General features: G+C 39.1%; 1 protein-coding gene, 2 long non-coding RNA genes and 1 pseudogene across 8 annotated transcripts; 2 read left to right on the top strand and 2 right to left on the bottom strand.

Annotated features, from left to right (window-relative positions):
* The window catches only part of LOC130562235 (E3 ubiquitin-protein ligase TRIM39-like), a 5,504-nt pseudogene extending 3,218 nt beyond the window's left edge, over nt 1–2,286 (top strand).
* A 14,583-nt stretch (nt 2,287–16,869) lies between these two features.
* On the bottom strand, nt 16,870–63,458 carry LOC130558326 (NACHT, LRR and PYD domains-containing protein 3-like). Of its 5 annotated transcripts, none has more exons than XM_057340682.1 (11): nt 63,403–63,428; nt 61,922–62,009; nt 54,886–54,994; nt 41,434–41,550; nt 39,406–41,310; nt 33,747–33,917; nt 20,273–20,443; nt 19,904–20,074; nt 19,626–19,799; nt 19,307–19,353; nt 16,870–19,225 (listed from the first exon to the last, which is right to left on the bottom strand). In XM_057340682.1, exons 3-11 carry the CDS (start codon nt 54,933–54,935, stop codon nt 18,705–18,707), a joined length of 3,327 nt encoding a protein of 1,108 aa, XP_057196665.1. In that variant the 5' UTR covers nt 54,936–54,994; nt 61,922–62,009; nt 63,403–63,428; the 3' UTR covers nt 16,870–18,704. The 5 variants fall into 5 exon arrangements, with proteins under 5 accessions (XP_057196665.1, XP_057196691.1, XP_057196681.1 ...); XM_057340708.1 differs by having other exon boundaries at nt 39,406–41,269; XM_057340698.1 differs by lacking the exon at nt 61,922–62,009 and having other exon boundaries at nt 63,403–63,458.
* On the top strand, nt 48,056–48,941 carry LOC130558359 (uncharacterized). Its single transcript, XR_008963422.1, has 3 exons — nt 48,056–48,161; nt 48,554–48,590; nt 48,884–48,941. It is a non-coding gene; the product is annotated as an uncharacterized LOC130558359 (long non-coding RNA).
* Nucleotides 63,459–66,955: 3,497 nt separating the features above from the next.
* On the bottom strand, nt 66,956–70,034 carry LOC130558206 (uncharacterized). Of its 2 annotated transcripts, none has more exons than XR_008963405.1 (3): nt 69,859–70,034; nt 68,447–69,166; nt 66,956–68,088 (listed from the first exon to the last, which is right to left on the bottom strand). It is a non-coding gene; the product is annotated as an uncharacterized LOC130558206 (long non-coding RNA). The 2 variants fall into 2 exon arrangements; XR_008963404.1 differs by having other exon boundaries at nt 69,054–69,166.
* Nucleotides 70,035–72,089: the final 2,055 nt, after the last annotated feature.

Here is a 72,089-nt window from a genome sequence, read left to right as displayed (position 1 = left end):
TAGTTGGGCTCTTTACTCTTGAAATTAATGTTAAGTTTTCTTTAGCTGTCCATGTGTGTTAAAACGCATGTTGTGGCGAATAGAACTAACATCGAGTGGGATCAGAAAACGGTAGTTATTTCATCATAATGATGCTCTTTAAAACACTGTAGCGAAACTATGATACAGTTAAAACTGATTAAAGCAGTGTTATGGTCGACTAACAGAATAAATGATTTTCACAGAATTGTTATATTTCTGAATCAGTTAGATATGAAGAATCGGTATATGAATCTCAACAATGGTGTCAATCAACAAAAGAAAGCTTCATGCTGCAATGCATGCTGGGTAACATCATGGTACAAAACTCATCCCAGCATGCATTGCAGTTGATCTGTTTATCTGAATGGTTTGATGATTGTCACCATTGTTGCGGTTTGTATGATGAGTGTTGATGTCTAAGTGTGTCAGTGATTTTCCATCTCCCCTTTGACGCAGATTGTTTATTTGTTCACAGCTAATATTATAAAAGCAAACAACTACAAATTTACATGTGTATAAATTCTCTTTCATTAGATTTCCTCGATGCATAAGTGTTTTTATTAAATTCCGTCTCAAGCACTGAAAGAAAATTAGCTTAATGAATGTCCAGAGTCAAGAGCCCAACTAAAGCAAACACTGATCACAATAATGGTTGTTTGATAAAATTTCAACATTTTTTCAACATTAATATCAAGTGCAATAATTAATTAATTAATATCAAGAGCCCTTTTCTATAACACATATGTTATATTTATAGACGATGCATTCTCAAGTCCACATTGAATTTTGCAACACTCGGCGCGCTGTGTAATGACAATGCAATCCAAAATGTTCAACCCGTGAATGTTAATGCATTTAGGGAAAATAACATTTGAATGATCATTTTGCAACAGTTTTGCTTGGCTTTCTTAAACACATATACTCAATCCGGGGAATGCATTTTAATTTTGCAACTTAAAGAGCGTTAAAATATGCATTTCAAAATACATATTAAAAGTAGTGTAGGAACGGACAAATGTCAATTGTGTTATTGAATTTTCACTTTGCACCTAATGTTGCACATATGTTATATTTAAAGACATAAATGCATTGTCATTTTACATACTGCATTGCCATTTTGCAAATTGCATTTCAATTTGATAATTGCTACCAATATGCTTCCATACACTGAGAGTAGTCTAAACACTTGCAATAATACTGCTATAGTTAGAAATCCTTGTTGTCTGTCAATAGTTTTAAGTTTCTTTGATGAACTTGTTTTTTTAATTTTGTGTTGACAGTGTTGAGGAAGATGCAGCAGTATGCAGGTACAATGTGTGATCTTCACTGTTCTCTCACATTCACTAACAATAATACTTGACATACACATACTCACCTCTACAGTTATAAACACATCAACATCTTCATATTGATTCATATTCTCTGATCTCTCTCTCAGTGGATGTGACTCTGGATCCTGATACAGCTCATCCAAATCTCATCCTGTCTGAAGATGGAAAACAAGTGAGACATGGAGACATTAGACATGAACTCCCAGATAATCCAGAGAGATTTGATAAATGTGTCTGTGTTCTGGGAAAAGAGGGATTCTCCTCCGGGAGATTTTATTTTGAGGTTCAGGTGAAGGAGAAAACTGACTGGACTTTAGGAGTGGTCAGAGAATCTATTAACAGGAAGAAAATGATTCGACAGACTCCTCAGAATGGATACTGGGCTGTGATTCTGAGGGATGAATATAATTATTGGGCTTGCGCTGGTCCGTTTGTCTCTCTGTGTCTGAGAGTGAGTCCACAGAAGGTGGGGGTGTTTGTGGATTACGAGGAGGGTCTGGTCTGTTTTTATGATGTGGACAACAGATCTCATATCTACTCTTTCACTGGTCAAACTTTCACTGAGAAACTCTTTCCATACTTCAGCCCATGTGCTAATGGTGAAGGTAAAAATTCAGTCCCTCTTATCATCACACCTGTTAATGGTGGAAATGATTAATTTTTTAATTGTTTTTAACAGAGATGCAGAAAACTGTAATATATTTATGTATGAAATTAGCATATTGTTTGGAGGCTTCTGTGTTGATATAAAAAGATCACGGTCGTGACAGAAATGACACCCTGGTGGTGTCAGAACCTCTGAGAAAACGCCACTGAGCATGTGTTCCAGCCTGGACCAATGAAGCACATGGCAACACACTGAATGAAAAATGATCAATGACTTTCACCTCATAAAAACGTATCCCTTTAAAACCTTATTTTATCTGTATGTGTGGTTTATTGAAGACATAAAACATTTACATGTGACAGTGACACACCGTCACCCTGAGCAGTTTTCATTTGCTCTCCCTGTTGGCAAGAGAGCCGGTCAAAACCATTGAATAGGCCCTGGGTGTGTTTGGCCTTTCAGCCTGCGACATACCCACACATTGATTACGGGACTTGATTTTGCCAAGTGGTTGATGTCCTCTCAGGGCAACACTTTTTTTTGACCTAAGGACAATATTTTTATAAATAAAACCTAAATCCACACCAAACCCTAACCATAACTTACCCCTAAAATCAGAGGGAAATGATAAATGAAAAACAATGGTCTAGAAGCACCTAATCCTGGTTGCAAGATGAAACTTAAAATAAACTGTACACTTATTTCTGAAATCTGTCCCAGGGTCAACATGACGTTATCCCAAGGATAACAACCACTTGGCAAAAACAGGAGAGCCGTGCAATGGCGAGGAAAACATGAACACACTTGAGAAAAGCAAGGACTCATCTCACAGCTGTTATGTGCACATGCACGTTTCTTAGGTGGCATGTTTATGGATTTCACACTCGGCTTGTGCAAATTCTCCACAAACTGTAACAAACACAATTCGAGGATCTGCCTTCTGCGCCAGGGCTTTGGCGGCAATAAGTGCCAATTACACCTCCTGCGATATAATTTGTGTCACGTTAGGAAAATGACACGGCCAAGCGATTTGATAATAATTTAACATCAACGAATGAGTCGGGGTTAAAATGGTGACCAGAGATGCATGAACTGAAGTCAAGTGTGAACATACCCATGCTTTCCATACGGCGGAGTTCTAGCCGAACAAGGCTGCCTTCTTCCAGCCTACAGTGTTATGGGCAGTAATGAGGATACAGTTGTTATGCGCAAATGATGATTGCACCGCTGAAATAACCTCCCATGTGAGATCTGAAGGTTCAACCATTTTACATCCAAATTGCTGCGAGAATCGAATGAGAATTTGTTTGGGATATATATAATATAAAAGTGCATGGCTCTGTAAAATCTGTAATGCAAACCCTGTGGTGTGTGTAGTTTATTATCTCATAAATGTGATCGAATGAGTCCAACTGTACCAAACACCATTGTGCAGAGATGACATTAATAGACGGTTCATTGAGTAAGTTGCAGTTTGGAAAAAAGGAATAAAAGTCCAGGGGTTTAATTTTCTTTTAAAGGTGTTAAAGAAATCTTAGGAATTATTAATAGACAAGCTTTTAGTTTTCAGATTGATTTAAGATAAATGTTTTGACAGTGCTATATGAGTGCATTGATGTGTACCGATAACTACTGTACATATTATTCCCAAAATCCCACCCCTGTATCAAAGACCCAAAACCTGTCACTGTTTAGACTTAAGAACATGAGCATACTTCTGTAAATATGCAGTTTGTTAGCCACTTCACACACGCTGCACGAGACAAATACAGTAATATTGCCAAAATCACCTCTCTTATGTGTACGATGATTTTGTCAGAGGGTGTGTCAATTCGTGAAAGTGACTGCCGTGTAACATGTGGCAATGAATCGCGTTTATTTACTATTATACACTTGCTTTAATGTCTGACAATGGCTTTATTGGGCACTCAGTTGTATTAAAATACAATATGTGACAGTTCAAAGACTAGAAGCGAAAGTGCCAACTGAGCGCAAATGCGACGTAATGACGTTTTCTGTATGCTAATCAGTACGTCAAGAATCGATTCTGAATCGAATTGTGACCCTAAGAATCGATTCTGAATCGATCGTGAGGGACCAATCGATTCCCACCCCAAATGGAAACCCGCTTAAAGATCGCGTAGCACAGGCAATTTCTGCCAATCTCATATTAATCTTGAGTGCCTTTACAGTAGTATTGCATATGTCGTATCTTCGAAGAGTATTTAGTTTGATCAAATTTATAAAAGAGAGATACAGCTCTACGATTATTTCCGGAAAAACACGAGCTGCTAGAGGTGGGACTAGTGGGGAGAGTGGGATTGAACTACAGCAAGAGCACACAACACATCATCACATTAATCCCTTTCGTACATTATGCACGTTGACGCCGATTGCCAACAAAACACAAACGTGTGACTTAGTTTGACTTACCGCGTGCAGTTCATGTCCGGCATCAGTTTCAAACGATCTCCAAATCCAGCGTTATATCCACCGTCTATAAAACATCTATCACAGAAATGCCGTGAACAAACAGACACACCTAAACTTCACTACCGCAAGAGTAACGAGCTGCAGCGCAGCCCAGCCCATCTTGACGCAGCACAGAGAATCTTGATGGTAAGCGGGTCTCGCTCGTCGCTTGGCTCGTGGTCGGGCTCTTTCTTTTGCCTTGCCATGCTTTTCTGGGAGAGTGACCAATAAAAGGAATAGGATCCCCACAGGGATCCAGAATTATAAAAAACTTTCCAAAACAAGTTGGAGTGCTGGGGGAGTGTATCAAGCACAGAAATACTGCGTCATACGTCCAACTCGGTTTTTAACAAGTTGACCATGTTAAGCATGAGAAGCCAGCATGTTTAACAATGTAAAGAAGTCAGAATGCATGACGTAGCATGTTACCCCATCTTTAACAACTACTCAGTTCAGGTTAAGAATATGATGTTTACGATGTAAAATATTGTTGTTGTAAAACAATAAATTTAACTTGCATTTTGTTGCTGAACATATTATATATTTATATTACAGAAACAGAATGTTTACATTGCTAAAGGTGTGCAGTGATGCACAGAATCGTTGTGTGAATAAAACACAGCTATTGACCAATCAGAATTAAGGAGTGAAACTATATGCGTTTTATAAATTGTGTTTTGTTGGAATTATGGAAGTAAACTGACCCTGAATGAACACGCTGGGCTTCTCATAATCCTCCATCATGCTCCTCTATAGACTGACTGCCTACTAAAAGTTGGCAAAGTTTTAACCTCCCAGTCTGACGCACTATTACATGAATTCTGCTGTATTTTAACCATCCTGTACGATGCAATATAAAACGATTTCTGCTGTATTTTAACTAGGCATGGGATTTGAGCTCATAAAAAACGAATATTTGAATGTTTGTTTATTTAAATTAGGTAAATAAAGACATAATTTGTTACGTTTTTATTTAGTCACAATTTCACATCAAGCTTATAATTGTCATTAACTATTCATAACGCAATAATATTATATCCTGTATATAGGATTTTAATGTTGAAAGATTAGCAACGTAGGAAAAATAGCCTACATAAAAACTGCGTTTAAACCTGCGCAAGCGAAAGCACAAAAACAGAACATACAAAACAAAAGGAACAAAAATGTGGTATATGGTTATGTAGTTTATTTTGTTTTATATGTTCTTGTCGATCAGAAAAACAAGCACATACAGTAGGCCTATTTTACTCTGGTGAAAGTTCCTCAGCCGGTTATCAAGCCGATTGCGAAGAAAACGCACTGAATGCTCTTCTAAGTCACGGTAACAAAACCCAAATCTGACAAGAATATCTGGCTTGATAATAAATAAAGTAAACAGGCTTGATACCTCCATGCCCACTGTTAAGGTCCTAAAATCAAAGACGGAGTCATTGTAGTGCTTGTTGTCATGTTTATTACGTGACCGTAATCTGAGGAAGATATTTACTGATCCTGCTGATCACCACAGATATAAATATAGTTTTCGTTGTCGTTTCATGGTCAGTGTCTGTCTTGTTTCATTTGCATCAATAAATAACACGGTAACTAAGGAATTACTGACAGTTTAAAAAAAAATCTGTGCTAATTTATTTACAGGCTATAACTTGAAGGCGACGACCCTATTTGAACTTCTTAGGAGGAAAATACAGGCTTTTAGGTATGGAAAAGGCACTCTTATGCTAAAGCCAAATTCATTACAGGGATAGTTCACCCAAAAACTCAAATTTGCTGTTTATTTACTCACCACCAGGCCATTCGAGACGTAGGTAACATTTTCTCTTGAGTAGAACCATAAAGAAGATTGTTTGGTAAATCCGCAGCCCTCTGTGCTTCATATAATGGGAGTCTATGGGGTCCACCTGTCTAAGAGTTCCTGAAAGACAAAATTCTAACAAAAGCGGCTCCTGGTGACATTGACGTCTAGTGAAGCGAATCGATCGATATTTGCAATAAACTGAATGTCATTTTTAATAATACGAGTGGTACTGTACACCCTCCGCCACACCTCTTTTTCTTGTAGTATTTGGTGGCGGATGGCATACCTTTCCCTTTCTGCAGGTGGCGCTAAACGCATCAGAAGCTGGTATGCCATCCACCACCAAATACTACAAGAAGATCGCTATCAGGACGTGTGGCAGAGGCTGTACAGTACCGCTCATTTTATTCAAAATGACGTTCAGTTTATTGCAAATATCGATCGATTCGCTTCACTAGACGTCAATATGTCACCAGGAGCCGCTTTTGTTAGAATTTTGTCTTTCAGGAACTCTTAGACAGGTGGACCCCATAGACTCCCATTATATGAAGCACAGAGGGCTTTTACCAAACAATCTTCTTTATGGTTCTACTCAAGAAAAAATGTCACCTACGTCTCAAATGGCCTGGGGGTGAGTACATAAAGAGTAAATTTGAGTTTTTGGGTGAACTATCCCTTTAACATTGGTTGCAGTGAAATGTACACTTTCATGTTTCAAGTTGTTGAAATTAGCATTAGTTTATATATTTTTATCCAACGAATATGAATTTACAAAGATCAACCGCTCCGAACAAGCTATGGTAATAAATAAATTAATGTTAATCATTTAATATTACGTTTGTATTTTGATACCTAATGTTTTTAACCAGTTTTTAAAACATTTTAATATGGTGATGTGAGCCGAGCATAACACGCATCCAGACCGGCCGCCGTGTGTAAGCGATCTGAGTGAACAAAGATTTAGGAATGCATACAAATTATTTTTTATATTTTCTGTATGTTATAAAGTCATGACAGATTAAGTGAAGAAGCGTTAAATAAGACGAGACTATTCTAATAAGGTCTTCTGTAGCGTAACGTAACCCTGTGGTGACGCAGTTTTTTATTCTTATGACAAATACGAATATTCAAATAGCATTTTTGATTTTTGAATAATTGTTCACATCCCTAATTTTAACTATCCTGATGCAATATCAAATTAATGCTGCTGTATATCACCCTCCCAGTCCGACTCACTATCAAACGAATTCTGCTGAATTTGAACCATCCTGAATGATGCAATATCGAGCGAATTCTGCCGTATGTCACCCTCCCAGTCCGACGCACTATCAAACGAATGCTGCTGTATATCACCCTCCCAGTCCGACTCACTATCAAACGAATTCTGCTGAATTTGAACCATCCTGAATGATGCAATATCGAGCGAATTCTGCCGTATGTCACCCTCCCAGTCCGACGCACTATCAAACGAATGCTGCTGTATATCACCCTCCCAGTCCGACTCACTATCAAACGAATTCTGCTGAATTTGAACCATCCTGAATGATGCAATATCGAGCGAATTCTGCCGTATGTCACCCTCCCAGTCCGACGCACTATCAAACGAATTCTGCTGTATATCACCCTCCCAGTCCGACTCACTATCAAACGAATTCTGCTGAATTTGAACCATCCTGAATGATGCAATATCGAGCGAATTCTGCCGTATGTCACCCTCCCAGTCCGACGCACTATCAAACGAATTCTGCTGTATATCACCCTCCCAGTCCGACTCACTATCAAACGAATTCTGCTGAATTTTAACCATCCTGAATGATGCAATATCGAGCGAATTCTGCCGTATGTCACCCTCCCAGTCCGACGCACTATCAAACGAATTGTGCTGAATTTTAACCATCCTGAATGATGCAATATCGAGCGAATTCTGCCGTATGTCACCCTCCCAGTCCGACGCACTATCAAACGAATTCTGCTGTATATCACCCTCCCAGTCCAACGCACTATCAAACGAATTGTGCTGAATTTTAACCATCCTGAATGATGCAATATCGAGCGAATTCTGCCGTATATCACCCTCCCAGTCCGACGCACTATCAAACGAATTGTGCTGAATTTTAACCATCCTGTATGATGCAATATCGAGCGAATTCTGCCGTATATCACCCTCCCAGTCCGACGCACCACTAACTGAAGTGTGCAGGTTTACCACACCTGACACACTACCAATTGAGGTCTGCTGTATTATAACCTCCCCATCATCATTACAGTCAGACCCAGCATCATCTGGATCCTCAATGACGATATCACTCCCAGTGTGGACGGGAGTCTGGAGGCCGTCTGCGGGATCTTCCTGCTGAAATAAACAGTAATATAAGTGCTGTATTGTCTAAATACATGATATTGACACATATTGACTTTCCATCTTCCAGATTTCAGAATAAACCAACAACAAAAAACAAATGCATAAAATGCAGCAATATGAATATTGCAATATTGTCTTGATTTTTTAATAACTGTGCCCTTTGCAGAGAAAATGCATTTTACTTCAGTTTTCTGCTGTATGTGACTCACGCTCTAAAAACTAAATGGTGACTAATACTAAAACCCTTTTTTTGCTGAGTGTCAGGTGTATAAACATGTCAGTACCTGAAACCATGTGTGGTTAAAGATCTCATCCAGATCAATACGATCCTCTGGATCCTCTTGCAGACAGGCTTCAATCAAATGGCAGCATTCTGTTCAGAAAGACAGAAGAGACAATTATTACCTTAAACTGTGAGTTTATCTGAATGTCACTTTAAACTCTCATTCATCATCTTATTCAATTCTTTTATCAAAGCACTTGTTCTGTTTTCTATCATTCAGAACTTCAGTTGGTCTGATGAAGATCTCACCTTCAGTCAAGCCGTCTTTACTCCACGACTTCTCGTTGATCTGGTCCAGGTCTGAATAGGTGGGAAATCTCCCGCACACCATGGCGAATAGCAGCACGCCCAGCGAGTACACCGTCGCCGGCTTTCCATAGTACTCGCCACATTCAAAGTATTCGGGGCAGGTGTAGGTCCTTGTGCCTAAAGAAAACAAATTAGCATGCAAAAAATGTGATGTCTCAAAAGTGAGCAGAAGAACTATCAGAAAATATCTGAAAATCATTAGGAAAGTGATAAAACATACCCATATACTCCTTGTAAGCTGATCTTTTAAGCAGATCGCCGCACCCGAAGTCAATCATTTTGACCTTCAGCGTGTCCGGGTTAATCAGGAGGTTTTCCAGCTTTATGTCTCTATGGAAAACCCCCCGTAGGCAGCAGACTACAGCCGCATAAGTTGCTTGCAACATGATAGCCTGCGCAATGTGCTCTGTCACTCTGCCTCCATTGTTTTTCATGAAACCGTCCAGGTCCATGCAGGGAGAGGGGCGCTCCAGGACCATGAAGTATTGGTCTGGATTGTCCTGCCAGTCCAGAAACTGGACGATTACAGGAACATGTTCTCCCTCACAGGCAAGCATCTGAAGACCGACCTCTCGTGGAAGAGGCTCAGGATGACCCGGCTAGAAGAAAAACAATAGGTTTGTAATGAATAGATGAAGGTGGTTTAGCAAACAAGGATTTAGCTCAGTCTCAAACAAACTGTGAAGATGTTTTCAACTGAATAATAACACAAGCTACTTACAAAGTTGATATAATCCTCCCTCACATCATCGGTCTTCTTGACAATTTTCACTGCCACCTGATCAACAAAACAAAAATTGGACTTGTGTAAGCATTCATCCGGAACAGAACTGTGCTATAATAGATTTACAACAGTAAAGAGCAAGTTTGGTCAGGTTTCAATAGATCAAGCACTGAACTCCTGGACACTGGATACATTAAGGATTGAAAAGAAGATGAGCACAAGACAGAAAAAAAGAGAAAAAAATCAAACCTTTAAGCCGTCCTGCAGACACGTTCCTTTATAGACGCATCCAAAACCGCCTTGACCCAACTTGCTGCCGATGTAATACTGCCGGCCATTGATTTCTATTAAAAGAGAAACGCAGCAGACATGAATCACCAAACATTAGCAATACTTCACCTAAAACTATTTAGCAATATCTGTTTAACATGTAAAATACTGTGAAGTGTTGTTACACAGAATCGTTGTGTGAATAAAACACAACTATTGACCAATCAGAATCAAGGAGTGAAACTATATCCTTTTTTACGTTGTGTTATGTTGGAATTATGAAAGTAAGCTCACCTTCAATTCTCACTCTGGGCTTCTGATCATCCTCTTTATTCTCATTAAAGTGGATGGGAGTCTGGAGACCGTCGGCAGGATATTTGTCCTGAAATAAACAGTAATATAAGTGGTGTATTGTCTAAATACATTATATTGACACATATTGACGTTTCATCTTCCAGATTTCAGAATAAACCAACAGCAAAAAAACAAATGCAGAAAATGTGTCGGTGTATAAACATGTCAGTACCTGAAACCATGTGTGGCGAAGGATCTCATCCAGATCAAGACGTTCCTCTGGATCCTCTTGCAGACAGGCTTGAATCAAATGGCAGCATTCTGTTCAGAAAGACAGAAGAGACGATTATCACCTTAAACTGTGAGTTTATCTGAATGTCACTTTAAACTCAAAGCGCTTGTTCTGTTTTCTATCATTCAGAACTTCAGTTGGTCTGATGAAGATCTCACCTTCAGTCAAGCCGTCTTTGTACAAGATCCTTTTGTTGATCGAGTACTGGTCATTACAGTTGGGAAATGACCCACACACCATGGCGAACAGCAGCACACCCAGCGAGTACACCGTCGCCGGCTGTCCGTAATATTCGCCCGTTTTGAAAAACTCTGGGCAGGCATAGTCTCTTGTGCCTGAAGAAAACAGATTTTATATCATTTAATCTTTTACATTAACACAATATTTTGTAGCCTAAGTGAGCCTAGCACTGAATCTGAATGCTGTCATCTTATTTATACAAATGTAAATGATGTGTCTGAAATGATAACACATACCCATAAACGTCTTGTAAGACGACCCTGTAAGCAGATCGCCGCACCCAAAGTCAATGAGTTTGACGTATAGGGTGTCTGTTCTTATGAGGAGGTTCTCCATTTTGATATCACGGTGGAAAACCCCCCGCCGGCAGCACTTGTAGGCAGCTGTGGTCGCCTGCCACATGATGTCTTTGGCTACCTCCTCGTTGAGTTTTCCCCCGTTGCTCGTGACAAATTCACGTACATCCACGCAGAGAGAGGGGCGCTCCAGGACCATGATGTAGTGGTCCGGATACACCTGCCAGTCCAAGAGCTTGACAACCTCAGGAAGGATTTCTCCATCACAGGCAAGCATGTGAAGAGCCACCTCACGTGGAAGAGGCTCAGGGTGACCCGGCTAGAAGAAAGACAACAGCATCATTACACAGAGTTTGGAAAAACTGAAGACAGTGGAATTGTGTGCATGTAAAAAGTAATGAAGATGTTTTCAATTGAAGAATAATAGGTACTACTTACGATTTTGATATAATCCAGATGCTTAGAGGTATTGACACGTTTCACTGCCACCTGATCAACAAAACAAACAAGGATTTACAGTTAAATCATTTCATTCAAAGCATTCATCCTGAGCAGACATGTAAGAAATACAAGTACTAAAAAGTGGATATGAGATACATTCAGAAGGTTTTTAAAGGACAGAGTGAGATATTAAATAGATGAGCACAAGACTATTTGTTGGTTACCGTGAGTAAAAAATCAAACCTTCAAGCCATCCTTCGTCCGGGTCCCTTCATATATGGCTCCAAAAGTGCATTCAGCCAGCATGTCACCAATCTCATACCGGCATGACCTGATTTCTATTAAAAGAGACATGAAATTGACACAAAACGCCAAACATTAGCGATACTTCATCCAACACTATTTTAACAATATTTATCTAATATTATATAACTCCATATTATTATATTTAACATATGAGCTGAAGTGTATAGGTGTATGTTGTGTTATGTTGGGATTATGGAAGTAAACTCACCCTGAATGACCACGCTGGGTTCCTCATATTCCACCACCATCTCCTCCTCAGCCACACTGACTGGTGCTGGCTGGATTTCTTTATCCCAATCCAACTGTTCCTGCCAGTCCGACTCGATAGCGACTGGATCCTGAAAGGCATCCTCAGTCGAGTCCGACCCAACGTGCACCTGCACACGGGACTCAGAAAGGACTGGATCCTGAGTGCTGAGGATCTCCAGGTCACAGGTGAGAGTTTCCTGGTTTTCCTGAAACTCTGTAGTGACAAACACACAAGATCAAGTCAATCACAGAATATTCATGAAATAATCAACACTTAATGTCACATTCACGAATCCAACACGATACTGAAATGGACAAATTTCCCTCAGATTTTCAACAAAATGATCTGTTCATCCTTTTAACCAATAAGTTACAGTAACGTTAGGTGATCCTGGGAAACACAATAAATAATATTCAACATATAAGGTATAACAAACATTTTTACATTATAACAGATCCAAAAGGTTATGAAAGTTAGATTCAAATTTAAATATTTTCACATATATTTTAACTACATTTCTGTTTATGAAATCATTCAATTCAACCAATTCGTTTTGATGCGTTTACTATTCGAGAAACACAGGGAAATATTTATTAGTGTACTGACCCCAAACGTTTGAACGGAAGTGTACATAAAGTGATGATATTAACGTTACTTACCGTCGGTGTTTCTGTCAGATGCCACATCGATCACGTCTTCTCTGAGGCCTTTCTTCCGTCTCCAAAACCTCTTTTTCTTCCTTCCTCCATCGTTTTTACCATTCGCGGTTGATGGTGCTGGTGTGCATTGCGTGTACACACCGCTCCGATCGTCAACGCTGTCGGTTTTAACACATTTGCCAAATTCTTGCCCCATTTCACCGGTAGACGACTGCAGTTAAGCGAACGTTAAGCAAACCGTAAGCGAACGTTAAGAGCACCGTAGTCAACTGTTAGCAAACGCAGCAGAAATGACAATGAGCACAGCGAGTGTTTTCAGCCTCTACATAAGCTAAGATAAGATCTGCAGACGCGCAGAGATCATTGTTACGTCATTTTGAGAAGGTTTGTGTGCCACTGAGGTGTCAGTAGAAAACGTGACTGACCATTTCTCACGTGTAAATTAACGCTAAGCTAAGCGCTCCTTTGTCGGTTTCGCTCAGTGGATGTTTTTGAGGAGTACGGCAAGTCCCAAATTTCATTCTGTTTTACTTGAATTATGATTCGATTATTAATTGTTTTGTTATTAATCTGTAACGATTACAGGTAAAACATTTTGCATGTAGTTGTTATGTTTGTTGCTGCATCTATTAATGTCAATAAATATTGAGTCGTTATGCATTTAATGTTGTGTATTAATTCTTTTATTTTAATGCGTTCAATACACTGTGTTAATTGTTTAAAAATGTATTTAAAAACTAATTTAAGATAGTAAGAGCCCTTCAGGTCTGTGTTCATATATCATACATTGACGCGTCCGCCATGTTGGACCTCAAATCTGATTCTAAATGTTGAAATACCATTTAATGACTAAAATATATATATTTTAATTTAAACAAAAATAATTAACATTTATCTGACACTTATTTTTATTCATTTAAGCTTTACTAGATTGTTTAGACCGCGGCCATTTTACGCATTGGATTGAAGTTCTCCGTCACTACGACGGATTTCCGTTAATTGCAGCGAGTCTACCGTTACGTGTTTGTGTAAAGTGCGTTTGTCGTTGTGCTTGTTTGTGTGTGACACAAAATAAATGCAGATTTATAGATAAATGCAGATACGCGTAACGTATACGATCATACCGGTGTGATGGCGCTTTGGCTGGCACTGAGCCAGAGACAGACTTACTCAATCCTCTCACATATCACAACTATGCAGTGCTTTCAGTCACATGTTTATTTTAGGCTTCATACATTTAAATCCACTTGCTGTAAATGCGGCACAAAACATGACATCGCCCGCTTATAACTGTTAGCTCAACTAACGCGATCATTATAAAAGTGTTTAAACAACAAAACACATTCATATACACATATTTGACAATCGGAATATGAGATATTTCATATCATAGTTAACAAGTTTGTGAATATTTTGAATAAAAAAGAAAAATTACGTAAAAGCAACGCATCAGTCATACAGCCGCTGTCGTTCTGCGGTGTGTCTGTCACATGATAAGCAGTCCCACGTCGCCATGGAAATATTAAAGCGATACGTTCTAACGGTTGCCTTGAAAAAAGTAATTCTGAAATGTTTAAACTTACGTGTGAAAGGGTTTTAATAAAAAAATATATATATACTCGTGCTATTGTTGTTTACTTACTATATTTGTTCATTTGAATTATTTTGGTTAAAAAACATTCGGACTGTCAACCAATCCGCATTCCGCAAACAGGCACTGACTCACGTGACCCCACCCTAGCACCCTGGGAGACGTTTGCCGCGCACAATTAACAAAATATAGAGTCCTTGACTGAACGTTGCTAGCTAGCAATATGTCACAGAGATCCCTGCTTAATTTTTTTAGCAAAAAGTCAAAAAGTCTTAGACTCGTGTGATAAAGACGTTTTCCCCAACGTGAACAGTTTATTACGCGTTTTTATCACACTGCCTGTTACAAGCTGTTCCGTGGAGCGTTTATTTTCATCAGTAAATCGAATCAAAACCAGCAACAGAGCAACTATGCTCACTGAAAGACTAAATAGCCTCTCATTGCTGATGTTTGAACGAGAGCCACAGAAACACTGGACCCAGATGACGTAATTGACGCATTCAAGGTCAGGCCACGCCGTCTTCCCCTTTGAGGCATTATTAACGGTACTGTTTATGTGTTATGGCCTTGTTGTTGAATGTATTGAATAGTTATATTTGATCATTTATATAAATGTAAAATGTATATAGTTTTATGGATCTGTGGCGAGTTAAGTTTTACACATCAGCCCAGTGTATTCTGTAACGTTATATGCAGAGTTGTTTTTTTGCACTTTAATCTGTTAACTTTAATCTGGGGCATCAGAACGCAGCCGAGTCAACATGCCGTGTGTTCATTATAAGTTTTTCATTAAATTTACACACGACACGGTGATCTTTGATGGCCTTCACATCACTCTCGGAGATTTGAAACGCCAAATCATGAGACGAGAGAAACTGAAGCGCTGCGATTTGAGCATCACAAACGACCAAACCAAGGAGGGGAAGTTCTGCTATTTTACACGTAAACATTGACTTATTTGATCTCTTTAAACCGGCACGTTGATTTTTGTGAAGCATTAAATGTGTCACCGCGGTCACTGGCTTTATCTTTTTATTACTATTTGAATGTAGGCTATAGTTTTAAAGGGACATTAAGAAAAACAAGCGAAAAGATAAGACACACGTTCAATAAGCATCTGCAATTTTTATTGATTAAAATAACGTTGCTGAATGAGTTTTTTTATCAAGTTATTGTTGGGGGTAAGCGCATACGGAGAAGCGCAGGAATTCCTGTCAGCTTCCTAGTGGAGGTGGATGACCCCAACATGAAGGGAGTGATGCTGAGCAGCAGCGGAAAGCATGTCATTCCCATTATTAACGCGTGAGTTTACAACTGTCATCTGTGTAGAGACCTCATCATGAACACACATTTTCATTTGGTTGATAATTGTGTGCTTGTTCTGTTTAGTGAGGCTTATGCATCTCCGAAGAAAGAGAATCCACCTTTCTTACCCCAGAACGAGTCCTCCTCGTCGACCTCAGATGAAGATCCAGTGCCTGATGCTTTTCTGTGTCAGATCTGTTAAGATCTCATCACTGATGCTGTGATGACTCCCTGTTGCAGCAACAGCTACATGCGACGACTGTGAGTTTCTGCACAAACAAATGTTACTCGGAAAGTTTGTTTGACCTTCGGGAACATATGCGATTGTTTGGTCGCAGGTATCCGAACGTGTCTGCTGGATTCGGATGAACATGTTTGTCTCACCTGCAAACGGTCTTGTGTGTCTCCTGATGCTTTGAATATCAACATGTTCTTACGCCAGGTAAGATTGTGAACATCATGTTTGTTCTCGAGCATCAAGCTCCGTCTTCTTGCGAACCGCTTTTCTGGTTCTTGCTCACACAGGAAGTGAACCGTTTTAAGAACAGAGCCGAGGGGTCTGGTTTCTCGCACCACCAAAAACCCCTTCACTCTCAATCGGCGTGTTCCTCCACAAGCCCGAGCCTCAGCCATCGATCCAGCTCGTCTGCCTCTGAACCTCACGGCTCTCGCACCAATTTAACCTCTGGTAAGAGGCGACGGGACTTGAGCGGGAATGATGATGAAGACAATGGCTCCACACCTCAACACAAGAAAACCAAGCATGCTGCTTTGTGAAGAACATCAGAGCGCTTCATCATCGTTATGTACTGTATATACTGTGTAAATATTATGTATGTAATTAGATAGCACAGACGTATACTTGATAAAGAGTAATATAGTTTGTTAATATAGTTAATAAAGTTTGAAGAGTGTTTATGAAACCTTTGACATAGTAGCAATCCTTGCTCTTTTATGCACGCACACACACACACAGGAATTTAAAAAAAAAGAAAAGCATTGGTGTGGTGAGAATAAAGGATATAATAATAGTAATAATAATATGTTTCATTTATATAGCGCCTTTCCAGGCTCAAGGACGCTGCACATAGACAGTAAGTACACTGTGTCAATACATATAATTTCATAATCAGTTTACAGTCAAGTGAACAGTTATTAGACAGTTCATTAACAGATCTTAAACAGACATTTCATCATCAATTTGACAGTTGGATGGACGGTAGGCATTTGCCCATTCCAGAGATGGCATGACTGTACTGTTCTGTACAGCACTATTTAATTGTTTGTGTTTTTGGCAAGAATGATCTCACCTATGAAAGCATATGTCGCATTTAAAGGCCTATTTTTCCTAAGTAATTAAACAAAGCTACTGAAGCAAGGCAATAAAGCTGGATACAGCAACTGAAGTAAAACAAAAACACTGTCCAATTTAAGGCCTTCTTACCATCCTAAAGTAAGAAACTAATTAAACACATGAATCTAGTCCTTTATTTATGTACAATGTGTCCTAGACTACTATTCAAAACATTTTCAAGATCTTAAAAAACAGTATGATCTGAAAGCTTATATCTGAATCTTTGAAACTAAAGTGAAGAATATTTGTGCTAACAAATTACAAAACTAAAATAAACATGGATCATACAAAATATATGGATGACTTGGACAAAGCTGTGAAGAAAAATCTGCCAATATGAGTCCAGAATAACTTCCTAAATATTGTTTAAAAATCATCTCAATTTATAGACGAAGAGTGACGCACTGAAGATAACATAATAATATCAATGTTAATAACACATCAATGTTAAATTCACATAATTCTCATAGATCCATTAGTTTTATTCCATAGTTGTGAAATGTTTACTATTATTTAAACATTTGGATAAAAAAAAGAGGAACTGACCCCAAACTCACGAAATCTTTCTGGAGAATTTGTTCTGTCCACTAGGTGTCAGCACTGGACTGTGCATCATTAAGCTTCTCAATCTGTACCTGTCTCTGGATGGCCAAATGAGCTTTTTTTTAACTCTGCACCCACAGTAAAATGATCTATTGATGTGTGTGTGCATCTTCATGATGACAAAAAGCAAAAGGAATGATCAAGCACATTTTACATCAACTTTTTCATCAGGAGGAAAGGAATACCTCCAAAGCAAACGAAAATCTTTGCTGTACCGTCAAGTCTCTGCACTCTCATTGTTCAACTATACTGAACTTTCAACTTCTATCAAGAAATCTACTTAAAACGACCAGAACTTAACTACAACATATGAGACTATGGAAAGTACAACTATATGCAATTGGTCCTACACGCCACGCTCCGAGCGGGCTTCGAACCTACGTCGGTCCGTCCTGGGAGACGGGCGCTCAGACTAAACACCGCAGCCTCTGGCGTCTGTGCCTAGAGCGCCTCTAGAGGTCGGAGAGAGTGAGGTTTTACTTGCTGAAACACTATTACACCACTGAATAAGTAACTTTACTAAAGCCGAGGATCAGGAGCCCAACTAAAGCAAACACTGATCACAATAATGGTGATTTTTGTGGGCGCAAAAGTGATATTGATTCAGTTCCATTAACATTCAGGACTTGCAACCTGACTTGGACTCGCCTCTCTTGACTTGGGACTTGAAAACAATGACTTGGTCCCACCTCTAAACAATTAATGGAAATCACAGCAGGAACACTAAAATAACAGTATTATATTGTGCAAATTATAATGTCTTTTATAGTAATAAACTGTTGTTGCAGATTACAGTAGGTATGCTGTAAAATTACAGCTATGTGTTGGCAAATATAGCTGCCAGTTGTTTACTGTAATTTAACAGGGAATGTTTTTACAGTGTAGCAGAATTCCCCTTTTCAGTGCAGAGACACTGAAGAGTTTAAATGAACTCTAAATCCAGCATAGACAGGTTCAGTGAATGTTGTGATGAATGTGTGTAATTGTGTGTGTGTGTCAGAGACGCTGTAGAAAGACAGAGTGCCAGCTGACCAGTCCATATACACTCCGACTCTATTAGAGGGAGGTGACGTGGCAGATATGAGTGTATCATTATTATTGTGCCATGCAGTGGTTGTGTTATTAGAGCAGTAGAGACTCCATGATTTTACATTGGATCCAAACAAGCTGTCAAAACTCATTCCTTCCCTAGTGATGCTTTTATATGACACTGATATATCAGCACCTGATCCACTCCATTCAGCCTCCCAGTAACAGCGTCCAGTCAGACTCTCTCTACACAAAACCTGAAGATGATCAAATCTGTCTTGATGAACAGGATACCACTGACGCTCCTTCACTCGTGTGATCTTTCTGCTCTCTTCAGAGAGTATGAGGAGACTATGTGCTGTGTTTATATCCAGTGTGAGATCACAGGCATCTGAACACAAGAAGAGACATTTATAACAACAAAACAACAATCACTAAATGAGTGTGTGTACAGTGTGCTGTGTAGACTTACACTTGCGTGGTCCTGCTGTAATTCTGACCTCTCCTCCTTGATCAACACTGCACACACACATAAAACACACAAACATGAATTTATGTTCTGCTCTTCTACATCATTAATTCATCGTTAAAAAAATAAAAACACAATCCACACACTCACTCTCTTTATCACACACGCACGCACACACACGCACACACACACGCACACGCACACGCACACACACACACACACACACACACACACACACACACACACACACACACACACACACACACACACACACACACACACACACACACACAGGACAGTCAGTTAGTGTTGTGTGTCATACTTGAGTTTGTTGATTGTGTAGTTTGGATCATTGAGTCTATCAGAGAGCAGCTGAAGTGCTGTGTGTTCTGGGTGATTGTAGCTCAGGTCGAGCTCTTTCAGGTGTGACGGGTTTGAACTCAAAGCTGAAGCCAAATAACAACATCCTTCATCTGTCACCATACAACCTGATAACCTTCAACCACACACATAAACAAACTCTTGATTTTGTCTGTCATTTTTCTATAATAATACTCAAATGTTTCTTTAGTATAGAAATCAGTATATAGAGGTAAGCACCTCAGTGTGTGTAGTTCACAGTTGTGACTCTTGAGAGCATCAGAGATCAGCTTTACCCCTGAATCCCTCAAATCGTTGTTACTTAGGTCCAGCTCCCTCAGAGAGCTCAAAGATTGGAGACATGAAGACAAACCTTTACAACACTCTGCAGTCAGATTACACATGGAAACTCTAAACGGAAGAAAAAAAATCAACTAATCAAATTAAATCAATTTACTTCCGTAAACAGCCAACCTGTTACAGAAATCTTGTCTCTGTCTCTATCATTTCAGTAAAAGAAGATGAGACATTTATTGATAAAGTGCAGTGAACATTTTACATTAACTTTGAAAGTATTGAGAAAATTATTTTACAAAACATCACACACACCTCAGAGTGTGTAGTTGACAGTTGTGACTCTTGAGAGCATCAGAGATCAGCTTCACTCCTGAATCCTTCAAATCATTGTTATACAGGTCCAGCTCTCTCAGAGAGTTTGAAGAACGTAGATATGAAGACAAACTTTCACAACACTCAGCAGTCAGATAACAGCTGGACAATCTAAATCAAAACCAAACAATAATATAACTGCAAGTAGCAATTTCGAGGTCAAGCCCAATAAGGGCGAAGAGAAAAATATTTGCATGAAAGCCCGTAGTTGATAGTTCACCCAAAAACAAAAATTCTGTCACCATTTACTCACCCCCTCGTTATTTAAAACCTGCATGACTTTCTTTCTTCCACAAAACAAAAAAAGAAGATATTTTGACCGAAAGTCATGATATATATTAACCGAAAGATGAGAGGCCCTTACAAGCCCTGATAGCAGGAGAGCAGGTGAAAAACATGCAATCAATGTTAAAAATTGTGGAATTGTCAATGTCAATGGCATTGAATCAATATCACTTTTGCAACCACAATTGAAACTAACAATGAAAACTAACAACCATTGGGATGCAGTGATGGCAATTATAATCATAGCGTAGGTATCTCAGGGTGAATATTGTGTGAACCTATATTGTGATGAAGGACACTGGAGTCAAACGCAGGATCAAGGAGATTTATTTAATATGTACCCACTCTCACAGAAAACAAGACAGAATAAAGTCACTGACAGGGAGATAACCAAAGGGGCAAAAGGCTCGAGTGCTCGGCCAAACGACCGTTAATGGGAATGGGAAAAATATTTAAAAAAACAAAAACAACAAAGATCGCCCGCGGCAATGCGGGAGGTGAGTGAGGTGTTAGAGTCCACAACAAGTCCAGCCAGAGTGAGATGGTTGACCGGAGATTCCGTTAACAGCGAGTCAAACTCGGGGAGAGCAGAAGCAAGCGTTCATAAATCCACAACGATAATCCACACAAAGCGGTTGAGATTCCAAACAAGAGTCCGTTAGGAGGTGATAACTCTGTAATCCCAGTGCGTAGTTCACACAGTCAAACTGTAAGAATCCATAGACGAAGAACCCTTCGATAGAGCAGAGAGACACCCCGGTAGATGAGATGCTTGACTCGCCTCGAATAACCTCCTTGAGGAACCACCACAACTTGAAGCCAGAAGAGATCGTTATCAAAACAGGAGCAGGGAGAACAGGACAGGATGAGTATAGCACTGGAGCCTGGACAAGACAAGGTAATTAATAAACTAGAATTTAGCAAGACAAGACTAGAGCACTAGACAAGGGCGCCAGAGATCGCCACGAGATAAACTCTAACGGACTGACATTGAACAATGCAAAACACAGGGAATAAAAAGGGAAGCAATCAGGAGGAAAAACGAGAGACCAGTTGGGGAGAAGGAAAGTTAAAGGGGGAACCAGGTGAATCTGAGAAATCAATAATGAGTTAAGATAGGATAAAAAGGGGGAGGGGTAACACATGCGGACTCCAAGCACATGGCAACTGTCAAGTGCTCGACAAAACTAAAACAGAGGACCAGACAGACAAAGACAAGTAGTGCTAAACCCGAGCCCTGACAGTACCCCCCTCCCCAGCGGTGCAACCAGGCGTCTGAGGAGGGGACTCACCTCGACGTCGGTAGAATTCCACAATCAGAGACTGGTCCAAAATGTCCCGGGACGGAACCCAACTTCGCTCCTCTGCGCGATAACCTTCCCGTCCACAAAGTTCTGGACACCTCTGCCACGGCGTCGAACATCTAGTAATCTCCTGACTGTGTAAGCTGGAGAGCCATCCACTAGACGAGGGGGGGGGGTTTGGTTGGGACGATTGCTGGCAGGATGGAGTGGAGAGGAAACGACAGGCTTGACCCTGGAAACATGAAAAACAGGTTGAACCCGACCAAGGGAGGGGGGAAGTCTGAGCCGAACAGCCACCGGATTGCGAGAAGGCGCTCGTTGAGGCAGGTCCTTGGTGGAGAGCCATGCCCGCTGACCACACACATAGAGTGGAGGAGAGGACCGGTGACGTCTCATGGTTCGGGCCAGAACCCCCATGGCCTTCCTCCACATGCGACGGAAGCGCTGGACGAAGGCCAGGGCAGACGGGACTGCAGCGTCGGGTTCCTGTGATGGAAACAGAGGGGGGTTATAACCCAAGGAACATTCGAAAGGATACATACAGTACCTGATGCAGAGGAATGGAGGGAGCTGTGGGCGTACTCTACCTACGAGAGCTGAGAGCACCAAGAACTGGGATTTAATGATGTCAGACAGCGGAGAATTCTACCAAGATCCTGGTTGGCCCGCTCACATTGCCCGTTGGTCTGGGGGTGAAAACCAGAAGACAGACTCGCATCCCAATAGATCTGTCTACAGAACTCTTTCCAAAACCGGGATGAAAACTGAGGACCCCTATCAGAGACCACGTCGACCGGCAAGCCGTGGAGACGGAAGACGTGGTCTTCCATCAGTTGAGCGGTCTCCCGGGCAGAGGGTAGTTTGGATAGGGGGACAAAATGGACCGCCTTGGAGAAGCTATCCACCACTGTGAGAACCACTGTGTTACCTTCGGAGGGGGCAAGCCCAGTGACAAAATCAAGAGCAATATGAGACCTGGGGCGGAGCAGACCAGCAGGTGGTTGAGTGGCTTGCATTGAGCACACATGGGGCAGGCCGACACAAACTGTCTGACATCAGCGGCCAGGGATGGCCACCAGAAGCGTTGACGGATGGCAGTCAACGTTCCCCGAGTTCCTGGATGGCAGACTAACCTGGATGAATGGCCCCATCGAAGGACCTCAGTAGGTTGCCGGCACTGGCAACCTACCCCCTGGGCACTCTGCCGGCACTTGCACGCCTTGACTGGCCTCTATAACTCGCCGCTCGATACCCCAAGAGAGAGCCCTGACCACCACCCTCCCCGGGAAGATGGTCTCGGCTGAAAGCTCCCTCTCCGAGGTCTCGAACAGACGCGAGAGGGAATCGGGCTTTAGGTTCTTGGAACCAGGCCGGTACAATAGGGGGTGAAGTCAAAGCGGCCAAAGAAGAGTGCCCAGCGGGCCTGGCGCGAGCTCAACTTCTTGGCTGAACGGATGTACTTAAGATTCTTGTGGTCCGTCCAGACCAAGAAGGGCTGCGCTGCTCCCTCCAACCAATGACGCCACTCACCCAAAGCCAGTCTTACTGCTAACAGCTCTCGATTACCGATGTCATAATTACGTTCTGCAGGGTTAAGACGGTGTGAGTAGAAGACGCAGCCCAGATAGCAACCAAACCAGCAAATTGTTGCGGCCCAAATCCGGCCCACACCTTACTCCCCATAACCCCTCATCTGGCCCACATACCGCGTGGAATGATGGCACTTGGGTGGACCGCTCCTGTTTGCCAGGTTTGGGCCACAAGCAAGCCAAAGCAATGCCGCATGTCAGCCAAAAACAAAACAAATAAAGCAGAACTGACCCAAATATACACAACAGTTCATTTCAATTCTGGCCCAGATTTATACTAAAACCTACACCTTTCTGTGCTCCTGTTTGACAGAATTTGTATTGAGTTTCATTATTATTATAGTGATGATTGAGTCATTAGTGATGAACATCTGCTGTTAACAAACATAATCACTGCAGAAAATATCAACAAAAACTACAAAAAAATTATTTACTCAGAGAAACACAACAACTACAACCTGAAACATAACCCAGCTAACACAAGTTTGTTATAAGAACGTTCCTTAGTTCCCCGACATCTGATGCATCGACCTCGACAATAAATTGGTGGGCAGGATCTGGAACAGACAAAACAGGTGCAGAGACAAACTGGGACTTTAAAGAATCAAAGGCAACCTGGGCGTCATGATTCCACCTGAACGGCACCTTAGTGGAAGTCAATGCCATAAGGGGTGCTGCAATGAGGCCAAAGTTTCTGATGAACTGCTGGTAGAAATTGGCGAAACCCAGAAAACGTTGGAGACCATTACGAGAGTCGGGGACAGGCCACTTGGCGACAGCTCTTATCTTGGCAGGATCCGCTATGATACCTTCAGAGGAGATAATGTGACCAAGGAACGTGACAGACTCGGCATGGAATTCGCACTTCTCCGCCTTAACGAATAGTTGATTCTCAAGTAGGGGTTGGAGGACCCGTCTAACATGCTGGGTGTGTGCCTGGAGAGAGGGGGAAAATATTAGAATGTCGTCCAGGTACACGAAGACAAACTTGTTAATCGTGTCACCCAGAACTCTATTGACGAGGTCCTGGAAGACGGCAGGAGCATTCGTTAGACCAAAAGGGAGAACCAAATACTCATAAATGTCCTGTAGGTGTATTGAAGGCCGTCTTCAACTCATCACCTTCCCGAATGCGGACGAGATGGTATGCATTGCGGAGGTCTAACTTAGTGAAGACCCGGGCTCCCTGTAAAAGTTCAAAGGCAGAAGACATGAGAGGTAGGGGGTACCTATTCTTAACAGTAATGTCGTTCAAACCCTGATAATCAAAACAGGGCCGAAGGGAGCCGTCCTTCTTGATGAGGAAGAATCCCGCGCCCGCAGGGGAAGACGAGTGTCGGATGAGCCCTGCCAAGAGTGAATCTTGAATATATTTGTTCATGGCCTCTCTCTCAGGAGCAGACAGGGAATAGAGTCAACCCTTGGGCGGAGAAGTGCCTGGGAGGAGGTCAATGGCACAGTCGTAGGAGCGATGCGGAGGAAGAGAGGTGGCCCGGGACTTGCTGAACACAGTACAGAGATCGCGGTTCTCCCCCGGGACGGCGGAGAGATCTGCAGGCTGCACCTGCGGATTACAAGACACAGAGACAGAAGAAGAGGCACGACCAAGACAAGACACATGACAAGATTGGCTCCAGGCTAATAGAGAGTTGGTCTTCCAATCCACGTGAGGATTATGCTGAACGAGCCAGGGATGCCCCAGAACTAACTGGTTTCCCGGGGCATCCAGGATGTACAGCACAATGCTCTTGTGGTGGTTGCCGGAAAGAAGGAGACTCACACAAGGGATGACGTGGGTGATAGTAGAGAGGCGACTACCCGCCAATGACCAGGCCTCCACCGGTTTTGTCCAGGGGAATGGTCGGAATCCCCCATTCTCTGGCAGCAGCGGTACTAATGAAGTTGCCTTCCGCTCCAGAGTCGAGGAGGGTCCCCTGAATGGTCCCCTGGAACTGGAGATGACATGGTAGGAGGGTTCGACTTGAGGGAGAGGTTGAGGGGGAGATGGCGCCCACCAGGACTCTCCGGGCTACTGGTGGGCTTCGGCTTTTAAAGGGCATTGCTTCTGCATTGGGGTGAGGCGCAGGCGGCCCAACTGCATGGGTTCGACGTCGGGAGATGGAATCCCGGGAAGAGCAGGGACAGATGTGGCTGGGGAACGTTTAGCGGGTAATGGGCGCCATGGTTGGTTGGGTTGTGCTGGCAGCGACGGGACAGTCGGCTTTCAATCCACATAGAGAAATTTATCAGAGCATCAAGCCCTGCTGGTAAATCAAGAGGTGCCAGTTCATCAGCGATAGCATGGTCTAAACCGTCAAGAAAGCGTGCGCGCAATGCGCTGTCATTCCAGTCACATGCAGCTGCAAGAGTCTTGAGTCGGATAGCATAATCTGTGACAGAGCGTCCCTTTTTTTGTCAGACGCGCCAGCTCGGCAGCAGCCTCATCCCCTTGGGCTGTACGGTCAAAGAGGTTGATCATCTCCTTACGGAAGTCTTCAAACCGGGAACAGAAGGTTGATTTGGCTTCCCATACAGCCACAGCCCAGTCTCGGGCGGCTCCGGAGAGGAGAGTTATGACATACGCCACTTTGGATCCCTCATCAGCATAGCATTGTGGCTGGAGGGCGAAGACAAGAGCACATTGCGACAAGAAGGCCCGACAAGAATTAGGGTTGCCGTTGTAGACGGGTGGGTTATTGGCATGGGGTTCGGATGTTGTGGCACGAGCAGTGGGATCCCGCTGGAACTCCTCCATGCGGTTAAATAGTTCAGACATCTGGGAGCTGAGTGCCCCTACTTCGTGGATGGTGGCATTTAAGCGAGTGGACTGTTGTCCGAGCAAGACGCCCTGTTGTGCAAGGGGTGAGCATAGGGGGTCTGATCCCGCTGACTCCATCTTATGGTCAGTCAGTTCTGTGATGATGGACACTGGAGTCAAATGCAGGATCAAGGAGATTTATTTAATATGTATCCACACTCACAGAAACACAAGACAGAAAAAAGTCACTGACAGGGAGATAACCAAAGGGGCAAAAGGCTCGAGCGCTCGGCCAAATGACTGTTAATGGGAATGGGAAAAATATATTTTTTAAAAAGAACGCCTGCAGCTAAGCGGGAGGTGAGTGAGGTGTTAGAATCCACAACAAGTCCAGCCAGAGTGAGATGGTTGACCGGAGATTCTGTTAACAGCATGTCAAACTCAGGGAGATCAGAAGCAAGCGTTCATAAATCCACAACGATAATCCACACAAAGCGGTTGAGATTCCAATTATAGATTATAATTAATAAACTAGAATTTAGCAAGACAAGACTAGAGCACTAGACAAGGGCGCCAGAGATCGCCACAAGATAAACTCTAACGGACTGACATTGAACAATGCTAAACACAGGGAATAAAAAGGGAAGCAATCAGGAGGAAAAATGAGAGACCAGTTGGGGAGAAGGAAAGTTAAAGGGGGAACCAGATGAATCGGAGAAATCAATAATGAGTTGTAGATAGGATAACAAGGGGGCGGGGCAACACATGGCAACTGTTAAGTGCTCGACAAAACAAAAACAGAGGACCAGACAGACAAAGACAAGTAGTGCTAAACCTGAGCCCTGACATATATAGAGTGAAACAGTGGCAATAAAACCTACTTTGAACTAACATGATGTCCAAGTGTATTAATAAAGCTTACTCTTTATCGTGTTACAGCAGTTTTGAACCCATGCATTCAAGTAGTTTTTGAAAAATCAACATTTGGTATTAATTCTCATTTTCATTAAAGCTTGACTACCATCCCAAAAAGTAACTTACTCCCATTTAACAAAACATACCTTCCTTTTGTTAACGGATTAAAAAGTGCTATTGAATCACTTTTAAAAGCACTTTAACAGAAAGATAAACAACTTGATGAAAGCACAAGAGTCAAGAGCACAACTAAATCAAATACTGATCACAATAATGGTGGTTTGTTGAAATTTCAAAAGTTTTTCAACATTATTTGCTCGTGCAAAAGTGATATTAATTCAATGCAATTAATATTGACAAATCAACTATTTATAACATTAATTCAAAAGTTTTCACCTGCTCTTCTGCTATCAGGGCTTTGAAGTTCTTGACAGCAAGCATTCAAATCAAATATTGTGATGATTTTGACATGATACATTTACTTAAATAACTTTTTAGTTTGCTATGTTATTAATTTATGAACACATTGTTGAACTTGTAAAAAAAAAAGAGAGTTGGGCGTATGACGTAGTCTGTGCTCGATACACTCCTCCAAGGTTCGTAGAGGTTTAAAAAAGTTTTTTTCTAACATGAAATTCCCTTATGTAACAACTTTACTTAGTTCTTTATTGGGCAATTCTCCTGGAAAAGCACGCCCACGCGTCAATCAGCGAGAGCGAGAGAAAGAGCATGCCCACTGGTCAACCAACGAGAGCAAAAAAAAAAAGAACAAGCCCATCAATGCGCTGCATTCGGGGTTAAGGAAGCTAAGCTGTCCCAGCGATAAAAGATCAGCAAAAAGAATTCACGTACGTGCATTATGTAAACAACACTAACTTATAGTGAATCTACATTGGCCGAAACTGTATACCTTACATCCACTTTAAAGAAACGTCTTAATTTTACTGCTGCTTGTAACTTGTTATAGAAATAAAACTGCTTTTCAAAACATCACTTTCTTTATCAACACAAGTGTCAAAACACGATTGTAAACATGGAAAGAGACTCAAGATCTCTTCTGCTTGGTTTTTAACAGCAGCTGGCAATGAACGTATTAGGTGCATTACCACCTCAAGACTTGCAAATGCTGATCACAACAACAGTTGTTTGTTGAAATTTCTACATTAATTGCGGGTGCAAAAGGGATAATGATTCGATGCAAGTAACATTGACAAATCAACCATTTTTAACATTGATTCAATGGTTTTCACATGCTCTCTTGCTATCTGGGGTTTCATATAGGACACCATCCTCAGAGCCAGAGCTGGGGAGTATTTAAAATACAAAATACTTAAACCTTAGCATGCACAGGGCCCATGGGCAGGTTAACAATTAATATTTGTAGTCAGAGCCAATAGCCTAGTGGGCAGTGCTCTGACATATGGTGCGGTTGCGCATCGGGCGACCAGGGTTCGATTCCCGTCTCGTGGTCCTTTCCCGAAACCACCACCTTCTCTCTCCCACTTCGCTTCCTATCTTCTCTAAAAATAGCTGTACAATTAAAGGCTAAAAAATTAAATAAATATTTGTTTTGTTGAAAGTAATTCTTTCCTACACTCAATATGCAATTCAATTTCCAGACAATGTAATGGACTATCATACATTAAAGAGTACATTCCTCGAGATCATAAAAAATACATTTCATGAAGTGTTTAATTTTGCCGTGTTTGAATGTAAGCAATCTGCCAAGTTGTAAATCCGAAGGTGAACGAATAACAAAGTTATTAGCTTATAAAAAAGGTAATCGACTCTGAATCACGCGAACAAGCCATGACCTGTCCGAATCTTTAACCACAATGTACCTACGTCACTAGAAAAATCCCCGCCTACTGACTGCGAAAACTTAACTCTCTCCTCCCCAAACACTGTACTAGCTCGTTCGTGACGTGTGCATCATGTCTAAGAGAAGCTGTGTTCTATGTAGTGAAACTAAGTCAGTCTTATTTTCACTACCAAAAGAAGAACTTCTGAGGAAAAAATGGTTACTATTTATTTTTCAAACGACACCAAAGGAGTATAAACCGAACGTTTTACTTTGCGCGCGTCATTTTACCGAAGATTGCTTCATCAATCTTGGCGCCTTTACTGCAGGATACATTAAACGTCTTTCCTTAAAAGATGTTGCAATACCAACTTTATTTGGACCTGTAAGCTCCACCGAATCACAACCTGTAAGTGTGACTCTTTATTTTTGTCTTTACTTAAGATTAAATTTGTGTGACGTTATCTCATGTCTGTGTTTAGCTAACGTTACCGTTATTTTTGGGGTTGTTACTGTTTGTTTACCTAACGTTAGCTATAAACTCGTTGCGCTAATGTAAGTGTTCAACCATATTAACTCGCAAAGTCTTTATTTCAAGAACTGCGTGGTGTACTATAGTTATAATAACATCTGAAGATACGAACACCGTACACTGTATGCCGTGATAACTAACTGTTACAAGAGAAGTGTCTAAAACAGTCCTTTTTCTTACTGGCATCTGTATAAGGATTAAAGAATGATTCGTCAGACTCGGGCTCGAACTGGTAAGGTAAAATCGACGCCATCTCTCTCTATACACTGTTAATATCCAACCACCTGCAAACCGTAATACAGCAGTAATGATAGGCGGTCCATTTGCGACACATGCTGAACGCGTTTGACCAATCACAGCAGACTAGACCATTTGACCAATCACAGCAGACTAGACCATCTGACCAATCACAGCAGACTACACTATCTGACCAATCAGATCAGACTACGCTGGCGGAAAGGCGGAGATTACACAGATGAATCGCGGAACGAATCATTTGAGAGTCAGTCAAGAAGTAAGGTAATAAAAACTGCTTATTATTAAGAAATAATAGTATTTTTACATCATGTATGTACATAAACTTGTTGTCGGACACTCCATAAACCAAAATAAGCCCTTAAAAATATTGAGGAATGTACTCTTTAAACAATCAAGAAAACATTAAATCAAGCTACAAGATGATGGCTTTCTCAAGAACCAACAATACTTAATCAAACTATCATTATTATAACCATAACAAATATACTTTAAAAGCTCACAGTTACAGCACAGCAAAAAGACATAACGAAATGACAAGAGTCAAGAGACCAATTTAAGGAAACATTGATCACCATCATGGTAATATCCAAATGAATTACAACGAAACAAATATTGGCACGGTTTTCATAGATTTTATGAAAATGCTTTAGAAAAAAACATTACTGGTGTGCATGTTAAGCCAAAACAATGGCACTGATCTATTTTCAAATATGTCAGGGCAAGTTATTTCCAGTTAAGACAGTTCAAACATTAATTTTAGTCTGGGACTAGTCTTAAGCTTTGTCCATGAAACCGGGTGATTAAGTGTTAATGGTAATACAATCATGGGTAAATGTTACATTTACATTTAGTCATTTAGCAGACGCTTTTATCCAAAGCGACCTACAAAGAGTTTAAGGAGCAATAAGCGATATGTCATACAGGAGCAATAATGCAATAGGTGCCAATACAAAGTTACTGGTTTCAACAAAAGATAGACTGAGAAAAGCTAGTTGAGAGAAAGAGAGAGGGTTAGTGTTTTTTTCTCTCTCATTTGTCTGTGAAGTATTCACAGAAGAGATGGGTTTTAAGTAGTTTTTTTAATGTTGTGAGAGATGTGGTTGACCAGACCGAGTTAGGAAGAATGTTCCACCAGGAAGTAGTTGTGAATGAGAATGAGCGGGAAAGCGATTTACTGCCCTGGAAGGCAGTACAAGACGCCACTGGTTTGCTGAATGCGGGATCTTGATGGGGTGTAGGAGGGTGTGAAAGTATGCCGGTGCAGATCCAGTGATAGTCCTGTAGGTAAGCATTAGTGACTTGAATCTGATACAGGCTTCAACCAGTAGCCAGTAGAAAGAGATGAAGGGGGTGTCACATGAGCCCTTTTGGGCCGTTGAAAGATGAGGCGTGCTTCTGCGTTCTGAACCAGCTGGAGCGGTTTGATAGCCTTTGCAGGAAGACCAGCAAGGAGAGCATTGCAGTAGTCCAACCTTGAGATTACCAGGGCCTGGACAAGGAGTTGTGCCACATGCTCAGTGAGATAGGGTCTAACCTTTCTAATGTTGAATAAGGCATAAGGCTGGCCCCCATATCTCAGGCTCTGCGAGCCTGATTTTTACTTCCTTTGGGGGGGCGATGATCTGAACCCCTACCCCTCAAAGCATGGTTTGCTGGATGTCCACGACCTCTGGAATACTGAGCAGGTCTGTCCCATTGCCCCGGTTGGCTTCTATAAGTGGCCCATGAATGTACTACCGGTTGTGCCCGTGAAGGGTACCTCCCAGTAACCCCTAATCTAGGCTGAGGTGGAGGGGCTGCTCTTAAGTGCACTAGCTCCTGCCTCCTTATTCATCTGCACATTATGTTCCAGAGTTTCCCATGCCGCCGACCCACACAGTTCTGATAACGGAGACTGTTCCAGCCACACCTGGTGCCACGCTTGAGTGAGCGTAGACATATGTCTGCCCAATTCTCTTGACCTAAACACGAATGCCTGTAGCGAAGCATCACTTAAGCTTAGCAATGAAGAATCACCCCCAATAGCCTGAAGCAATTGAGAAAGCGCCAGCATCAGATGGGAAAGCAAATTCCCTATACGACCCATACGTGCTGCTGAATTATATGCATGAACAAGATGATCATCTGTTATTCTGCACTGTGGCCGTGGGCATCGGGCATTAAATCTCCAGGCCTCCTCTGGTGAGAGAATGAATGAGGCCATAAAAGGCTCTACTTTAGGCATTTGTCCCAGTCCATAAGACTCTGCATCCTGCATTGCAGCAAAAGTGAGTTAATAATTTGGGGTTAGCCCACCACTTGTGAAGTTCTGCCACATAGTCTTTAGATGGGGGTATACTCAGAGCAGAAGGTTTAGCTGTTCCTCTAAAAAGAGGCACTACAGTAGGAGCAGCATCCAAATTTAGGCGAGCTAATGCAATCTGGAGGGCATATCTGGCACCATCCTGGTCCGTGTCCCCTCATTCCGCCGATCCCCTTATTGTGTTTTTTGAGTCATCATAAGATATGTGAGAGTGACTCCCCGATGAAGCGTCTGAGGAGCTTGTCTACTGCATCCAATCTGGAATTCCTCTGCTCCCACATCATAGTATTACAATTCATGCAAGCCTCTGACGTGAGGCCCTGCTTCAGATGTTCTAGCCCCAAGCACGATGGACAGCAGTCATGTCCATCATACTGCTGTAAGGTAGACATATGGCGAGCACATTGTGCACACCAGGGCACTATTTTGTCATTTACTGTTCACTGTTCAATATATCCCAAGCGAGAACACTCTGGTTGCTGTAGCAGTAATCTTACTAATAACGAGCAAGAGCACCTTGGGTGCTACTAGTAGCAATAATAACAATCACCGAGCGAGAACACCCTGGTTGCAGTAGGAATATTGAGAAATACAGAGCGAGAACACCCTGGACTCTGTTAGGAGTAAATTACCAATACTGAGCGAGTAAATTACCAATACTCTGGTTGCTGTATCCGTTATATTAATAACAGCTAAGTGAGAACACTCTAAATGCTGTATAACTAGTCTTTCAGTATTTCCCAAGTAAGAAACAATTAGCAAACTTTCAAAAAAAAAGAAACTTACGTAGTCCGTCGCAACCTCTAGAGGACGCCGATGCGCTGCTCCAACAATAAAACTGTTACGAGGTTGTAAGACGAAGCCGGTGGTATTTTTATAAATGAGAGTCAGTAAGAACGAAATAGAACGGCTCTGCACGCATTCATTCGCACGATTCAGCACAGTTATAGAACGGTGACTTTTTGTTAGCTGGGAACATTCTTAAAACTTAAAAAAAACTGGACATTTTGTATGTTTTTAAAACGTTTTCAAAAACACGAAGAACTTCCGAGGAACGTTCTTACAACTTTTTTTTAGCTGGGAACAATCACTAAAGGAAATATGAAGTCACCATACTAAAAGTCATACTTTACACCACAATACAACATGCACTTCAGTTGTAATCACTGAACGCTTTTCAGCTAATTAAGAAGAATATATTACTATTAAGCATTCACCATCTGATCCCATTGTAGTTATATTTCTTTGCCCCAACACATGCGTGTTAACACACTGTTTCAACAGTAAGAAAATCTAACTTAACAGTTCGATATAAGAGTCAAGAGCCCAGCTAAAGAATAAACTTATCACAATAATGGTGGTTTGATTCAATTTCAAAATAAATTTCAGGTGCAATAGTGATATTGTTTCAAAACAAGATCACATGGATGTCAATATCAGACGTCATAAAAAGACGTAATAAAAACTCCTCTGCGGACATATTTTCAACATTGTCAACAACTGCATAGATTGCCAGACACAATTGGCAATACAATTGTAAAAAACAGATACAATTGGGGTCTTGTCCTAAAATAGCTTTGAAAACTCAAATGTCCAGTTGTCATTAAGAACATGGCAGTCACTATCATTTATTGTTCCATTAGCTGATTATTTTTGCTGAAATGACTGACCTCAGTGTGTGTAGTTCACAGTTTTGTCTCTTGAGAGCATGAGAGATCAGCTTCACTCCTGAATCCTGCAGGTCATTGTTACTTAGGTCCAGTTCTCTCAGAGAGTTTGAGGATTGCAGACATGAAGACAAGCTTTCACAACACACAGCAGTCAGATCACAGTTCTGTAGACTGTGTGCAGAAAAACGCAAACAATACATTTCAATCAAACCTTTAACTTTACTGCTGTAGACAACAAACAAATAATAAACACAAATCATGTGAACATACAGTAACAGTAAAACTCAAATCATCATATGTGATGTGACTCCAGAGGTGAACAGTAATGAAGTAAATTTACCTGAGTACTGTACTTAAGTACACTTTTTGAGTATCTCTACTTTACTTGAGTATTATTTTTTCTGAGTAGGCCTACTTGTACTTTAACTTCACTACAATTGAAAGACAAATATCATACTTTTTACTCCACTACATTTATAAAAAGGTCCAAAAGTAGAAAATGGTTTCTATGCAGCGGGCTTTCCTGTGTGCACAATTTATCTGGCTTGCGATCTGCCAGGACCTTTAACTGTTTACTGTTAAGTATTTCAGTTTTTCTAAACTCGCGGTTTTCCGGCAAGCTTTAAATGGACATTTGTCAGAATTTTTTAGGCAAATCTGGCAACTCTGGGATCTTCCCCGCTAAACTAATGTAAACGTAGGCGCTGCTACACCAATGATAGCGCTGTAAAAAGGCAAATAGAACAATAAAAGACGAAAAAGGCACATGTTAAAGTGTGGTGTAATCATCTGTGGGTTACGATCAGTCAAAGATCGTAGAAACATTGTCATGTAAATGATCGGCATAACGGCTAAACGGTAAATAAGCATCACATACACCTTGAGCTACACGTGCGTGTTAACTTCTGATCTGCTGCTGTATCATTAGTATCAGTAACAGTATTCCTGTTGAAATAAAAACAACAGAACCCTGCCCAAAATACAACAGAAAATGTATTTGAATGGTTAATAAACATGGATTTGATGGTTATAATGGGAATTGTACTATGGATACTTGTTGTCTACCTGTATGTGATGGATTCTATTGGTGGGATGGTAAATCCTATTGGAATAAAACCCCAAACACACTACAAAGAGGAATTTAATTTAAAATTCTAATTCTAATTCAAAAATTCATTGTTTTTTTTCAGCAGGGATGGTATTTGCAGTAAAACCACAGTAGCCTATCCACAAATTTACCATTTTCTATATATAGTAACCATACTCCAATTAATAATCTTTAGTAAGACCACAGCAACTAAACATACCATAGTTTCATTATACTAGCTACAGTTTATGTTTGTAGTTAAATTATGGTAATACAAATGGTAATAAATCCAACAAACACATGGCTTCTACACTTTACTATTTACAAGAACCTTACTACTTACTGGTAAATTGCTACTAAAACTGGTTAAGGGAATATACAAAATAAAAGAACACTGCTCATAAATACATATAGGTCTAGGGGGCTAATGAGGATAATTATGCTAAATGATCATACAGGATTATATCTAAACTAAACATATGTGTGCTAAACATATAAAGCTCTTAAAGGAGTTGCTCACTGCAAAATTGGCCCCCACTGACTTTCCATAGTAGGAATAAAAACGACTATGGAAAGTCAATGGGGGCAAATTTTGAAATGAACTACTCCTTTAATACAACTGATACTGTGAGCTACTCGGTGTATTCAGTAGGTTGCTTCAGAGGCATAAGGTATACGACAATAAAACAATGCACAACTGACATAAAGGAAATGTACTTTTAATACTTGAGTACTTTTAAAAGCACGTACTTCTGTACTTTTACTTAAGTAAGAATCTGTCTTTACAACTTTTACTTGTAGTGGAGTAATATTTGACCAGTAGTATCTGTACTTTCACTCAAGTAAGGAAGTTGTGTACTTCGTCCACATCTGTGTGACTCATTTGATCACAACTCAGGGCAGAAGTTTCCAATGGTCATTATGGCACAGTTGGGGCCCAAGCTAGAGAAAGAACATTTCAGATGACACTACAGTATGTATAAGGGAGTCACACACTGGATGCGCAGCATGGTGCCATATTTCTAAAATTTGAACACGTTGTTTTCTACTACAGTCACACAGCGACATGCATCATCTGGTAGCGGCGCTCCAAAACAGCTCTGGGTGCTGCTCAAAATCTTGCCACACAACGCAAATAGTAAAACAATAATGTAAAGAGAGAATTGAACTAAAACAACAAAAATCCAGAGTCAAGAACCCAACTGAAGCAATCACTGATCACAGTAATGGTGGTTTGTTGAAATCCAAAATTTTCAACATTAATAGCGGATGCAGAAATGATATTGATTCAACGTTTTGTACCTGTTAGCTTGCTGTCTGGGGGTCCCCTATACGTTCAGAGAATGTCCTGAATGTTCTGTGAAGGTCCACCAAATAACGTCCCCACACCCTTTAAAAAACTCCACATCATGACCATATCGGAACGTTCTGGGAATGTATTCGACACCAGCACAACACTCAAAAAAAGAGTGCTTTTCTTGATGCTGTTCACTTTACTTGAACAAATCACCTTCATTTAACACAATTTTATAGGTTTCTAGCTCAAACTTGCACTAAAAAAATAAGCTCTTTGGTTTAACATGATTCAATCATGGACAGAGGTTCCACACACTCAAAGAAATGGCACTTTGGTTGAACATGATTCAATCATGTCAGTGGTTCCATATGCTTGAGTCATGTTTTCTTAACATAAAATTAACATTTAGAAGAACAAACCTCCATTATTGTGATCAGTGTTTGCTTTAGTTGGGCTCTTGACTCTTGAGTTTCAATGTTAAGTTTTCTTTAGCTGTCCATGTGTGTAAAAACACATCTGTTGTGGCAAAGAGAATAATGATCCAGGGGGGTCAGAAAGAGATAATTATTTAATCACTATGCAGTTATTTTGATTGTGTTCTGTTATTAGTTTGTGAATGCAGAGTTATGATACAGTATGAGGAGATTAAAGCAGTGTTATGGACAATTAACAGAATTAAAGGTTTTCACAAAACTGGTACATTTCTGAATCAGTTAGACATGAAGAATCGGTGTATGAATCTCAACAATGGTGACAATCAACTGAACAGCTTCATGGTGCAATGCATGCTGGGTAACATCATTGAACAAAACTCATTCATGATTCCCAGGATGCATTGCAGTTGATCTGTTTATCTGAATTAGTTTATTGATTGTCACCATTGTTGAGGTTTGTGTGATGAGTGTTGGAGTTTAAACGTGTCGATAAAACTTTGTTTATTTTGCCACTGAAATTTTACATTATTGTGACCAGAACATAATCAATCATTGACCACAAATCACTCACTATAAATTTTATATAGCTTCTTTTTCATAACTCATCAAAAAAAGCCAAACAACTATAATTGTCCTGTTGCGACAGTTCATTTTCTTTATGCTTTACATATGCTTTCATTAAACACATTCACAAGCATTGAAAGAGAAACAGAGGAGCTGACTTAACAATGGCAAGCATCAAGGTCCCAACTAAAGCAAACACTGATCACAATAAGGGTTTGATGAAATTTCATTTTTTTAACATGAATTGCGAGTGCAAAAAATATTTTGATTCAAGACATTAATCATTTTTAAGATTGATTTAATGGTTGCTTGCTATCAGTGTATTAGAGTTGAGTATTCTGTTTTGTTGGCATTTTAAAAAGTTTTTGTGACGTCTGTTTTAGGAGTTGTGCAGAAGAGTATCTTGTTGGTTTTACTTGACTCAGTCATGTTTACTTAACTTGTTAATGTCATGTTGAGTTTGCATGTTTTACTCATGTTCTCTCAACATGTTAATTTCATGTTGAGTTTACTTGATTCATTCATGTTTTCTCTACATGTTAATTTCAACCTATAAATTTGTGTTAAATGAAGGTGATTTGCTCAAGTAAAGTGAACAGCATAAAAAAAACATTTTTTTGAGTGCATGTTTAAGTCATGTGGTTAATGACTGATTATGTTCTGGTCATAATAATGTAAAATTTTTGGGGCAAAATAAACAAAGTTTTATCGACACGTTTAAACTTCAACACTCATCACACAAACCTCAACAATGGTGACAATCATCAAACTAATTCAGATAAACTGATCAACTGCAATGCATCCTGGGAGTCATGACTGAGTTTTGTTCAATGATGTTACCCAGCATGCATTGCAGCATGACGCTTTCTTTTGTTGATTGTCACCATTATTGAGATTCATACACCGATTCTTCATGTCTAACTGATTCAGAAATGGAAACGTAACGTGAAAATCTTTCATTCTGCTAAAGAAAACACTGATCACAGTGTTTTTTTAACGTTAATTGCATGTGCAAAAGTGACATTGACAAATCAACTGTTTTTTTAACATTGTTACAATGGTTGCTTGCTATATGGGACATGCCCATCAAAAGTTTTCTTTCTTCTGTTGTTCAAATGTATCGTTTTGCAAGCTGACATCTCTGTGTCTAACGGGCATTTATTATTGCTGGCGAACAATATGACACATTTGCAGTTTTGCTTAGATAGATATACAGATTCATATCTACTTCTCCTTCAAACGCTCTTTGTGTTCTACGTGTTTTAAGTTAAACCCGCGTAACCCGCCGCTTCAGACAATTTAGATCGTGCTGCGAACTGAATATGTCATTTGAACTGATTTGTGAACCTCTTCAAACGGTTTTGCCCATTGCTCAATTAATGCTTTCAACAAGAATCGACTCAAAAGAATCAATCACTCGGGAATGCCCCAGTAAAACAAGACAACCACCTTGAAAAAAACGATTTTGTATTTTAAATACTCCCCAGCTCCTTAGGTCAAAATGTAACCGCACAGTAAATTCACTGTGTAAAATTACAACATGAAATTAAAGAATCTCTATCATCAGTTAACCAGTATTCTCAGATCAGAGTAAAAACTTGAATGTTGTTTAATCAATTTCATAGTATTAAACTTAGCATAGTTTTCTGAGCAAATTGTCTTTGTCATATCACATGTATTTTAGTACACATGGTCAGCCAAAGAAAACCTGACATTAAAACTTAAGACTCAAGAGCCAAACTAAAGCAAACCGTAATCACAATAATGATGGCTTATTGAAATTTCAAAATGTTTTCAACATTAATAGCTGGTGCAAAAGTGATATTGATTCAATGCAATTAACATTGACGAATAAACAATTTTAAAAATTGCTTTAAGGGTTGCTTGCTGTCATTGTATGATGTCTGACTCAACATGACACGTGTCACATTTGAATAAACCAAATAGTGTATAAAGCAATTTTTTAGGTATCCTTTTTTTAAAGAATTTGGATAAAGTTTTGCTTAAGGTCAATATTGAGAAAAAATATAAGAGTTATATAAAAAATATATTTTTGGGGGGAGATAAAAAATATTCCTTGAATTAGAATTTAAGAAAAAAATATTGCCGAATTTTCTTGTTAAGAATGTTTTGTGAATCTAGCCCCTGATTTATAGAACTGGATTTGGTTAGCCTGACCCTCTAATCATATTGAACCTTGTCCCAGAATCAAGGCACATATGAAACCATGAATGTGTTTGTAGTAATATTTATAATACATTTTAACTGAATACTCACAGAGCTCTTGTGCAGTTGTTGACAGCTGGTATGAGTCTTCTTCTACCCTCCTGTGTTGTGTTGTATTTCTTCAGATCAAACTCATTCAACACCTCCTCTGACATCTGAAGCATGTAGGCTATTGCTGAACAGTGAACAGCAGAGAGTCGAGCCTGTGAGTGTTTGTCTGATCTCACAAACGCTTCTATCTCCCTGTACAGAGTCTGATCATTCACTTCAAACAGACACAGAAACAGACTGATGGATCTTTCATCTGATAAATGGGAATGAAAAAACACATCTCTAGTCTTGATTTGATCTTTAATGTACTGTGTGATTTCTCTGATGGTCTCTGAGCTGTTGTTTGTGTGTGTCAGTACATCCTGTAAGAGTCTCTGATTGGACTCCATTGAGATGCCCAGCAGAAATCGCAGGAAAAGATCTAGATGACCAGTTTTACTCTCAAGAGCTTTATCTACTGCTGATTCTAATAGCTGGTATAGATTGTTTTCCCCAAAGTGGCATTTATACTTGTCATATTTCCGCTCCAGGATCAACCGCAGTGTTTCAGTGTTGCTGTTCATCAAATGGCAGAAAAACACGTAGAAAGCAGCCATAAACTCCTGAAAGCTGAGATGTATGAAGCAGTAGATTTTCCTCTGATGAATGACAAACTCCTCCTTGAAGATCTCAGTGCAGATACCAGAATACACCGAGGCGTCAGTGATGTCTATCCCACAGTCTCTCAGATCATCTTCGTAGAACAGCACATTGCCGTTCATCAGCTGTTTGAAAGCCAGTTCAGCCAGTTTCACAATCACTTTTCTGTTGAAGTGCAGCAGTTTCTTCGGATCTCTCTCTGGATCATACTTCTGATTCTTCGTATTGATCTGAATCAGCAGGAAGTGGATATACATTTCAGTCAGCGTTTGAGGGATTTCAGCACTGTGATCTTGTGTCAGAATCTCCTGAAGCACAGTGGATGCAATCCAGCAGAAGACTGGAATGTGACACATGATGTGGAGGCTTTTCGCTCTTCTAATGTGTTTGATGATTTTGCTGGCTTGATGCTCATCGCTGATTTTCTTCCTGAAATATTCCTCCTTCTGAGCATCATTGAATCCCTGGATTTCTGTCATACGGTCAATGTATTTAGAGGGGATCTGAGTGGTTGCTGCTGGTCTGGAGGTGATCCAGATGAGAGCAGAGGGAAGCAGATCTCCTTTGATCAGGTTTGTCATCAACACAGCCACTGATGAAGTCTCAGTCACATCAGAAACTTTCTTATTGTCTGTAAACATCAGTGTTCTACTTTCATCCAGACCATCAAAGATGAACACAACTTTACATGCATCATAAATCTTTGAGTCCACATCTCGAAGTTCAGGATGAAAGTCCAACAGAAGTTTGTGAAGACTGTAGCGATGGTCTTGAATCAAGTTCAGCTCTCGAAATGGAAGCATGAACACGAAATCTACATCCTGATTGGCTGTTCCCTCAGCCCAATCCAAAATGAACTTCTGCACAGAGACAGTTTTTCCAATTCCAGCAATGCCTTTAGTAAGAACACTCTTGATTTTGTCTCTTTGATATGGTTGGAGTTTAAGTTTGGGTTTAAAGATATCATTGCAGTAGATTGGAGTATCTTGTGTTCTTCTGGACTTTTTCTCCATGTGTAAAACCTCATGTTCTTCGTTCAATCTTTGACTCTCACCCTCTATAATGTACAGCTGTGTGTAAATTCTGTTTAGCAGGATTTGATTCTCGTGTTGTTTGATTCCTTCAAATAAACTCTCATACTTGTTCCTCATGATGGTTTTGTTTTTGTCTTTGACTCTCTGCAGAACATCACCCACTATTCCATGAAAAGAATCCTGTTGCATATCTGGAATCACAACATGTTTACCTCTGATGATTGATCTATGGCTACATTATCAAGAGAAAATAAACAAACAGACAGAAAAACATCAGTGAATGTAAAACATTTTTTTCCACCAATGTAAATGTAATTACCGTATTCATACTGCATTTTTATGTGTTTATACTCACAGACAGTAAAATATTGATGCATCACTGAATTTGGGTGGGAGGAGAATTATGGAGTTATTACTCTTTAGAGACACAGTACTGGGTGCTTCTGGATGAGCTCCTCTCTCACTCTCTGATCTAGAAATAATTTTACATACATAATTAGTGGTGTTTGCGATTGCAAGTGGTGTTGTTATAATGCCGGCTTATTGTGTTGGCTTGAGAAAGCCAACCCGGCAAGCAAGTCTGCACTGGCACTTTACAGGCCCACTAAGGGATAGCCTAAAGGCCCCTGAGAATTTGCTCACTGGCAAAACGTTGGCCCCTTAGCGCTGGTTCTGCATGGGCAGCCCTCCCTTAGCCCCCACTGCTGATTTGTTGAAATGTTGTTCACTTTTGCACCTGCTATTAATGTTGAAAAGATTTTGAAATTTCAACAAATCACCATTATTATGATCAGTGTTGGCTGTACTTGAGCTCTTAACTCATGAATTTTAACAATTAGAGTTTTTTGGGGCAATAGTGTGTTAAAATGCATTCGTTGTGGCAAAGTGAGCTAAGATTTAATGCGATAAGATCTTATTCCGATGCTAGTCAAATACTTTCAATTGTATCGTGGTTTTATTGTGGAGAACGTTGCGTGGCACTGCAGTGTGAGATTAAAGCAGTGTTATGGCTGTTGTATTATTAGAAATTAACTAAATATATTTATAAATGCTTACACTTTAAATCAATTGGACACGAAAATCAGTGTATGAATCTCAACAGTGGTGACAATCAACAAAAGAACGCTTCATGCTGCATTGCATGCTGGGTAACATCATAGTATAAAACTACCAGCATGCATTGCAGTTGATCTGTTTGGTGATTATCACCATCGTTGCGGTTTTTATGATGAGTGTTGATGTCTAAGTGTGTCGTAGAGGGTTTCTGTTTACTTTGTCGCTGTGCTTCTACAAACCTCACAATTTTCACCAGTCATAAAAAGCTTAATCTCCACTTTATTTGAAGCAGATTGTTTGTATGACCACAGCCAATATTATAGAAGCAAACAGCCACAAATTTACAGGGTCAAACATATTGTTTGTTATACTTCATAAACGTGTAAGTGTTTTTATTAAATACCACCGCAAACACTGAAAGAAAATAAACTTAATCAGAGTCAAGAGCTCAACTAAAGCAAACACTGATCACAGTAATGTTGGATTGTTGAAATGTCAACCTTTTTCAACATTAATAGCAGTTGCAAAAGTGATCAACAAATCTGCTTCGGGGATGAGGTGAGGGCTGCCGTGTAGGGCCAGCGCTGTTGATTTGTTGAAATTTTGATCACTTTTGCACTTGCTATTAATTTTGATTTTTTATTTATTTCATCATACAACCATTATTGTGATCAGTGTTTGATTTAGTTGGGCCCTTGACTCTTGCGTTTTTATGTTAAGCTATCTTTAACTGTCCATATGCGATGAAATACAAATGTAGTGGCAAAGCGAACTTAGATTCAGTGGGATCAGATAATAAAAGTTACTTCATCACAATGAAGTTCTCTAAGCTACTTTAAGTGTGTTGTGTAATTAATATGTGAAGAGTTATGATAAGAGTTTAAAGAGATTAAATCAGTGTTAACTAAAAGAATACTTGACTTTCACAAAACTGTTACATTACTGAATCAGTTAGACATGAAGAATTGGTGTATGAATCTCAACAGTGGTGACAATCAACAAAAGAAAGCTTCATGCCGCAATGCATGCTGGGTAACATCAAAGTACAAAACACATTCATGACTCCCAGCATGCATTGCAGTTGATCTGTTTATCTGAATTAGTTTGATGATTGTTACGGTTTGTGTGATGATGAGTGTTAATGTCTAAGTGTGTCAGTGAGGTTTTCGCTTTACAAATCTTACCATTTTCAACAGTTGCAAAAAGCTTATTCTCCTCTTTATCTGAAGCAGCTTGTTTATTTGTCTTCAACTAATGTTGTTGAAGCAAACAAATTTACATGGGTTTAACATCTCTTTAATTAAGCTTCCTCAATGTACAAAGGTTTTTATTAAACACCGTCTTAAGCACTGTAAGATCATTAAATTATGAAAATCCAGAGTCAAGAGCGCAACTAAATCAAACACTGATCACAATAATGGTTGTTTCATGAAATTTCAACATTTTTTCTACATAAATAGCAGGTGCAAAAGTGATCAACATTTCAACAAATCAACATTGGGGGGATGAGGTGAGGGCTGCCCGTGTAGGGCCAGAGCTAAGGGGCCAACATTTTGCCAGTGAGCAAATTCTCAGGGGCCCTGCGCTGACAGCCTGCTTGGGGCCCGTAAAGTGCTAGAGCAAGTTTGCTTGCAGGGTAAACATAGGATTCGCGCCATGTTTTTAATGCTCTCAGCATGCAAAGCCTGAACAACAGTCTGACGTTCTAACGTTGTATTTAAACATGTTATATAATTTTTGGGGGCATATCCCAATTTATAGGACATTGATACCTTGGAAATGTTGAAAAATTACTGCCTCTGCTGTCCCATATCTGTACATTGAGAACAAGCACCTTTTGATCATCACAGCAGTGCTCAATCAGTCTTTTTAGGGACATTATACATTTTTATATTATAATTATATACTATTACAATAATTATAATTATACATGCAGCCACACACATACCACAATAGAAGTTTTCGCCACTATTAAAAGGAAGTAACTGGTGAATTCAATTCAATTTTATTTATACAGCGCTTTTCACAATGTGCATTGTTCCAAAGCAGCTTTACAAGAGAAAATAAGAAAAACACAAAAAGGTAAAACACAGCACAGGGCATTGTGTTTATACAAGCAAGATCGTTCTAGTAAATAATATCTAATAAACGCACACAGTTCTCCATTATTGGAGTTGGCTGTACAGTGAGTGAGAGTGTGTCGTTTTCACTCTTTTAAACAGGTTTTCACCCGAAATAGTGTGTTTACTTCCATTTACAAAAGGCATAGATTATGGAAGCTATACTAACTTCCCAGACAGCCAGCTAACAGCTAGAAATCATTGAATCAATCTTAAAAAATGTTGATTTGTCAATGTTAATTGCATTGAATCAATATCACTTTTGCACCCGTTATTAATGTGGAAAAATGTTGAAATTTCAAAAAACACCATTATTATAATCAGTGTTTGCTTTAGTTGGGCTCTTGACTGTTTTCTTTGCCTAAAAGTGTTTTTAAATGCATTGTAGTGGCAAAGTAAGCTAAGATTCAATTGGATCAGAGCTTATTGCAATGTTAGTCAAATATATATTGGTAGTCAAGTCAACTTTACAAATGTAGTACCTTATACAATTTCGTTGATACAAAGCAGCTGGATATGAAACATATTGACTGTAGGCACTTAATTAAGACACACAAATAAAAACAAAAAAAAGTGACCACACATAGAAAACAGACACACACACAGGTTCATACGCACCCACATGCATAAAACACAACTTCACACGCACAGAGCACAATCAGTGGTCGCTTTACTATTACGGTTACAAATGAAGAGTGATTAAAAGTTACTTGAAATATCAAAAACCTGTTATTTTTAATTAAAGCTACAGAAAATTGTGATTATCTTTTTTCATGACAGCTCTTTTAAAATAAACTCTGAGTAAAACATTTTATATATCCTTTTTCATCAAATTCCTATGTTTTTCATAGCATATCAAACACCTGATTCAACTCATCAGCTTGTTAGTGTGTTCATTAAGGAGATATTTAAAATATTCTGTGAGGAAACTGATGAGTTAAATCAGTTGTTTTATATAGAGACATATCTAAAACATTCTGGGGCCCATCGGACTGGATTGGGAAACACTGCTATAGGGTGTAAAAAGAAACACTGAAGTAGTGTTGAAATCAATGAGATAGTGAAGTGATTAATTAAGTGATGACTGATCATTGATGATAAACATCTGCTGTTAAAAAACACAATAACTGAAGAAAACATGAACAAAAACGGTTCATTAGTAATGCGTGGTTGAAGTTTATTTTTAAAGACGTTCCAGCTCACGTGGGTAAAACATTGAGCGTTTGTTTAATTCATTTCACCCCGGATCCTTTGTGAACAAGCCACAGGTCGACACTGGATTAAAAACTACAAGACTACAATTAAAAAGCAGTGCTGTGCCGTCAATATTGGATCCGATAGGAATGGCGCAGCAATCTTATGTGAGTACAACATTTTTGTACTATGCGTCACTATTGCTTCAATGCTTTGTTAGAGATCGCTTGATATGTCCTGAGCCCTATTTGCACGGGATTAGTATTACCTGGGGACCTCTAGTCATTTTAATAATTGCAGGTTTCCCATGCGAATCGGCCATGTCTGTAATTTGTAAAGTTAAAATTCCCCCACAAATGACCTACCATATTTTGATGAACACCGAGGTCCTGTGATAATATTACTCCTCCTGTGCGAATTGTCATCTCTGTGATTTTGCGGGCTCATATATCATTTTTCTAGGTTTTATCCACCGTTTGCGAATAATGGAGGCTGTTTTGAAGTGTTTTGGTATGATTTCGGGTGCTGGGTCTTATCCATAAGCTACCAGGAGTCTCCCATTTGTTTATTTATCATGGAAACTCTTGTAACATTTGAGAAGATTGTGGTGATCTTCTGTCCGGTTCGCGTTCACGGGTCTCAAATGCTGACAGGTACGGATATCATTAAACACCATACAACTAGGCTATACAAACTATACGCAAAGCCTTGCCATCACATCCGGGAAATAAGTCCGTAAATTTGAGTAAAATCACAGGCTTCAATTATCCGTGCGAATGCCCCACGTGAAATACAGCGGTGGGGAGGTAATTTATAAATCACACGAGGTCCCCAGATAATACTAATCCCTTGCGAACAGGGCAAATGTGTAACCTAACGTTATGTCTCTAACCAAATTCACAGAAGGCTCCAACTAAGTTTATTTCGCAAACCGCTATACAAGCTAACAGTGGCGCTTTACTTCCAAATCTTCAATGCGGCACGCCCATTAAAACCGAGCATTTGTCGAGCCGGCCTCAAAACCCGGGTAGAAAATATATCCAGTGCTTTTTGTGTTTGCATTCGTTTTGCACAGTTGTTGCACAAAAGTTTGGTTCCAAAATGAGATAACTCATTTTTTTAATTTTTCAAAAATCATGTTTTTTATGGTGAATTCCAATCAATATAAATCAAACTGCAGTTGGTTTGTTTCGATTTGGAAAAAAAACAGCAAAATTACACAATAAAATACAATGAAAACATGATAACACAATAAAAACATGATATTTTTATTTTAAAAACGAAGTTCATCATTTTTAAATCGAACTCTTCATATATTGGCTACTTTTGTTTCATTTAGACTCCGCTGTGTTCCGTTGACATCTGTATTGAGACTCCGTCATTATGCAAGCTACACAATTGTGCGTATTCCCCTTTGAGTTAAAATTGATAATTTCCCTGAGATGCACTAAATGTTGGAGAAACGCGGGCGTAGTTTCAAACGTGTTTGTGAGCAAATGCAGAATCAATACGTGTTGTTTAACGGTTATGCGCGTTCATTAAAAGCGAAACAGCTAAACTCGCTTTCAATTTTTGTGAATGAAAAGTGTAGACCCGCCCAGTAGGAGTAACCGTAGACCTTCTCACTGAGAAATATCGGCCATTGTTAATAGTTTATGTTAACTGCAGTTTATGAATTTGACCCTACACAGTAAAAATAAAAAGTGCCTCAAATATCCTGTTGTGTACTCAAAGAACCTTAAACTGTATTTTAAGTGCTCCAAAGCTCTTTTTCTCAATAAAAGAGTTATGGTGGAACCATCTATAGTCTTTGTGGTTCTTCCAGGAACCTAGAAGATTCTTGAATAACCCCACATTCATTTGTGAAGTTCTGGAGTTACCCTTTCACTACACTGAGACCTCAAAGTGCTTTGCAGGTTATTGAAGGAACTCAAATTCTAAAAAAATGGTTCTTGTAAGATCTGTAAACTTGTAAGTGGGTCCTGGAGAATCTCTCTTGTACAAGACAGTATCTAGAGGAACCCAAAAAAATTCTGCATGAAATAGGGATTTTTAGTGTCTGATCATGTTGATGTTTTATTAGAATAAGAATAGTCCAAAGTTTGTTTTTTGGCCCCTGCTAAGTGAACACACATTTTAAAATCATGCACATGATTAGAAAAGGCTAAATGTTATTTTGAAAAATTTCAGCAAGCTTTTTGATTATTTTATATTTCTTACTATTTGTATTATATCATTAATGATATTAATATATTATAAATAAACATTTTTATTCTACAAGTAGATCCTAAGTCACTGAAATCTTTTGAAAATGTAAACGTTGTTGTGCTTTCCATCCAAACAAACTGCAGCTGCTCTGTGTGTTTATTGTGCAGTCTCGCCCTCCACAGTACTGTGGCGCTGTTGGCCCAATGTCTCAGAGTCAAGGCATGTGTCATGTGGCGCTTTCGTTAGTATGTGTGTTTAACTTTTTCCAGCTCTGCGCAGACCGATCACCTTATGACAAAACGCATGCGGACTTAGAATAACATCTCTAAAGCATACAGAGCAGTCAGTTCACAAATAGCTCGCACTGTGCTTTGATGTCGCCGATCCGTCTGCGACTGCGATCAAACATCAGTGGCACGAGTGTTCACCGGTGTTGTTCCGCTCGCGCGACAGGCGGGAATTCAAAATAACGGATCGCAACAACCTCTCGACTGTCCCATTGGATGTAAGTAAAGTCAAAATATATAAATAACTTAAACATACTAACTATATACTATTTATATAAATGTATACTCTGACACGTCTAATTGTATGGCCGCTTTTGGCTGTTTAAACCATTTATTTACACAGTGTAGGCAGCGCATGTTTTAGCCGAGATGCTAACGAATATAAGTTAAGATGAAGCTTGTGGGGCTAACGTTAAATGGGTAACCTTAGTGTTAATGACAAACAATGACTTTTAGCCACTTTTAGCTATTATGTTCACTTTTAGTGAATGTATAGCTCTTTTTTAACTTATTGATGTTTGTGTTGAATGGTTTACCCACACATGTTACATAAATTGTCTGTAATTAAATATTTTTATCATTCAGTTCTGTTTTTATCCTTTTAACTCAGAATTTTCAGTATTTTCCAGTTGAGCAGCAAAAAAAATGTAAGTATTATATTTATTGTGATTTTTCATTATTATGTTATTTACTATATTTGCACATGTAAAAATACTCACTGACAATGGAAAATCTGAATAAAGTGGATTATTACAGTTGTTGCTATAAATAGCCTATTGCACTCCTTAACCATAGACCAAAGCTGTGACTTCCAGGCATTGTAATATTTTGTTTATTGTTACATTTGTAAACCAATTTGTGATGTGCTAAATGATTAAATGTAATGTTTTATGAGACGTTATCTAAATATCTCTTTTTGGTCTCCATGTCTTATTCCCAGGGAAACCCAAGGCCAACAGACCCAGCCCACCCTGATGCTCATCCTTGCACTGCCTGGGACATAAGGCCAACAGGCGCAGCTCCTGTTCTCTTTTTGCCATAAATACATATCTACTTTAGCAATGCAAAATTGTGAAATGTACTATAGAAATAATTTTTACTTTGACTACATGGATCCTCACACCACCTGGTAATAGCAGGAAACCCATTTGGAGAGAACAGCATTGTTTTCTCTAGCTCGCAAGGATTTGCTTTTTGGCAAATTACAACCTTAACATGGGTGTTGGCCTTGCTATGAGACATTACTTTTTTGCTGGACTTTTTTACAATTGTACATTTGTACTCATTTTTTTAAATTGATCCAACTGTTCAATGTTTGTAAAAATTGAACAGTTGGATCAACTTAAAAAAATGAGTACAAACGGTAAAACCTAAAAATGTTAAGTTGGACCAATTTAAATTTCCCAGGTAAAAAAACTGTAAAAAATTATGAGTTGGATCAACTTAAAAAATTACTTCAATTGGTAACACTTAGAAAAATTAAGTTGGTCCAACTTAAATTTCCTTATCTACGAAAAGTCACCATTATGGTGATCAGTGTTTCCTTGAGTTGGGCTCTTGACCCTTGACTTTCATTTATAAATTTGTTTGCCACAGTGTGTTTAAAGTACTTTAAAAACACACCAATTTTAAAGTGTATTTGTTATGGCAATTCAAATGAGGATTTTATTGAGTAATGTTGTTTGTTAAAATGTCCATCATTCACTAGTTTGATTCACTGATCTCATCTACATCGCATGTTGTGCTGCTGAAAGAACACTACAGTGGAAATGGATTTGCTTTCATTTTGACATATAAACTGATTCGTGAAAACAGGATGCAAATTTAATCTTAAATTTCTGAAGAGTTTAGATTCACACATACATCAAGAATCAGTGTATGAATCTCAACCATGGTGACAATCAATAAACGAAAGCTTCATGCTGCAATGCATGCTGGGTAACATCAAAGTAAAAAACTCATTCATGATTCCCAGCATGCATTTCAGTTGGTCTGTTTATCTGAATTAGTCTGTTGATTGTCACCATTGTTAAGATTCATACACCGATTCCTGGTGTCTGTGTGCATCTTAACTAATCTAAAATTTATTTTTGATTAAATTTGCATCCAGTTTTCACAAATCATTTTAAACCTGAAAATGCATGATTCCCTTCCACTATAATGTTCTTTTAGCAGCACAACATGCAATCTAGATGAGATCAGTGAATCAAACTACAGGATGATGGATATTTTAACAACCAACACCACTCAATAAAATTCCCATTTGCATTGCATAATAAATATACTTTAAAATCAGTGTGTTTTTAAAATACTTTAAACACACAGTGGCAAACAAATTTATAACCAAAAGTCAAGGGTCAAGAGCTCAACTCAAGGAAACACTGATCACCATGATGGTGACTTTTCATAGATAAGGAAATTTAAGTTGGACCAACTTAATTTTTCTAAGTGTTACCAATTGAAGTAATTTTTTAAGTTGATCCAACTGATCATTTTTTACACTTTTGTCAGCTGTGAAATATAAATTGAACCAACTTTACATTTTTAGGCTTTACCATTTGGAATAATTTTTTTTAAGTTGATCCAACTCATAATTTTTTACAGTTTCTTTACCTGGGAAATTTAAATTGGTCCAACTTAACATTTTTAGGTTTTACCATTTGTACTCATTTTTTTAAGTTGATCCAACTGTTCAATTTTTACAGTGCGGCCGAAGTTCCTATGATCAAAAGCGACCACTTACATCGTTCTCGTCTATTTGGGTTGGTTCGGCTGAAAGTGACAGCGCGTCGTTTCTTTGGTCTGAGCCCTAAATAGCGTGCTTACTGACATCAGCTATTAGCAACACTATACAATCTTGTTTCTGTGTGTAAATGATATACGGTGTATTCAGAGCTCCGTTTCAAGCTGCCCGTCTGCCGCTTAATTGTCTTCCGGGGACGGTACTTTCGAGTCAGATCCGTGGGCGTGGCTTGTTGGTTTTGACTAAATCTTTGGTGTTTCAAGTCTTACGAAACCTTTACCCTAACCCACACCCTAACCCTAACCTTACTCTAACCATCTAAACTACCTATGATTGTTAAAATTGATGAAAAAACACGTTTGGGTGATGACGTCAGACTCGAAACACCAAGGATTTAGTGAGAGCCGTACGAGACACAAGCGGCAGCAGCCCTCGGGGAACCGGAGTTGATTACGCCGTATAGGCTACAGTAAAAACACACACGTATGTTAGAAACAAGCTGGTATAGTGTTGCCATTCGTGTCTGTGACATGAAAATAAACAAATGATGCGTTTTAAGCTGGCGCTGTGTGTGCGAGTCAACGCCATTCATGGCAGTCACAAATACAGCGATGATACAGCTGAAGTGGTGAAGTAAAACATCTCGTGTGATTTGACATAAATCCTCTGTAGGTTAAAGTATCCATGATAATTTCGTGGGAAAATGAATGACTGTGCAACGCTCGGGAGCAAGAGTAAACTTTCCGCTGCATTTGTCAGCTGCTCCGCAGTCTGACAGGTTTCGGCCAGGCGAGAGAATAATGATAGCGGGTGGGGTTTTCTGTGAAATTGTCCCGGTAAATGTAGATAAACTGTCTGGATTGCGTTTACATTACACTGAGATCCGATCACAATGCGTCCTCGACTACCTCTGGATCAGGACACGCTGATCGGATGACATTCCGATCAGAAGCGCGTTTACACTTGTCTTTTCAATGTGTATGTGGACAACATCCAGATACAGGTCGCATGTTAATGCCAAGTGTAAACGCACCCTATGTCTAACTATCTAGGTTGTGTCCCAGCCAGCACAGACACATGGGGCCCAGATGGGTTTGATGTGGGCTGTCTTCTGGGTCTCAGCTGGTTTTGTCCGCGGGTTCCATGTAGGCCCCACATGGGTTAGCCCAGATGAAATGAACACTGCTTAGTGTGCATACTACAGGCTGCTAAATGTAACACTGAATGTTGGAGTTAATGAGATAATGAATTGATAACAAACAGAATCACTGATGGACACAGAAACAACAAGAATAGAAAGAAATAAAACACAACAACTGACTTCAGCCACAATCCCACAAACACCATTAACATCTTTACTTATTTATATTATTGAGAATAAACAGAGTTTCTTTCCGTTCATGTTTTACTAAAAATAACTGGTTTGATGTCACCATTATGATTATGGTGATCAGTGTTTGTTTTAGTTGTGCAGTTTGACTCTTGAGTTTTTTAATGCTAGTTTATCTCGGACTGCGCTGAGATTGTTATGGTGAGAGACTCAGGAGAAAATTATACTACATGCTGTTCATTGCATAATATAGACTATTGTCATTTAGCGAGTTCATTTATTGATCTTTTGAGTGATTAATACATCATATATAATACATAAGATTAATACATACAAAAGAAAACACTGCACAGCTTCATTAGAAACAATTGAACATATGTTAAAGTAGACCAAGCACATTGAAATCCTGCTGTATTTTCCCACACACAGACATCAAGAATCCACATATGAACCTCAACAATGGTAAAATGCTTCATGCTGCAATGCATTCTGGGAGTCACAAATGAGATTCATATGATGCATTACAGCCAGAGGTGGGTAGTAACGCGCTACATTTACTTGAGTAACATTTTGGAAAAGATGTACTTTTTAAGTAAAATTAAAAGTGTGTACTTTCACTCTTAATCTGTACTTTTACTTCGTTACATAATTTACATTGCGTGACGTTCCTTCATTTTAAAATATGCTTTTTAAAACGCGTTGTTTATTTCAAGGTTGTCGTCTCTTTTTACGGGCATTCCCGAGTGATCGATTCTTCTGAGTCGATTCTTTTGAAAGCATTAATTGAACAATGGGCAAAACCACTTGAATAGGCTAATGAATCAGTTCAAATGATTTGTTCAGTTCGCAGCACGATCTGAATCATCTGAAGCAGGATTACTCCTCGTAGCGCGAAATTTAAGAACACGCAGAACACAGAGAGCGTTGGATGAAGTGGATATTAATCTATATCTATACAATCAAAACTGCAAATGTGTCATATTGTTTGCCAGCTATGATAAATGCCCGCCATATGCGCGCACCCGCGCAACCTGTTCGTCAGACACCGCAACATGCGCGTTACCTGTCAGACACAGAGACGTGGGCTTGCAGAAATATACATTTGAAGAACAGAAGGAAGAAAACTTGTTGATGGGCGTGTGGTTCACTGTTTACTGTTTGTTTACAAGTAAGAGCGTTTCACAACACACACGTGACACAACACGAGAAAACATGAGCTTTGTTCAAAAATGTGTATTTCATTTAAGAGAGCACTGCAGATGTTCTAGATCATCTTAGGAAATGCTCTGAGTTTAGTTCATGCTTTAGTTTGACATGGTCTATTATTCTAAATAAGTTGTGTAAACTATTGACATCAGGACTAGATGAAATTTACAGAAATGCTTGTCTCTTCTGTGTTTGTCTATTCTTTAGTCTCTCTAGTATATTGCAAAGATATCTGCTTATGATAATTAAAAATATTGATTAAAATGTAATATTAAAATATTGGCGTTAATATTAATTTTATGTTGTAGGCCTATATAATCAGATACAAAGTAACTAAGTAACTAGCTACTTGAGTAGTTTTTTCATTGCATACTTTTTTACTTTTACTCAAGTAATTTTTAAAATAGTGACTTTTACTTTTACTTGAGTAACAATTTCTCTAGTTACTTGTACTTTTACTTGAGTAAAGATTTTGGCTACTCTACCCACCTTTGATTACAGCATGAAGCATGTTACCATTGTTGAGATTAATTTGCTGATTCTTGATGTTTGTGTGTGAATACACTTTGAAGGAGTTGAAAGTGTCAAAAGTTTTTTAAACTCATATTTTCTGATATAAGTTGTGGCTGCTCTCATAATAAATTTAAAATGGTTTAAATTCACTCTCACATAATATTCTTCCATAATATTAGTAAATTCACCACAACATACTAATTATGAACTCGGCACAAATCAGCCAAAAGCATCAGATCATGATCTCTCCTGACTTTCATGCCACAACAATATGAGCTACAGCCATCAGAGAGAAACTAACCTTGAAAACTCAAGAGTCAAACTGCACAACTAAAACAAACACTGATCACCATAATCATAATGGTGACATCAAACCAGTTATTTTTAGTAAAACATGAACAGAAAGAAACTCTGTTTATTCTCAATAATATAAATAAGTAAAGATGTTAATGGTGTTTGTGGGGTTGTGGCTGAAGTCAGTTGTTGTGTTTTATTTCTTTCTATTCTTGTTGTTTCTGTGTCCATCAGTGATTCTGCTTGTTATCATTTCATTATCTCATTAACTCCAACATTCAGTGTTACATTTAGCAGCCTGTAGTATGCACACTAAGCAGTGTTCATTTCATCTGGGCTAACCCATGTGGGGCCTACATGGAACCCACGGACAAAACCGGCTGAGACCCAGAAGACAGCCCACATCAAACCCATCTGGGCCCCATGTGTCTGTGCTGGCTGGGGTGTTGGCGCTCGTGCCATTTTAAATAGTCTGTAACTGTTATGTCGTCTTTACACAGCAAAGGCGGCACAGAAACCGAATCTGAAGCGGCTTAAAACCACGAAAATGAGCATTTACACAGAGCGTTAATGCGGCTCTAAAGCGGCATAAATGCATTTACACAGGAATTAAAATAATGCGAAATAATGCTGAGCATAACCACAAAAGCACAGTTCTAACAATATGCTGATAAAATAATATCTTAAATTAAACAATATAAACTCAATATATATATATACCGACACTAATAATAACAATGCATACTTTAGGATAAAAGCAATAATAGGCTATAAATGCAACATTTTAAATGATTTTCCTAGATCATTGTGTGACCTCACGTGTTGAATGGGTGGATAATCACATGTTTATACTCACAGAGGTTCAGATTTCCGTGATCCATCACGGAGTTCAGGTAAATGATTCATGGAGAAGTTACTCTTTAGAGACACCGGCTTCTGGAGTTTGTATTACTGGATTCAAGTAGCTTTGAATAGAAACATAACAGACATTATCAAACACATCTCACAGTAAAAAAAACATGATCAAACATCTCTTTACCATGAGATCTCACAGTGACTTTACCCTCACACTCACATATGAGTACATTTTTTTATCATGAATTTATTTTAGATGTGAACTAAAATCTCCCTCATTCAGATATTCAACATCTTGTAAGTTTTAAACATGCATTCCCAGTCAACAATTTGATGCCACAGTGATGTCACCATCAGCTTTCAGAATCCTCATGATGAGGTCAAAATGTAACAGCACAACAAACTCACTGTGTGCTCAAACTGTGATCTTACTATTGTACTGTGAGCTTAGAGGTTTAGATGTGACTGTTTTGTCATTTGAAGTTGCCATTATGTTGAAGAGTGTTTGCTTTAGTGTAGCTCTCGACTCCACAGTGTTTGACTTTTCTTTTTCTGGCTGTTGGAATTGTGTGTTTACTGTATAGATGGCATTTGTCACTTTGAGTAATGCTAAAAGAGTTTTTTGATTGTAGTATAATCATTAGGGATACCACAATACTCAATATGATATTGAACCGTTCGGTAAGATCTCCACGGTTCGTTACCTGTAAGTGAATTGTGGTTTTCCTGTTTAGCGTTTAAATTATTTCAGAGCACATAATTACACTGTGAACTGGCTCTGTCCGTGTTTGTCTGTATGCTGAGATAGATAAACGCATCCCCACGAGTAATAGTGAGAAGCAATGTGCTGTTGAGTATAAAGCTGACGAACAGACGCGGGCTGGATTTACTATGCCCATTGTACTAAAGTTATAATGTCCGAATTTGGCACATTAAGAATGTATTTTTACACTGCAAACGAAAGCAGCACATATGCGTTGCTCTCAGCACATGCAGAAATAGCATCTACAGCCCATGTCAAAGTCCATTTAACGAAAGTCATGCCACTCCGCGGCCTTTCGGACAGCATAGAAAGTGCCTCAGAGTGCCTCCAGGCAGCTATTTAGCATTGCATTTCTTCCAATTTATTACAGTGACGCACCATTTTAATATATTATCTTTGGCCTTTCCCACTGAGCGCTAGTGTTTGCAGTGTTATGTGCACCACACGTTTACTTCCATTATAGCAATAGCCAAGTTTTTACTGTTCCTGTTACATAAGCATGTTGCAATCCTAATAATCATGGAAAAATGTTGATGAACAGTGTTCTGCTGTCAAATGTGTGATAGTGAAGAGTGAGATCAAGCTGTCTTGAGACAATCAGATATTATGGTTTTCTAAATGAATTACTGTTCCCAGAAGGAGAGAAATGAGGTACAACACGTGATTATGGGTTATCGTGCTCTTGCGCCTCCCATTGAAGACACCTATATTCGTGCCTGACAAAATGACGCATGACAACGTGGGTGGGATTGCCTGCCCACAGCATATAAATGAAGTCGCATGTGTCATTCCCTTTGTGTGTGTTCGTTGTACCTCATTTCCCTCCTTCTGGGAACATGTTATATGCATAACTGCACGTTCCCATTTAGTCGGTTTACTCTGTACAACACATGACTATGGGACATATATTTACGCCCCGCCCTGTCCCCGAACTAAATGTAAGGTACACGCATCGTCACGTTACCCATGTATCTCACGGAAGTGACTGCCCTGGCCTGAAAACCCTGCGGTGAGCACAGATCGAGCCACTGTTGCCGCAGTAACATCCAGTCCGTAAAACTGAACGATCGTGTGCTGCGACGCCCGACTAGCTGCCGCACAAATATCTTCTACAGTCACTCCTCTGAAAAATGCCCATGATGTTGCCATGCCCGTCGTTGAGTGCGTGTACACCCCAACAGGCAGTTGCAAGTCCTTGCTTTCATACGCAATAGAAATTGATTCCACAATCCAGTGTGAAAGGCGCTGTTTAGACAGCGGCATCCCTCGAACTGGGTTGGTAAAACATACGAACAGCTGATCAGAAGCACGCAAGGTCTGCGTCTGCTCTATATACTGTACCTGCGCAGTGCCTGCACAGGACATAAGGCATGGAGTTTCCTGTTTTCCTCAGAGTCAATGGGGATGTTCTACAGAGCGGGTAGCTCAAAGGAGAGTGCATTTTACGCCCCCGATAAGACTTTAGGTGTATATGCCGCATTTGGGAGCAACAGCACTTTTGACTCATCCATCTGAAACTGAATATAATGAGGATGCACCGACAGTGTGTTCAGATCGCCCACACTCTTCGCCGATGCCAGTGCCAGCAGCAGTCGTCTTATACGACAGCATCCGCAGATCTAAGGACTCCAACACAGATAGCAAATTTTTGCGGCCCAAATCCGGCCCACACCTTACACCCCATACCGCCTCATCTGGCCCACATACGGCATGGAATGATGCCACTTTGGCGGTCCACTCCTGTTTGCCAGGTTTGGGCCACAAGCAAGCCAAAGCAATGCCGCATGTCAGCCAAAAACAAAACAAATTAAAGCTGCAAGCAGCGATGATCGGGCCCTCGCGCAAAAGTGCAACCGCAACCCTGTGCCATCACCACCCGTCGGCCTCAGGAACAGTGAACGGTGGGCAACGTGCATGTAAGGAGTTACATTATAGATTTTTCCGTGCCATATTTCCTTTTGCCAGCTGGTGGCACTATGACTATAAGTGAACACTGACGTGGATATGTGTTCAGGCCAGGACTCTTATCAAACATATGAAGTATGAGGCTTGTCGGACATTGTGTGCCTGAGTTACTATAGCTTCCTGTTTCATGGCGAAACATCAAACTTTATCAGGTCGCCACGGACACGCCCCTCAATGAAAAGTCAGGATCATGAAATGTATCATCACAAAGGTCTGAAGATCATACTGGCTATACAGTTCAAATATGATGCTGACCTGTTTGAAGTTCTATGAGCAGTTAAAAACTGTTTAAAACATGCCATTTCCTGTTTCCTGCAGGTGGCGCTATAACTGTATCTGAATATTGCCATGTAAAGAAAAAAAGTAAATGATAGGTGATACAATTAATGCAGGCGAATTATAGTAGGATTTGTTATTTATTTAAATGCGTCACATTCCCTTTTGCCAGCTGGTGGCGCTATTGCTATAAGTGAACACTGACATGGATATGTGTTCAGGCCAGGACTCTTATCAAACATGTGAAGTGTGAGGCTGGTCGGACATTGTGTGCCTGAGTTACTATAGCTTCCTGTTTCATGGCGAAACATCAAACTTTGTCAGGCCGCCACGGACACGCCCCTCAATGAAAAGTCAGGATCATGAAATGTATCATCACAAAGGTCTGAAGATCATACTGGCTATACAGTTCAAATATGATGCTGACCTGTTTGAAGCTCTATGAGCAGTTAAAAACTGTTTAAAACATGCCATTTCCTGTTTCCTGCAGGTGGCGCTATAACTGTATCTGAATATTGCCATGTAAAGAAAAAAAGTAAATGATAGGTGATAAAATTAATGCAGGCGAATTATAGTAGGATTTGTTATTTATTTAAATGCGTCACATTCCCTTTTGCCAGCTGGTGGCGCTATTGCTATAAGTGAACACTGACATGGATATGTGTTCAGGCCAGGACTCTTATCAAACATATGAAGTGTGAGGCTGGTCGGACATTGTGTGCCTGAGTTACTATAGCTTCCTGTTTCATGGCGAAACATCAAACTTTGTCAGGCCGCCACGGACACGCCCCTCAACGAAAAGTTAGGAACTTGCAATGTATCTTCACAAAGGTCTGAAGATCATACTGGCTGTACACTTCAAATATGATGCTGATCTGTTGAAATGTCTATGAGGAGTCAATCACAGGTTAAAACATGCCACTTCCTGTTGCCAGCAGGTGGCGCTATAACTGTATCTGAATATTACCAAGTAGATGTCTTCAGGCCAAGACTTTTATCAAATGTGTGAAGTCTGGGTGAAGTCTGGGGCCTGTTGGACATTGTAGGCCTGAGTTACAACAACTTCCTGTTCATGGCGAAACGCCAAACTTTGGCAGGCCGCCAGGGTCACGTTCCCCCACGAAAAGTCAAGATCTCCGCAATTTAGCTTCGCAAAGGCCTTAAGATGAGAATGACATGAAGATGATGTTGATCGGATTAAAACTCTAGGAGGAGTTCGTTAAAGTACGACGACTGGAAATTGAAACAAATTACAAAATTGCACAGGAAATCAAAAATAACGGACTTCCTGTTGGGTTTAGAGATATGCTCCAAGAGACTTTTCTTAATGATTCGGGGAGTTCTATCAGCCCACCAAATTTGGTGCATGTACGTATTGCGTAGCGGCCTGGGCAGTTCTAGGTGGCGCTAGCGAGCCATTTTGCCACGCCTAATTTTAAAACCCATATCAGACGTAAATTTTTGCAAGGTCTGATGCGTGTGCAAATTATTGTGAGTTTTTGAGCATGTTTAGGCCTTCAAATTAGCGAAAAAGAGGGAGAAGGCATCAAAGAGGGAGAAGAAGAAGAAGAAGAAACAACACAGAAACAAAAGGGCTCTGCACTACGGTGCAAGCCGGTGGCTTGCTCCTCCGTGCTCGGGCCCTAATAAAGCAGAACTGACCCAAATATGAGCAACAATTTAATTTTTAATTCTGACCAAGATTCAACGATGAATGATGAATATCTGCTGTTAACAAACAGAATCACTGCAGAAAAGATCAACAAAAACTACAAAAAAAATAATTTACCCAAAGAAACACAACAACTACAACCTGAAACATAACCCAGCTAACAAAAGTTTGTGATAAGAACGTTCCTTGGTGGTTTTTCACATTTTAAAATATTCAAAATGTCAGTTTTTTATGTTTTAAGAACGTTCCCAGCTGACAAAAGTCACCATCATGGTGATCAGTGTTTTCTTGAGTTGGGCTCTTGACCCTTGACATTTACTCTTTAGATTCATTGTAACTATGTGCTTTTAGAGAACATTTGTTTTGCTAATGCAAATGATAATCTAATCAAATGGTGTAGGTTGGTGGTCATTGAGATTACTATCATGTTTAAGTTTGAATATATCGCTGTGCTTCTGATCCTGAAAGAACATTGTTGTGTAGTTGTTGTGTTTCTTTGGGTAAATTATTTTTTTGTAGTTTTTGTTGATCTTTTCTGCAGAGGTGGGTTGTCTAGGGGCCAAAGATTAAAAGTCCTGCCATATTTTTGTTTCACCCATGAGCTGATTTCACCAGAGGAGGAACCAAGTCATTCCTTTCAAATCACAAGTCAAATCCAAGTCCTCAAAGAGTTAAAGTTAATGAGATAATTGAGTAATGAAATAATGATTGAGCATTAGTGATGAACACCTTCTGTTAACAATCAACATCACTGAAGAAAAGAGAAACACAAGAACTACAACTGACTTCAGCCACAGCCTTGCATGACATCAGCTGGATGAAAGAAAACAACATTTCCACCATAATTGTGCTCAGTGTTTGCTTTAGTTGGGCTCTTGAGCCTTTCAGTCATTTATAGAGATTTGCCTCTAAGCAATTATAATATTGTTTCACAGCAAACATTTGTGTAACTCTGAATCAAATCTTAAAGGAGCAGAATAGTTTCTGCTTTCCATGAATGAGTGTTTCTAGTTTAAATCTCTCTGGGTTTATTAATTACATTTGGATATAAAAAAACTCCTAAAAAAATATCTTCAATATAGAGATAACAAATCCTGATCAGGCTTTTACACATGAACATCATCATTTGAAGCTCAACAGTGGTAAAAAAATTTTTGTCATACTGCATTGCATGATGGGAGTTTTTCATGCATTGCAGCATGAAGCGTTTTGTTGATGTCGCCATTGTTGAGATTCATATGCTGGTTCTTGATGTCTGTGTGTGTCTAGAAAGTGCTGGAGCTCAAATTTCTATACGCGTTACATTGATTTAAAATTAATTTATTGTAACCATTAGAGAAACACTTTGTTTCAAAACCTAGACCTTAGCTGTAAACAGTTGAGCATCTCATTATATGGAAACAGTGAAGAGTTACTCACTGCACAGCTCTGATCTCTCTGCTTAACAACAGCACATGCATTGATACAGAGAGAAATCTAACACAGGGGTCAAGAGCCCAACTAAGCAAACACTGATCTCCATGATGGTGACGTCATTTGAACCAATAAAACATCAACATCTGATCCTCTGTGATTCTCAATAACAGCAGATGTTCATCACTAATGACTCAATCATCACTATAATAATAATGAAACTCAATACAAATTCTGTCAAACAGGAGCACAGAAAGGTGTTGGTTTTAGGATAAATCTGGGCCAGAATTGAAATGAACTTTTGTGTATATTTGGGTCAACGTTGAATGAGCATTGGATCTTGTGTTAAAATTGAAACAACAGGCTTGTTTGAGACGGCCAAATTCTGAGCAGAACCGATCACCGGTGATCAGCGCGAGATGCATGCCGGTAAGAAATGTGTCCGATTAACGTCCGCCTTGCTCCCAAGAGAGCAACCAAACCAGCAATTTCATTGCGGCCCAAATCCGGCCCACAAGCTGTTTTTTGACTCCTCCCCTTACTGCAGCCGCATACTCTCATCTTCATTTCAGGCGAGGAAAGGCGCATCTCAAACGAGCCTAACATTAAAAATCCTGACGTTGTTTTAATGTCTTAGGTTCAGTGTTGGGGTAGCTACTTTGAAATTGTAGTTAATTAAGCTACAAGCTACTCAGGAATAAAAGTTACAGTTTAGCTACCCATCTGAATTTTTTACATTCTCATATGAAAAAATACAGGAGTATAATATTTAAACTAGCAAACTGTATAGTAAATTTCCTAGATACAGTACCGGTTTTTTACTTTACCACAGTAAATGTTGAAGTATGCTACAAGATTTATGAAGTGTAAAAATTTACTATAGCTACATAATACATAATACTACAGTAAAGTTTGTCCAAAGTTTCACTTTTTTCAGTGAATGCTTACCTTATAACTTCGTGTTTTCTAGCCCTTGCACGAGTTTACTCTGCAGTGCAGTCTGGAATCTCGCGAGATTATCCACTTTTTTTCAGTCCTGTTGTTGTTGTATGAGAAAGTGCATCTAATTTGTATAATGATAAAAATACGCATGGGCTACCCCCAAAAAACTGTAAAAACAGGATCAGTTGTTATTTTCATAAGTTTTCAAACTTAATGATTTATATGTCAAGTGTTTTAAGTATCCACATTCATGTAAAATCATCACAGAAAACATTAATACTGGACAAATTAATGTTTGTATGTTAGACATATTATGTTGAATATTGGTGCAGACCTTGGTGAAGTTTCAACATTGATTTACCAGTATTTTGTTGACCTTTCACATTTAGCATTAAACATTGTTTCAATGTTAGGTAAACGATCAACGTACATAATTTCAACCAAATGTCAACTTTGAAGGTCGGTCAAATGCCAGCTGGGAAACTATAGCCAACGCACAACTGTACATAAATTGTTGGACTATAGAAGTTACACCACTTATTAAATTATTACAAAAATATGAATTAATTTAATTCAAATCTACGCATGCAACAGTAATTTGTCAATACGCAAATTTGTTATTTTTTCCCTTCACCCTGTTCCCAGTTTTCCGCTTTTGTGAACGTTGCCCAGCGCAGGTATAGCACAGCATGCTACAGTACTTAAAGAGCAGTTTCAGTTAGGAGATGTCTTTGTGCTTACTTTAGACATATGGACAAACAGAAGAGAACACGATATCATATTTTAAGTCAATAGCACAACTAAAGCAAACACTTTCAACATTAATAGCGGGTACAAAAGTGATATTAATTCAATGCAATTGACATTGACAAATCAACCATTCTTAACATTGATTCAATGTTTTGTACTTGTTGGCTTGCTGTCTGGGAAGTGAACTGCTGACAAACACTGTTTAATATAAGGAATATTAAAATTAATTTTGTTTTTGATAACGACACTTAAACCACTGCAGTAGCTAAGTTAGTTTTGACATTGAGACTTTTTTGAGAGCCTCATTTATTAAAATTTCACAAAAACATTTGGTTCCATTTGATATAATAGTAAGGTCTATACTCAGACTGAATTGTGAAATAATAACATACATGCTGTGTAAGTGAATGAGGGTGAAAACATTTTAAGAGACAATTCAGATGACTCCCACAAAAGACCGTCATGATTTGTGAATTCTTTAACATTACTTTTGGTTGGTTTGACATTTATAGGCATTGCAAATATGTCATGTTGTAAGCCGTAAAAGGAAATAAAGCCCCACAATTCTTAAATGAGCCCCGGATGGTATACTCTCACCTGTGTAGAGCTGTTATTCTTCACTCAATCAGTAAAATATCATATACTAAATCATATACTCATCACTTCCCATTTCTCGTCATGTCATGACAGAGTTGTAGTTTTGACAGAGTTGAAGTTTTAAGTTTAAGTCTACTCACCTACTTTTTTGGCTCTGATCTCAAAATGGCTCCGGATTTAGTAGTTTCACTTTTACTCGTTGCACCTGTTTTACCTGTTCACTTGAGGACAGGGTTGACAGATCTATGTAACAAATCCAGACCAACCGTACACACATAGATGCAGTGAAAAACTGTATAGTACACTGTAAAAAATAAATGTATTTTTACAGAGAAAAAACAGTAGCATTTAACATTAACATCTCATTTTAATCAGAACTGTGAAATTCCATAAAAAAGCATAGGCACCTAATGTACATTTCGCCTGTTCTTTAACTGATTAAATGTGTTACTGGAAAAAAACACTCTATTTCCTTTAAATGAAAGTAATTGTTGTGTATTGTTAACCTGACATGTCCTTTAAAAAATGTTCATGTTTATTTTTTTGTCAGAGTTGGATAAAGTGTATTTTTTTATTTAATATTTTAGTTGCACCTATTAACATGCCTGGGATTAGAAATTTAAGTGAATAAAGTTGTCCAAACCTCAAAGGGATAGTTCACCCAAAAATGAAAATTCTGTCATCATTTACTCACCCTCAGATTATTTCAAACCTGTGTAAATGTTTTTGTTCTGTTGAACACAACAAAAGATATTTGGAAGAATGTCAGTAACCAAACAGATCTCATCCCCCATTTACTGCCATGGTAGAGAAAATAAATCTGAGATGAGATCTGTCTAGTTACTGACATTCTTCCAAATATCTTAGCTGACGTTGAGGGGGCTGCTGGGGATGTTGCTGTCTTTGCTGTTGTAGAAAAAAATAGTTTTGTCATATTAAAAATATAATTCTGTTCTAACCCTCTTCTGCATTTTTTAAAATGATAATGATAATAAAACAGCGTTGATAAGTATAATTCGGAGGATGAGAAAATCAGAATAAGGCCATGTTCAGACTTGACTTCTTTTTCGAAGCTGCAAGCGTCTGTTTTACATTATAATCCTATGTAATAAACCTTGTTTTCAAAAAAAAGTCCTGAGCGCTTTTTCAAACGCCAGCGCCGGCTTCTTTTTCTGCAGCTCAGAGCGTCTTTTGAGGTTGAAAAAAGTTCAACTTTTCTGAAAACGCCCTACGCTCGTTTTTTCACAGCATACCAATGATAGAGACCTGTTGTTTCCATAACAACATGCGAGGAACGTGATTGGTCGAGAAGGCTCAAGCTCGAAAAAATAAAATAGCTGCCGAAACGCCCGTTGGAGGATAGTTTTGCATAAATGTAAGTTTAATTTTCACATTCAGCAACTTCTGATTGCATTTCAAGTGAGAAATAAGTCTTGTAGTTTTTAAATATGTGATTAGTTTTTGCAAGACGAACTCTGTTTCTAATTCAAATAGACTTCTGTTATGCTGTCAATCTGTTTCTCTGGGCTGCCTTCGTGCCTCCGAAGTCATGGCGTTCTGCTGATGTTTGTATTTTTTTACTAAAAAAGCTCCTTTGTCAAACTTTTTCTTGTCAAAAAAGAAGTCATGTCTGAACATGGCTTAAGCCTGTTTTACCAGTGTTTTGAAGGCACTATACATAAATATAATTATAAATAATATAAAAATACCATAACCCTCGACGCCCGTGAAACTTTTCTCCCCCAAACAGCAAACATCGATTCAAGAAGTGAACAAGCACCTTTGTTTATATCTCTGTGTGTAGAATTAACATTAGCTGCAGCTAACGTCACGTCAGTTCAGAACAGGCTACACACACAACAGCCGTGCATGCTCTCTTCTCGGCGTTCTTGTGAAATACTACTACTTAGTTATAATAATCATAAATACACTAATAAGTAAACAAGCACACCGCTCCCCTGAAAACACCCCTTACCCGGCAGCCGCGAACAGTATGTAGGCTATCCTGGAAATGCACTAATCTATTGAAGGCGTCTGAACGTGAGGAGTCCTCCCAGATGAGGTCATCAGGTGAAAGGTCATCACGTGAGTCATTTATTTAGGGTTAAATTATTATTCATTCATTTTACTAATAGTTAGATTGAGCAGGCCTTTACAAGAATGGCCTTTAATTACAAAAATATATCTTTTTTTGCCTTGACAAAAGGGCACTTTCAGCATTAAGGGTAAGCAACTAGTTAATAGTGAGAATTGGTCCTTATACTAAAGTGTTACCACTATTTCTTACAGCTTCTTTCAGCAGAACGGTGCAGATTAAGGCTGATACGCCCATAATGTGACCGTTTTATCAGCTGAAGAGGAGAGGAAGGAGAGATCTCGACATTGACATTGGATCACATATCGGCATTTTACAGGAAGGGTTTTGGTCAGATCCCCTAAAGGAAAGCAGACTAAATGTTTTTTATTAAGCATTAAGGCTCATAACCCATTTCAGTTTTAAAGGTCTTAAATTAATACATAGGACAGGGCTTATTATAGCGACTGATGTATCATTAAATGTTTTATGTTGTACAGAAGGGGGCGCACTTTCCCAGGACATATATGAGCTAGAGCCTGGGTTTGAGTCTTGAGCTTATTCAATTAAATATGTAAAATCAGAATGTGACCTCTTCAAAAACAAGAAAAAAAAATCTCTGGCACAACATACCTCGAAGATCAGTGATCATGACTTTGTTATCATAAGATATATGAACAATGAATCATGTACACAGAGCAGTGGTGTAAAGTATTGGAGTAAATGTACTTAGTTACTTTACTTAAGTATCTTTTTGGCTACTTTGTAGTTGTACTGAGTATTAAAGATATTAGCAACTTTTACTCTCTACTTAACTACATTTTTGAACAAGTATATGTACTCTTTACTCCACTACATTTGTAATGACTAATGCAATTACACATTACATTTTGCATGCCACCTATCTTATAATTAATATTGCCATTCACAGGGCATTGAAGGTACTACAATCTTGTGGATTTTGCCATAACTTACAAAAACTTGTCAACATGGCTTCTTTATATGAATATGAGTGCAGTATCAGGTAGAAGTCAATCGCTGGCGGTTTATACACGGTTAGCCCTTACCCGCTATTTCTACAGTAATATATTGGCAACACTGTTGCCAGCTAGTTACTGTAGGTCACACATCTACAAAAGCTCTTATTTTTAAAACTAACTCTTCCTAAATGTGCTCTAAACATGTTTGCTCAAAATTTGACCATATGGTGGGACTATTGCCATGAAGTGATGTAAACCAGTAAAAAGAATGTATAGTATTTCAATTTTCAAAAGTGCTCTCACACTATATAGACAAAATATTAACCTATAGAATGAGTCGGACACAGAGAAATGAACAATCCACATATGAATCTCAACAATGGTGACAATCAACTGAACAGCTTCATGCTGCAATGCATGCTGGGTACATAGTACAAAACTCATTCATGATTGTTTGTCACCATTGATGAGGTTTGTATGTCAAGTGTCTAACTGTGTCTCAATTGCAAAGAAAGATTTTCTGACAGAGATCTTTCCATTATAACATGTAATCACTTTACCAAACATATCTTAATAAATCTTAAATGCTATATTATTATTATTTAATGATTGAATTCTTTCAGATGTATCTTCAGTTACTAAGCAAACATAAAGTTGCGGTTCCTGTAAAGTCCCTTTCAGTGTTATTGTATAAGTGTACATTTTAAAGCTACAAGAAAGTCAAAGAGTCCAACCAAAGCAAACACTGATCGCCATAATGGTGACTTAAAACATAATTGAACCACTATGAACTAGAGTTAAATCTCAATAAGATCTTACACAGATGACAGAAATAAAGTGAAAGTGGTGTCTGTAATATGTGAAGATGTTATTGATGTTTGTGTTTAATTATCCTCTGATGAAATCTTGACAGATTTATTGTGTTCATCTGTTATTTACACTTGTTCATCTAAGACTGTGTGACTTAAGTGCGTTAATAGATTCTTTAATAATGTATCTTCAAACAGCCATTGCAGTAGTTTACTGTAAAACACCTACAGTAACTAGCTGGCAACAGTGTTGCCAATATATTACTGTAGAAATGGCAGGTAAGGGCTAACAGTGTATGTGAAATGAGGACATGACTGCAGCTGGCGATGAGGCCCAAACCAGCATGTCCAGTGCAAAAAGGCTTTGACTTTTTAATTCTACTTAACATTATTTTATTTATCTGTTATATTGAAGAGACCTTTTTGAAGGACTTTGGTTTACTTATGAGCACTTGAGCTTAAATGAGACTTAGGGTGTTTGTAATGACGTAGGTTATGGTGTCGACCATGATTTGTTGCAATTTTGAGGTGTTCAGTCTTATTATGATTTAAGAAAATAAATGCGATTGCTCACCTCACAAATCAACTGTTTCTAGTTTTTCACTGATGTGTCTCTTAAGTGTTGAGGACTAGTGCTGCTTTGAGCCTACATTCAGTACGAGTAAAATACTCAAGTACTGTTAAAATCAGATACTCAAAGACTTTTACTCAAGTCATTTTGGAATTGGTGACTTGTAACTTGTAATGGAGTAATTTTCACTGCAAGGTATCTGTACTTTTACTTAAGTATGGTTTTCAGGTACTCTTTACACCTCTGACACAGAGTTGCAAACATGTGCAAAGTCCCACAACATCTCTTCAAATTGCAATGACTCTCCCTTGCAGTTTCCGGTAGATTCGACATTGAAGATGTGATCCACCCACGTTCAGCTGATGAGAATGACAGTGTCATCTTTGGGAACTCTGCAGAGTGTAAAAAAAATATTTGTTTGTGAATTGTAAAGATCAATCCTTATGGTTATTTTGTGAAAACCTGTACAGTATTCTGTGGTACACAATAAAAGATGTTTTGTGACATGTCTCTGTGGTTTTGTGTTCATACAATGGAAGTCAATGGGGGCCAGTTTTGTTTAGTTACAAACATTCTTCAAAATATCTTCTTTTGCACAAAAAAGAAAATCAAGCAGGTTTGAAATGACATGAGGACAAGTAAATGATAAAAGGTGGGAGTTTTTTTGCTGTGGTTTAGGGTTACTTACATGTAATAATGCATATTAAATACCATACCAATATTTGTAAGGGCACCATAACATAGTGTTACCTTATTTGATTTTTATTTTGTGATGCTGCAGTTTCCAGAGGAAGTGAAAGCAGAGATTCCTAAAGAAACTCGATTGTTAACTTCAAAAGCAGAACTTTTGAGGTCAGTTTTGTTATACGCGGTACATTCCTTAAGACAGACTGTTTCTGTGGTTACAAAAGCTGGTTCAAAATGAACATACTGAGGACCCTAGATTTAGATCAATAGATTTCATTTCACCACAAACTAGCAGTTTTATAGGCGTACTACTTACAGAACTCATGTGGGCGTGGCCTAAAAACGAATGTCCGTTATTCGAGTCGCTGACTGACATGGATAGTGAAACGTCACAAAGGGTAGATTTATAAAACACAGTGAGTCTCGTAATATAATGCAAAATAAACAAACCAAGTGCACTTATTGTAAACATACATTTAAGGACTAAAGTATACGGTCAAAACATCATATTTGTTTCATTTAATTTTGAAATTTTGGGACTTAGTTTCTGAGGTTACATCACGTTTATACAAAGAACTTCAGTGAGATGTGGTTTCATTCAAAACACTATATCAAAATATTGAAATAATATTAATATATATATATATATTAATTTAAGAAAGAAAATTACATGTAAACTGTTCATGTACGTAGTTTGAGACCATTTTATTGCAGTGTTTCTTGAACTGGAGTCCTGAAACATTTTTCGTCTTCAAGGACCACGGTTGGGCCTGCTGATGCCACCTGCACAAAGCAAAATATGATAAAAATTTTGATAATATTTTCAATAAAAAAATAATGCAGAGTTAACATAAACATTATACATTTCATACTAATAAATGTTTTAGTGAGTAATGGCATACAATATAATGTCCTCTATAATGTGTTCATGCAAACTGCACTGTTCGCAATGTAATAAATATTGCAAATGCAAAAATATTTGTTACATTTTTACACACAACATGTCCATTTTGTCACGTTTACATGAAAATCACAATACAGTCACAGACCATTGAATATCACATTGACAATGACATAAAATAAAAGAACCACAAATGTAGAGAAGACAGACATACTAATACTATGCAATGCTTACAGTAAAAACCTGCAGTTTGATGTTGTTTTGAGCAGTCCACATCCTTTTTGTGAACATAATGTGCTGCCGTGTTTGAATCAAACGGGGAAAAAATTCTCATAAAGCAATCTTAAGTTAAGACTGATGTTCCATCATTAAAGGGACAGTTTGACCAAAATGAAATTGTCATCACTTACTCACCTTCATGTCATACCAAACCGCTCCTTTCTACACAATAAAAGTGAATATGTGAACAAAATATAGGTTTGAAACGACAGAAGCGTAAATAAATGAAGATAAAATGTCAGTTCTGAGTGAACTAGCCCTTCAAGACATCCAAGGAAACACAAACAATACTTACATCACTCCCTTGGTCAGCACCAAGTGTTGTCACATCTACTTTTTGGGAAGGCGCGTTGGGCTCCATCTCACTTTTGTCCTGAGTCTGTGCATCTTTCTGCTCCTTCTTGTCCTTCGTAGACACATCCTTCTCTTTTTCCTTTTCTTTTTGAATGTCCTCTGCTTCAGGTTCTCCACCTCTCTNGCAAAGAGGCAGGTGCTCAAGCACCCTCCCTCTCCCTCTCTCCCTCTGCACGTGCCTGCTGTTGAGATTCATACATTGATTATTCATGTCTGTGTGAAAAACCAGCTCCAGTATTTTAATGTAAATTATGTTTTCAAAATCTGTTCATATTGTGACCTGACACCCAGTGCCGGCCCCACCTAATAAGCGATATAGGCAGTTGCATGGGGCCTCCGTGGCCACTAGGGGGCCCCCTGCCGTGCGTAAAAATTTAATTTACTTGCTCGTTGTGTCAGTGTCAATCATCATGTGCGTTAGCTTTAAACTGTGCGAAGCTTAAAAATGAAAAGGCGGACTATCAGTCTGGCGCAGAGAAGAGGAAGAAGAGGAAAGAAGATGAGAAAAGAAAATATCAAGAAAAGGGTAAGTGTTCAATTAAAAAATTGAATCAATTTTAACAAGATAGGCTACTGTATATAAAACATTATAATAAGCTGTGTGTACTTGTAAATGTGGTTCTGTACAAGGACTATTCGCTCAGTAAACATACTAAATGGTGTTTTATTTTTAAATAAAATATGCCTAATGTGTTCTGTGAGGGTTAGTGTGGAAGGGGACAGAATAGTTTGTACAATAAAATTCAATGCGTCTATGGGGAGTCCTCAGAAACCATGTGTGTGCGTCGTGTGTCTGTCTCCGTGTGCGTGCGTGTGTGTGTGTGTGTTTTGCACCTTAGGGAGACTTTTGAAATATTTTCCAAAGAATGTACTTACAGCTGGTGAAAATGCAGGTCAGTTAAATAACTTTCTTATAGATCTCACTTAACTGAAATACAACTAAAATAGCCTTTTTATAATAATAATACTACATGTACAAAGGTTTATTAGTAAAACAAATTGTCAAAAATATTAAAATTAACACAAAAATACTAAATTATCATAATGAGCTATCAAATTTACTTCTGTTTTTCCATCTATTTTGTGCAGCAGCTACCTCCTCCTCACATGACAGTCTTGGCCCTGTCTCAGCCTACATTGGTCTTTTTTCCAGCTTATCTGTTGCCTCCACCACATCCTCCAGAGCAGCTGACATTACTTCTTCCTCCAGTGCTGTTGCCTCCACCACATCCTCCAGAGCAGCTGACATTACCTTAACCTCCAGTGCTGTTGCCTCCACTACATCCTCCAGAGCAGATGACATTACCTTAACCTACAGTGCTGTTGCCTCCACCACATCCTCCAGTGCAATCACAGAAGGAGCTTTCTGCTCTGCAAATGTCTCAGCTGTTTCAAGAGATCCAGCTGACTGGCCTGAGGTCTTGTCAGGTAAAGAGAGGGCTGGTTTAGTTATTAGAGGACCAAGCGATTTAAATCCTAACTTTAAATTTCCAAAAAGACAAGACGGAAGAAGCTTTCATTTCCATTACAAGTTTCGGCTCCTCACTAATGGGGAAAAAATCCAACGTACATGGCTTGTTTACTCCATGAAAAGTGATGCTGTTTTTTGCTGGTGTTGCAAATTGTTTTCAAAGGGCTCTTCAAAGCTAATCACAGAGGGACAGCGTGATTGGACTAATATTGGAGCAATCCTTAAACAACATGAAAACAGCCCTGCACACATAAAAAGTGTGGTGTCATGGAAAGAGCTTGAACTAGGTTTAAAAAAGGGACAAACAATTGACCACACACAACTAACCCTCACAGAGGCTGAGAAGAGACGTTGGCGTGAGGTTCTCATTCGACTGATTGCAATCATTAAGTCTCTTGCAGAGCGAAACCTCGCTTTTCGGGGCTCTGAAGACAAATTAATGGTACCCAACAATGGCAATTTTTTAAAAGAGGTTGAGCTCATGGCTAAGTTTGACCCTGTGTTAAGAGAGCATATCAGACTAGCTGACAAGCAAGGAAACCACACAACCTATCTTGGCAAAACAATACAAAATGAACTAATCTCCTGCATCGGTGATCAACTGGTCAAAACAATGGTGGCTGGCATTCAAGAGTCAAAGTATTTTTCTATCATCTTAGACTGCACACCAGATGTCAGCCACACAGAGCAAATGTCTGTGG

Source organism: Triplophysa rosa, linkage group LG1, assembly GCF_024868665.1.
Source record: "Triplophysa rosa linkage group LG1, Trosa_1v2, whole genome shotgun sequence".
Lineage (NCBI taxonomy): Eukaryota > Metazoa > Chordata > Actinopteri > Cypriniformes > Nemacheilidae > Triplophysa > Triplophysa rosa.
This window is presented reverse-complemented; position numbering and strand designations above follow the sequence as displayed.

Excerpts from the sequence above, each read along its gene's own strand:
- LOC130558326 (XM_057340698.1), bottom strand. The coding sequence starts at position 54,935 with ATGAATCATTTACCTGAACTCCGTGATGGATCACGGAAATCTGAACCT. Across the intron at positions 20,075-20,272 it reads TGTCAACTACACACTCTGAG|AGTTTCCATGTGTAATCTGA; the intron begins GTGTGTGTGATG and ends TCTTCCGTTTAG. Across the intron at positions 19,354-19,625 it reads TACACAATCAACAAACTCAA|TGTTGATCAAGGAGGAGAGG; the intron begins GTATGACACACA and ends GTGTGTGTGCAG.